Source organism: Ixodes scapularis, unplaced genomic scaffold, assembly GCF_016920785.2.
Source record: "Ixodes scapularis isolate PalLabHiFi unplaced genomic scaffold, ASM1692078v2 PGA_scaffold13__105_contigs__length_92229423, whole genome shotgun sequence".
NCBI classification, from domain to species: Eukaryota; Metazoa; Arthropoda; class Arachnida; order Ixodida; family Ixodidae; genus Ixodes; species Ixodes scapularis.
The window spans coordinates 32,062,130-32,134,218 of NW_024609839.1; the positions used below are offsets into that span (position 1 = coordinate 32,062,130).

Genomic DNA, 72,089 nt, shown 5'->3' on the forward strand with positions numbered 1-72,089 from the left:
CAAGGGCGGCTTTGGGTCGGCCACCGACCTGGGATCCTGGCACCGGCAGAACACCAGTGGGCAAGGGCGGCTTTGGGTCGGCCACCGACCTGGGATCCTGGCACCGGCAGAACACCAGTGGACGAGGGCAGCAACTGGGTCGGCCACCGACCTGGGATCCTGGCACCGGCAGAACACCAGTGACCGAGGCCGGCTTCAGGTCGGCCACCGAGATGATATAGTGGCACCAGCAGAACACCAGTGGCCGAGGCAGCTTTGGGTCAGCCACTGAGATGATATAGTGGCACTGGCAGAACACCAGTGGCCTATGGCAGCTTTGGGACAACCACCGACCTGCGATCGTGGCGCCTGCAGAACACCAGTGGCCAAGGGCGGCTTTGGGTCGGCCACCGAGATGAAATCGTGGCACCGGCAGAACACCAGCGGCCGGGGCAGCTTTGGGTCGGCCACCGAGATGATATAGTGGCACCAGCAGAACACCATGTGGTCGGGGCAGCTTTGGGTCGGCCACCGAGATGATATAAGGGCACCGACAGAACACCAGTGGCCTAGGGCGGCTTTGGGACAACCACCGACCTGCGATCGTGGCACCTGTAGAACACCAGTGGTCGAGGGCGGCTTTGGGGCAACCACTTACCTGAGATCGTGGCACCTGCAGAACACCAGTGGCCGAGGCGGCTTTTGGTCGGCCACCTACCCGAGATCGTGGCACCGGCAGAACACCAGCGGCCACTTTGGGTCGGCCACCGAGATGATATAGTAGCACCAGCAGAACACCAGTGGCCGAGGCAGCTTCGGGTCGGCCACCGAGATGATATGGTGGCACCAGCAGAACACCAGTGGCCGAGGGCAGCTTTGGGACAACCACCGACCTGCAATCGTGGCACCTGCAGAACACCAGTGGCCGAGGGAAGCTTTGGGACAACCACCTACCCGAGATCGTGGCACCTGCAGAACACCAGCGGCCGAGAGCGGCTTTGGGTCGGCCACTTACCCGAGATCGTGGCACGGGCAGAACGCCAGCGGCCGGGGCAGCTTTGGGTCGGCCACCGAGATGATATAGTGGCACCGGCAGAACACCAGTGGCCAAGGGCGGCACAAGGCCGATCGTTGAGCTGGTATTGTGCCATCGGCAGAGCAGCAGTGGTCGAGTGTGGCACCATGTCGGTCGTTGGGCTGGTATAGTGCCATTGGCAGGGCGCCATGCAGTGGCTGACGGGTGGCACTGGTTGGCTGCTGATCTGGCGTTCGCATTGGCAGATGTTTGGCGAAAGTGGTTGGACCAATGCCTGCCATTACCCTCACAAAAATATGTATGGGCACTCCTAGGACGTTCTATAGAGCAGCATCCATAGGCAGAACATCAGGGCATAGGCAGACCACAACTGCTGTTGCCTTCGTGAAGTCGTCCAATGCAGGGGGTATTCGCAACTTTCAGCGATGGTGGTACCGCGGTGAGAGAATCGTGCTTCTTAGCTCCTGAATGATTGGCCTCCTAATAAAAGGGCTTGCTTACACCTTCCTCTGATACTGCTCGTATATAGAAAAACCAGAATTACTTACGCGTCGCAGACCCAGCCTAGTACCGCTGTTCTACGACGAGCATCCAGATGACCACCATTTTGATAGGCACCAGTGTGCCCCCTATGGGTCGTGAAAGTTGGAAATATCTGCGGGGGCCGCAGAGACCCACATTAGCCTACCTGCCATTGAGAAATTAAAGGAATTATTCCGGTACATACTGAACACTTCCATCTCCACAATGAATATGCTGCCGAGTTTGGACAGGCCTCCAGATATCAATGTAAAAAATTGATCCTTGGCGCTCAATTAACAACTCTTTAACTCTGACACCTTGCTATACGTAAAGAAAACGTCTACCCGGCATTACTTTATTAACGTACAAATATATAGCTCACACCATAGAGAGGCAATAGGATGTCCATAGACTCACCAGGACCATAGCACAGAAACGGGAAGGAATGAAAAACGTTTTGTTTGGCGGAGATCCCTATAGCATTGTTGTGGCTGTTCTATGGTAAACCAGCGGTACATAAATGGTCCAAGAACTGTCTACAGGAATCCGTAGGATGAACAAAGGGGTAATAGAACGGCAAAAGTATAGACCAGGGGTGGCCAAACCGCGGCTCGCGAACCGCACGTGGCTCTTTGCTGGTCCAAAAACGGCTCGCGGATCCCTCGTATGGGGACCCCCCCTTCCCCCCGCACCCCCTTCCCGCATTTCCCCAGGAAAAAAAGAAGGGAATTCAGGCAGAATGAAGTACGGCTCGCGGTTTGGCAGCCTTGTACCTCCATACGTACTGCCGTACAGCCTTGTGCACTCATACGTACAGTCAGACTCTAAACAAAAATTCAACTTGGCCGCCTCCTCCTCCCCCTCCTCCTCCTCCCCCCCCCGCCCCCCCGTGGCTCTTAGAAGTTTCGTGGTTTCGTTTGCGGCTCTTAGGCCTGGTCGGCCTGGCCACCTCTGGTATAGACATAGGACGTCCACACATATTTTCGTAAAGGTAGGGCCACTAAATAAGCTACATTTAGAAAATCGACAGTCCATGGTCGAATTGTCTCATGAGTGCCACCACCTCGTTGCCTAATGCAGAGCAGACGCAATTGTCTGTAGTTATGGTTCGAAAAGTCTGAAATCCCAAGTTTTACATAGTGTGGCAGAAAGCTTAGGTGATAACACTTTGCTGTCACAAACTGTTTAAACGTTTCCAGATGATAGGAAAATATATGTCCAGTGATTTCAGATAAGGCTTCAGATAAATGACAACAATGATGTTAAACACGTTGACTAAACCAGTGGTGGAACTGCTGCGCCATTTGGGCCAAACTGCGCCAGAACAAATAACCTGCTACATGCTGCTACAAAGGCTGTATTTGGGCACAATTTGCACCATGCCTGCGCCAAGAGGGGGCTGTCCTTGAAAAGGAAACAAAGTGTGGCACGTGACATTGGTTTAATTTTATGTTAAATGTGTTGTTTACTCGCCTTCTCAATGTAGGCCTTGGGTTGCCAAAGGCATGGTAGCGCTTTTAAGACGAGGACAAAAGAAAGACAAGACAGAGAGCGCTCGTGTCTGTCTTGTCTTTCTTTCGTCGTCTAAAAAGCGCTACCATGCCTTTGGCAATCCAAGACCAATACCAACTAGCCCAGCATTCAGCACTGATAAGTCTCAATGTAGGCATTGGACTTTCTCAGGCCGCAGTCTATAAATATAGCTAGAATAAATTTAATGGAGGTCATAGGTGGACAATTAGAATCCTGGGAACAACCTTTGCGCGTTCAGCTGAAATTTTCGTTTGAGCATGGTGTAACAGTAGTGAAAGGCATGGAGAAAGGCACAGCAACTACTCATTATTTGAGTAACAAAGTACCGTCTGCTTTGTTGCTTTTTTTCTGTTAAAGCACTGCGTGTGAAGAGCAGGGTGCCGCAAATATTCAGATTTCTAAATAGTAGTTTCAAACAATATCGTATTTGATATTCGTTTAAAAATCGGCTGCAATGTTCGTACTTTTCGAAGTGTCCAACACGGCAAGTTAGCCCCCTTGAGCGCGCCTCTCCTCAAACACCTGTGCACTGCGGACAAGCAATGTCCACAGAGCTATCACCGCGATCTCGGGACTCGCTTTGCCGCAACGCAGTCGCGCGCTTAGGCGAAAAACACTTTCAAAGCGGTATGGTGCACGCACGCGCCTGGTGTATTGAAAAAACTAAAGAGGAAACATTGGGATTGTCAATATTTACATTGTAGTAAAATCTTCAAAATTTAACTGTGACTATTATGCAAGAGTATACGTTAGGCAGCGATGTTCTAACAACTTGTGTTCGTTATTTGTGCTCTTTTTCTTCTTCTGAATCAGAAATTGAAGAAAATATTTGCCATATCGCGAGAATATTTATAAATCCCCTAAATTAGGTATGGGTGGGCCCATTTATAGGTTTAATTTTATGTAAAATCTGTCGTTTACTTACCGTCTCAATGTAGGGATTGGACTGAGGCCGTAGTCTATAAATATAGCTAGATTAAATTTAACGGAGCTCATAGGTTGGCATTTAGAATCATGGGAACAACCTTTGAGAGCTCAGCTGAATTTTCTTTTAGGCATTGTGTAACAACAGTGAAAGGCGTGGAAAAAGGTGAAGCAACTTTTCAATATTCGATAAAAAAAATATTTGCTCAAAACCACTATACACTTTGAATCTGCTTCAAGCCAAATTATTTGCACATGCCTAACTACTACACAGCAGAGAGCAGCGTGAGACATAATTAACAAAAAAGTGTCCGTTTGATGTCAAACTCATGACAATTACGTCACCATGATACAAACCCCCTACAAAGCAGCCAAAAAACATCTTTTTTACGTCAAACACGAACCGAAGACTCCGTTGTTATTCCTAATAGGTAAATTGAGACATCTGCAAAATTACCTGCGCATGAATGTTCAATAAATAAAAAAAAAAATGACCGCCTCTCCGCGTGGTGAATGATGTTGATTGGGGCGAAGCTCGGGTGGTGCTGATGATACTGATTTTGGTCATAGGTAGTGCTGATGGTGCCGTTTTCATTCATTTCAGTAGGAGAATGTGTAATTTTCTTCTTTTTTTTAAGAAGACAGATGGGATGGCATCTCAGAACCCTCATCTCTTTTTTTTCTTCTTTTTCTTGATACTGATTTTGGTCATAGGTAGTGCTGATGGTGCCACTTTCATTCATGTAAGTAGGAGATTATGTGGTTTTCTTAAGACAGATGGGATGGCATCTCAGAACCCCCTACTCTTTTTCTTCTTTTTCTGTTTTCATAATTTGTTTTTCCAATTTTTTTCAATTTTTTTTTGCCCTACAGGAGCACCAGAGCTCACGAGCACGAGCACCCGACGCCGAACGGCGGACGGACATACGGACATGGCTAGCCCCTAAAAAGCTTCGCCCCTAATATCTCTAGCGGCCAAACCCTCTGCAGGTATGACACTTTAAATAGTCTCCCAACACTCCAGCAACTGCAGTTATTTTCCACGGGCTAACTAACTCGCAAAGAGATTGTATAAAATTTTCTGACATGAAAGCTCCAAATTGTCTGCTCCAAGAGTGGGAACCTCTGCTCCAAAACCTATTGTTCCCTGCTACAAGAGCTGCTCGAAATTGCCACTTGTCAGTTCCACTACTTAACGGTCATTACTCTAAATCAAAACTTATTTAGTAGTTTTCGTTGTTATGATCCTTTGTCTGAAAGGTTGCAGGTTGCCCACTGGTCTATTTGATTTTTAGCCATGCAGTTCTTATCTGTTTTCAACCATGTTGGTTATGCCAATGGCATCCTCCGTTGGCAGTGACTGCAGAAACACATCATGATCCAGAGCAGCAGCAAACTATGCTGCAAGTTTATTTGAAGTGAAAAAAAAAAAAATGTGGGTGAGCAAACGATTCTTGCTGACAAATACACCATAAACAGGAAGCTTACCGTGTTTGCCCGATTCTAACGCGTCCCCAATTCTAACGTGCAGTTAGAGTTAGCCTCAAAATAATCAAAAAGAAAATTGCTGCCGATTCTACTGCGGAGGTAAAATAACAAAGATTGACCACATAGTTCACAGGTGAAATGTTATGAAACGTACGCCAACACAAAAATAAATGTTGTGCACTAGTCGTTGAAAGAGTCCCACGACGCTTCTTCGCTATCCACAAAGGTAATACTAGATTTCTAAAGCATTTTGAGTGCCGTTCTTCTTGCGCATGTACGAGTGCGGGGCCGTCGCTTCTGCCAGGGTCGTCCTTCAAACAACATTAGTGAGCTCGTTGGGTGGCTGGGATTGCGAGGCCACGCAGTGCTGCTCCGTCGTTACCTTGTTCTGCCAGCGTGATGGCCTTTCGTTTACATAAAACCTCAGTGAATTTTTTTCTTCCCCATTTTAAGATGACAGACACGAGTCTAGATGCGAGAGAATGTGCGTGACACATATACCGAAATGGTGAACGTAAACAAACGGTCACGATGGCAATGGGGCTAGCCACCTTATGCCGAGCATCGAGTTTTTCTTGAATTTCGCTTTTTGGTTTCGAATGTAAAGGCCCGTTCACACTCTTGCGACCTCTTAAACCTGGGTTCCTTAAAACTTGTTAAACCAGAAAACACACTGGCGCCATCAATTGGGAAGCAGTGTAAACTCGGCGGTCCGGCATATTTTTTTTTATTTCTCGAGAATTATCCTTTCTTTCTTGGCTCGAAAAACTTTTGACAATGTTATGAACGAGCCTTTCTATAGGTATTACGCACATTTGACCTCGAAAATCCCGCAAAACCTTCGCTCTTGTGAAATGCAGTTCCAGGGTCACCGCATAGATGGCGCCACAATGTCAGTATGTTCCCTCATTCTAAAAACATTTAAGAAGTTGTAAGAGATCTCGTGTCTCTCAGTCGTACTCGGTCGCAAGAGTGTGAACGGGCCTTAATGCACATGTAGTTTTGGGCACAGATTTTGGCGAAAAAAAAAAGTGTTTGTTGGAATGGTGCAAACACGGTAAGCACGTATAGACAAAGAACAGATACTACATAACACTCAAAACGACACTATTCTATTTTTGTCCAAGACTGTGCCAGGGGCACTCGAACGAAAAGAGTAAACAAGGAGTAAACAAGGTGAAGGGAGAATCTGAAGAGCCAGTGGAAATAAGAATAGGGATAAAAACAGAGGCAGGCCAAGGTCAATTAGGGTCAGAAGAAAGCTGCATGGCCTTGAATAACACAAGCAAGGGAGCAGACACATTATTCTCAAAACGTATGTCACGAAAGACCACAAATTTCATATCTGTCACTATTCTTGTGCCTCCCCAGGGTCCTGGTTGCTGGAAATCGAAAGGAGCAGTCTTTCTAAATTTGGGCATTTACCGAGAATGCGATGGTAAGGGACATGAAATTTTCATATCTCTCGTGACAATGGTTTCCGAAAATAATGTGTCTGCTTCTTCGCATGCATTGTCCAAGGTAAGGCAGCTTTCCTCCGACCCTAGCTGACCTACCGTGATATCCCAAGAGGTGCCCACCCCCGAAAGATAACCGACCCCTATATTTGGCACAATTCGGTATTTGCTTTTTCAAAAACTCCAAAAGACAGCCCATTTCTAGCCATCAAGATAACCCCCTCCCCCCCCCCCCCCCCCCCCCCCCCCCCGCCGATGGTGACCTCGGCAGAGGTGTAACTTAGCCACGGCGGGAGATAAGCGAAAACTGCTGACTGGGAAGGACAGTCCTCTCTTGTTCATCGCCACTCCCTTCGATTAAAAGTTTTGCAGGTCACGAAATCTAAAACTGTCATTTTGTCAACATTTTTGTATCGCACAGCGAGAGTAGCCCACTCCTTATTTTCACCCAATTTGCTTTTAATTTAAGGTGGGCTATCTCTGGGGATATTATGATAGTTCTGTCTGAGGGACCCCTCTGTTCTTTATCCTTTCCTTTCTCTGCTGATTCATCAGATTCTCTTAAATGGATGCTTGGGCAAGTTGGGTATTCATCATGTAGGAAATAGCGCCAAATTAAACTCACCCACACTGAAAATACTTGCACACCAGATAAAATATCCCTCACGTCGCAGAAACTTACAACTCAGAATCTATTTTCATCTTCTTCCTTTTTCTTTTACCCGCGTTGAAGTTGATTATATCTCACTTTGTTGTCATCTGTACGAACCAAATGGCAATGTCTATCACACATATAACCCTCAAGTGTCAAGATATAACTCTCTTGTAGTAAGCATTATAGACGGACTACTAACACAAGTATCCCTGATTTTCGTGACGTTAGCTGCCTCAATGATCTCATGTGTTAATAGTTGTCTCCAATTACGGTGCTATTTTTGAAGTCCGCAGTGCACCCACAGCTACGACAGTGAATGCATAAAAGTGCGGAGTTTGCTATTCGGGTGTTGTTGTTATGTTCTTTTAATCTGTCATTTCCACATCTTCGAGTTTGTCCTATGTTACTGTCTGCCGCATGAGAGGGGAAAGGAATAGATCACTCCTTCTGAGGAAGGGATGTATGGGGTTCTATGCTTTTTAGTGCAGCCTATGATAGTTTTTTGTAAGCTGTTAATTTTTTTTACATAAACCTGAGAGTTTGATGGGGGTGGAAAAGACTGCATTGGATGTTTGTACAATTCCCAATCTTCTCAAGGTTATGAGAAATTTTATGAATGTAGGGGATGACTATTGGTCTTTGGTTAGTGTATCTGTCGCATGACTTGCAAGAAGTGGTTTCACCTTTCTTAATCTGTTTGAGGAGAGTTTCGGTGACTGAAGTTAATAGATGTGAAGTATATCCCGCACCTAGTATCCAAGATACTTGTCCTGCAAAGCTTGTAAGGCCTGAATGTGGGCAGGACTTGAAAATAGATTTTTTTAAGCACTGATGGAATGCACCGAATTAAAATTGAGGAGCGGTTTTTTCCCTCTCGGCTCATACGACCAACAGGCATGACGGGGCTGAAGAGTCAATCTTAGGTCCAGAAATCTTAAGAATCCTTGCTCTGAAAGCTCGTGTGTAATCTTCTTAAGATTTCTGGACCTAAGATTGACTCTTCAGCCCCGTCATGCCTGTTGGTCGTATGAGCCGAGAGGGAAAAAATCGCTCCTCAATTTTAATTCGGTGCATTCCATCAGTGCTTAAAAAAATCTATTTTCAAGTCCTGCCCACATTCAGGCCTTACAAGCTTTGCAGGACAAGTATCTTGGATACTAGGTGCGGGATATACTTCACATCTATTAACTTCAGTCACCGAAACTCTCCTCAAACAGATTAAGAAAGGTGAAACCACTTCTTGCAAGTCATGCGACAGATACACTAACCAAAGACCAATAGTCATCCCCTACATTCATAAAATTTCTCATAACCTTGAGAAGATTGGGAATTGTACAAACATCCAATGCAGTCTTTTCCACCCCCATCAAACTCTCAGGTTTATGAAAAAAAAAATTAACAGCTTACAAAAAACTATCATAGGCTGCACTAAAAAGCATAGAACCCCATACATCCCTTCCTCAGAAGGAGTGATCTATTCCTTTCCCCTCTCATGCGGCAGACAGTAACATAGGACAAACTCGAAGATGTGGAAATGACAGATTAAAAGAACATAACAACAACACCCGAATAGCAAACTCCGCACTTTTATGCATTCACTGTCGTAGCTGTGGGTGCACTGCGGACTTCAAAAATAGCACCGTAATTGGAGACAACTATTAACACATGAGATCATTGAGGCAGCTAACGTCACGAAAATCAGGGATACTTGTGTTAGTAGTCCGTCTATAATGCTTACTACAAGAGAGTTATATCTTGACACTCGAGGGTTATATGTGTGATAGACATTGCCATTTGGTTCGTACAGATGACAACAAAGTGAGATATAATCAACTTCAACGCGGGTAAAAGAAAAAGGAAGAAGATGAAAATAGATTCTGAGTTGTAAGTTTCTGCGACGTGAGGGATATTTTATCTGGTGTGCGAGTATTTTCAGTGTGGGTGAGTTTAATTTGGCGCTATTTCCTACACCACTTCAGATTCGCCTTTTATCTGTTTCACTATTTTGAGCCAGTTGTACACAGTTGGACGAAATTAAAATATAGTCACTTTGAGAGTCTTCGTTGTCTGTTCCTTGCCTCTACGTGTTTGCTTTCTATTTAGGGTGTAATTTTTACTCTTGCGGCTCACCCGCAGCACGCCGCTTGCTGCGCCCGCCGTTTCGATCCGGTGCGGCGACCAGCCACGACTTCATGGTGGTTTCAACAGAAGTCTTCGTAGCCATAGAACATGTTGACCTGACAGCATCTATAAAAAAAAGAACATATAACTATTTTTAACATATTTACTATTCAAAAAGCAATAAACATTATAGCCACACTATAAGGAATGTCCTCACTCCTAAGATTTTCAATCTAATGCTGCTCTAGTGCAGAAACCGTGTACAAGTTGCAATACTATCAGTTACATACAAAACAGAAAAGAGGCTGCAGAGACATGTTGGTCATTTAAAGTGCCCTTTTAAGTATGTCCCTTAAGCAAGGTCCAAACCAAGCCTCAAAACAGGAGAAAACGGGTCCCAGAGAAATCCGGAGACAGAGGAGTGACATCAATGTGACGTTTTGCAGCTCCCTCTTTGCGGTCTAGAGTTGAAAATAGCCATCTTTTCCCGGCCCCGGAGAGAACCGCAAAGCGCCACAGAGTCCTGTTGGTCAAGCAGGGGAAGGCGGACCACCCTCCTCGCAAACCTTGAGCGGGGTGGGATGGGGGCGGAGTGTGCTAATTGCTTTTTGGACACTCAACAAAACGTCAAAGGGAGGCTTACCCTAGTGAAAAATGTTATTTTTATAAGTTATTTATTGGTCCAATAAACACATATGATCCAATAAGATCATATAAGAACATATACAAACCGTATAAGAACACACAAGATGTTTCTTATAACTTTAGTTATAAGAACAGTATTTTCACAACTGAAGGAAAAAAGTATTAAAGGGAAGCTACGGAGCTTCTTGGAAAAAATGAGTTAGAAGTGAATTCTAGTGTATTTTTACCCCGTGAACCCGAATACCCAAACCATTTGCTGCGTAAGTATTGTTAAATGCGAGAAAAACGCGAAAGACAGTCGCTGTCCGTGACGTCATCGACGGCTCTTTTGGCTGCCCAAGGCTAGGGAGGCGGGGCTTCAGTCCTATTTTGAAATTGCTCGTATGGCTCTCCGGCGGGTCGCATTGAAATACAATTTTGATATCTGTTAATCTAAAGGCCAAATGAACGCAATTCAAGCGTTTTTTCTCAAATGTAGAAGTGCCCCATCTTCCCTTTAAACAAAATTTATCAACACGCACACCCTGATATCTTGTGCTGCCCAAAAGAATAATCTGAAAATTGCGTTGCAAAAACTAAAGGGTAACCAAAAAAAAAGTTTTTATTAAACAACCTAATTGGGACAAGCATGTCACAAAAATAATTTCCCGCTACAAAAAAAATTGATTTTTTTACAGCAATACTCATTGCGTGAGACCGATCTTAATTTGCGGCTATTTCGTCTGTTTTAAATCGCGTGCAACAAAGTTGTTAAAATATGTCACAGAGTGACGACACTTGGGGAAGTGACCATTTCCCGATCATTATCAAATGGTTCCCCACGGCATATAACCGCCTCCGGAAGCAAGTTCAGGTGACCGATTGGGATAAACTTCGATCATCTCTTAACATCACGGCGCAGAACCCAGAAACAGTTCAGAGAGCCATCAAAGAAGCCATGTTGGAGTGCACCACGACTACCACGGTGCACTGTGATCAACCAACACCTGATCCCCACCTCCTCAGCCTGTGGCAACAGCGACTTGAAGCGGTCACATTGGCCAGCCTTACACTCCGACGACTACCAACTTCAGAACATGTTGTCAGTCCGGCCTTCAGCTTGGTGAGGTCATTCCATAGCGTGAAAAGTCTGCCAGAGAGCCTCAGGGTGCCTCGGGTTACTCAACAAGGCACACCAGTCAAGCCAGCGTTGGCATGTAAGTCGTTTCTCGTGGCGGCGTGCCTTAGCTGCCACGTGGGAAGCCTCTTCCCACGTGGCAGCTAAGGCACGCTGCCACGAGAAACGACTTACACGCCAACGCTGGCTTGACTGGTATGCCTCGTTGAGTAACCACGTGGGAAGCCTCTTCCCACGTGGCAGCTAAGGCACGCCGCCACGAGAAAAGACTTACACGCCAACGCTGGCTTGACTGGTGTGCCTTGTTGAGTAACCCGAAGCACCCTGAGGCTCTCTGGCGGACTTTTCACGCTATGGAACGACCTCACCAAGCTGAAGGCCGGACTGGCAACATTCAGTTGCGTCTGGGGCTCACCGACGATAAGTTTGCGGCGCGCGCGGCGGATACCTTTTTCCCTCGGCATGCCAGCCCGTCGGTCCCGCGCCCTGTCACGGCTATGCCAGACACTACTGGCATCACTATGCCCCTCACTCTGGCTGAGCTCCAAGACGCCATCCAGAGTCCTAGTCGCCGCTCCAAAACATGACGGTCTCCCGTACGAGGTGTACAAGAACCTCGAGGGAGAAGCAGTCACAGACCTGCTAGCTATGATCAATAAGATCTGGGAAGCCGGCGAGCTCCCCACATCATGGAAACACTCGATTGTAGTGCCACTTCCCAAACCGGGCAAGGCACCGACCGGCCTCACAGCTCTGCGGCCTATATCACTGACTCCCACCATCTGCAAAATCTATGAGTGGATGATGGCTAAACGTATCTCTTGGTGGCTGGAGGCCCACTGTCTCTATCATTCCAACCAAATTGGATTCCGGCAACACCTTGGAACGGAAGATGGGCTCGACCGCCTTGCAAAGGAAGTCCTACATCTGTCACCCTATGGCCACTTGGTTTGCACACTTGTAGCTACTGACATAACAAAGGAATATGACAATATCGCTCACGCCCCACTGTTGGAGGCAATGGTGGTTCTCGGCCTCCCACCTCGTGTCATAAATGCTGTCCACGCCTCCATTATCGACAGAACTTTCGCCGTACGCCTATCATATGGCGAGTCGCCAAATTTCCCATCAAACTGTGGCGTGCCCCAAGGCTCAGTACTTGCATCACTCCTATTTAACATTGCATTCCTTCCCCTGGCCTGGGCTTTCGCTGATATACAACACCTTCATTTTTTATTATACGCTGATGATGTCACAATGTGGTCAGTTCCCCCATCCCTAGAGGTGCAACAAAATGCCTTACAGGACGGGCTGAATAAACTAGACTGCCATACAAAGACCTTTGGCCTAACGGTGTTTCCCGAGAAATCGCAATTCCTTCATGTGTGCAACAACGCTGCCCGGAAGAAACTGCCATTGACTCCCATACCCCTCAGAATAGGGTCGACACAGCTTGCGATGGTTACACAAACCAAGATCTTGGGACTCCTCATCCACCAGTCCGGCTGAGCCAAGCAGTGGCTTCAAGCGGCACGCAAGACGGCGGCGTCTACAACACACCTCACCCGTCGCATCTTTAAAAGATGAGACGAAGTGGGTACTGAGGTAGCCGAACGCCTAGTTAAGTCCGTCTCTCTACTTCGCTTGATATACCAAACTCAGTTCCAGCGTCTCACTGCATATCAGTGGAAGACTATCGAAATCGTCATTAGAGATGCCATTCGCGGGATTACTGGTCTCCCTCGGCATACACCTACCTGGCACCTTTACGGGTATGCACAACTAAACTCTAATGAACATATATTAGCACTGAACGCAGAGAAGCTCGCAATTTGAAGCATACCACCACTCCTATGTACGAGGAACCTCCCCGCTGTTTTCCGTACGTTGGGGCTCCCCCGCCGCCATGGTACTACACTACGATTATTACCAACAAGCCTGCTACCGTCCGCACACGCCCGCTCGGACGAGTTGTGTTAGATCTCTATGCCGTCGGAGCAACGTACCGACATGGCATCGCTACCACAGTCCATTGACCATCTCAGCCTTCCATTGACACATTGGCGTTCTATGCCAAACCATAGCCTTCTTTATACTGAAAATGCCTGCCCAATGGTTTCTTCGTCATCGTCGTGCTTACTTCACAGATTTGCTACTAGGGGTGCCAAAACCCCATACAGAAATGCAGACGACGCTTGTTCGCTGCCTGCGGCTACAGTTCACTGCAGCTAGCGTAAGCTTAGTTATCCGTTAAGCTACATGATAATGTAAGTTTCCTATGTTAAGTTACGCTGTAACGTGACCTTGCGTGATCAAATAGGTCACTTGATCACGTAATTTTTTTTTGTGACACGAGTAACTGCTTTCGGTCGTCGTTCGGCCGGCAGATAGAGCGCTTAGCGATTGCCGGCGTAGCTCAATAGCACGAGGCTGTCTGCGGCTCGTGGCACGCACACCGCGACGCCACACGTACACGTGCGGTCATTTCATTTCATTTATTGATCGTGGGCACATCAGCACCTTGTACTTAGTCCTGACACCTTGTGCTGCATTCTAACTCGCATGATACCTTACTGTTGTGTGCCTATGTGCAACTCGGACTCGCGAGTTGCACTTCCTATTGGTCATTAAGCAGGCTTTTATGGCTCCTTGTAATTCCCTCCTTGGGCACCAGGACAGGGGAGGACTATACTATCCATCAGAGAAGCTAGCGAGGGTGTTGTGTGCGCTGGAAGAACTTCGTAGAGATTTTACAGAAAAAACGAAATATGCTGAAAAAGCCGTTGCATGCAGCTGGTGATACTGCGGTGGATACACTTATACACCATGGCGCTCTAAAATACGCAAAGGTAGAGAAAGATGTCAATCATTATAAAGGTTTCCTGCAACTAGGTATTAGGTATTTCAGGTCAATTTTTACAAACTACTCGGCGTCCCTGACTGACGAGCATGACCCCAAGAAGATCTTCGCCAGCAAGCCACTATGTACGAAGTCGTTAAAACTCTAGAACTGCATACGTGAAAAACAGTGCGGACCACAAGAGACCGGTCAAAAACATCAAGGGGCTGTGCGCTTAAAAAACAAAGTGAAAATGTATATCAAGATCCCCGGTCAGAGTGCTGCCGACGGGTGCGCAGGTTTTCGGTCAGCGGGGACGCGTTCGCGGTCCTGAGAAAAACCACTTGACTGCCGCATGTAGTCCACGGGCCGTGTGTTTTGCGGCTCTGCTCCAGTAGCAATAAAACACTAAGTGGTCGCTGTATCAACGTTTTGGAAGTCCGCCAGCCTGTCTGTCTCCTTTTTAATTGGCATTGACTATTTCTGTTGTCGATATGACAACCACCAGAGGTCTGGTAACATTTCAGCATAGAAACAAAACCAAGACGTGAAAGCTAAAAGGAAAGTATAAGACTTCTTTTATATATGAAATTTATACTGACGGTGCCCTGCGCCTGCTATGTAGCATGGGTTACGAATGTATTCAATTCACAAATGGCATCACAGTGGACTGGCAGCAGGAAGCGAAGAGTCGTGTGCATTTTTTTGTATGGAGTTTTGGCGCCTCTAGTAGCAAATATGTGAAGCAGGTGCAACGACGACGAAGCATGGGGAAGCCAACCACTGGGCAGGCATTATCAGTATAAAGGAGGCTATGGCCAAACAGTTGAACAATCCCCTCATCGCGGAGTTATATGGTATTCGGGACGCCATACAGGCACTAACGCTGATGCCCAATGTCACTCGGGTGCGTGTTCACATGGATTGTGCCTCTGACATCCGACACCTCAACTCAACGCGATCTCTGCTACATATCTGCCATGACATTCATGCCTTGCATTGTACATCTGGTAAAGAAGTACGGGATTTCTCGACCACTGGCCATCTGCACTGTACTCACCAGGACGAAACACACCAGGTCGCTCGAGCCCTGATTGAACGTCCCCCCTCCCCTTAATCCCGCCCCATACTGGAAGAGCCGGAGGCCTCACTCGTCGTGGGCAAGGCCCGCATAAGGGTCGCTACGCGTGCGCTCCTTCCCGCGTCCCCACATCCCCTCCCGGCAGGCCTGCCCCGGCGGGAGGAGGTCCTCCTCGCAAAGATCCGGACGCAAAGATCCGGACCCCAGCAGTCTTGGCCTCCTGGGGCTGAGGCCCCAATGATTCCAGCCTGGCGTGCCCCTACTGCTCTGCCAGGCCGTCCGCAGTTGGCCTCCGACACATTCTCTGGAATTGCCCAAATCTTCAGCACCGCCTCCTTCCCCTGACTCAGGCACGAGACCTCAACCTGGCCTCCCCTGAGGACTACTACAAATAGACCAGAGTGAATGCGCAAGCCGGAGCCCTTTTGGGCTTTATACGGGATGCACAAATAGCGCACCTAATCTAAACTATCAAGCTATGCTTGTTGCACGAATAAATACAAAAAAAAACTGTTGTGATATGTTTTCATTTCCTTTTGAGCAGCATTTTTTTATGTTTAAAGAATAACCCATGTGATGAGAGTTATTATTAGGGGCGAAGCTCCTTAGGGTCTAGCCTTGTCCGTGCAGCGTCCGTGCTCACATCGCTCTTGCTGGTGTTCGTGTTTGTGATCGTGCTCATGAGCTCACATGCTTCTGTAAAGCAAAAAAAAAAAAAAAAGACGAAAGAAAAATGTTTGCACAGTCTACACGATTCGAACCTGTGCAGGGAGACCCCAGTGGATTTCTAGTCCATCGCCTTAACCACTCGGCCACGACTGCAGGACGAGTGGGGGCTTTGAGATGTGGTAGTAACTCAAGAGCTGGGGTTTCTGTCATGAATAAAACGTTGCATGTAGCCGCTCAACGTCTATACAGGAGAGGGCGCTGTGGTCAAATGCTCAAATGCGTATATAACCACATTCCATACCACACATTCTCTTTCTGAGGTGGATGAAAACGAACGAAAGGCTTGGCATGCTGCGGCTCATTGCCTACGCAGACCACCAGAGCTTCGTCCCAATCAACATCATTCACCACATGGAGATGTGGTCATTTTTTTATTCTTTACGAAGGCTGTGTTCCAAAATTTACTCGATTTGACTCCGGAGTAAAAGTTTCGTACCGTGGCGTTCCAAAACTTACTCGAGCTTACTCGATGACGTCAGAACTCGCGTTCCAGAAGCGGGTTGTTCACTCCGGAGTAATTACTCGCGCTACCCTCCTCGATCGGGGGGTAAAGTCGGATCAAATCGAGTAAATACGTCACGTGATCTGTTCGTCGTCTGCTTTCTGCGCCGACAGCCGTCAAAGCTCGCTTGCTACGTTGGTTTTGGTGGCGGACGTTCGAAATGACAAAGAATTAGGTGCAGCATGTGTGGTTATTGCGATTTGCTGTTGTCAACGCAGGAATTGACTGCATTACATCCAGACCGTCCACCTTCCCCGGGAACGTGTACTTGTTATTATCTGAGTGCGAGCGTAAACAGGAGCTTCTCCGCATCCTCGTCCTCGGCGTTGGGGGATGCCGTAATCTCACGTTCAAGGCCGAAAATGTTCGAACTCGTTATATGATAATGTAATATTTTTGTTTCCTCCAGAGTGTGTGTAATGAGAGGATAACGTTTGTAAAGCAGTGAAGGCTTCGAAAATTTCACTGTAATCACATTCGCGTCAAAGCGAACGTGAGTTTCATAATCTGGAGAAAGCACCCTCGCGCTGGACCGCTACACCGTGTGGAATATATTTCTGCAAAACATAATCGGTGCAAATTACAATGCGTTTAGGGCACCGTGACTAGAATTGCAGCGATCGCGCTGATTAATAAAAACACATTTTTTTATATCTAGCTGTAAGGAGTAAGTAATTTTGATCTCAATATACAGCTCAAAACGAAGGTGAGTAAAAGGAGCTGGTGGATCCACCTCAAAATACACCGCGTCGTCATTAACATTACCGTTCTTCGATTGCTTTCTCCATGATCAAAAGGATCGTCTGCTATTTTCTGCCATCGCTGCTGCGTTTTCTTTTTGCCGTCGCCCAAGACGAAGCCAATCCGCGTAGTATCCAGGTGATTATCCTGGCCGTTCCAAAATCGAGTCGCGGATCGTTTACTCGCGATGTCACGTGGTACTACCCGCTGACGTAGGAGGCAGGTTACTCGGGTAAGATTTGGAACATAGCCAAAAGGTTTGCAAGACGGGCGCTGTCGTTTGGGTTCATACCATGACAAAAAAAAAAAAGCTGAGTCATTTTTTCTATGGTTGGCGCCGTCTCTGCTCCCACCTGTCTCGCCTACCTCGACTAGTCGTTTTGCCAAAGTGATCAGTGTTTGCTGTTGACCCAGGTGCTTGAGCGAGACTTCCGGAAGTGAAGTCGTGTGTTTTTAGCAGCTGTCGCAGGTGTTAGTGATAGGAAGTGATGCGAGGTTTTGGCTTTCATAGCAGTTTGGTATTTTCGTTTTCCTGGGGTGTTCTCTTTGCTTTCTTAGTGTGCTTTTCTTTATTTTTGCTTGCACGTGAAAATCTCGATTTTTTGGAGATGTGCTGTGTAATGTTCTGCCAGATTAGTGATCGCAACAACGATCAGCAGGTGTCGTCCAAGCACGCCGAAGGCTTGGGAGGCTCAGGCAATGCGCCATCTTCATTGCTGCGAGCCGTCCTCCGCGGTGTATCTTCATATGGCAGAAGACCCAGTTGCTAGCAGCGGCCAAGAAGCTGACGCATTCATTCAGGGCCCAGTTTGTGCGCAGTTTACACAGAAGACAGAAGCTCCAAAAGGCTGTGGTACGCACACAAGATGCACCGAAAGTCGAGACGCTGCGTACGTCGTTCAACTCTACAGCCAGGTCCATCCAAGAGCGAATACAAAAGCGAGGGGCAGGGCATACTTCTCCTCCGCCCCGGGTGAAAGAGCGGGTTTCAAATGTGGAGAGTTTGACTTCAACTAAATTGCTTCCCGTGGCGTAAATATTGCTAAAAAATTAATTTTTCTTTGCGGAAAGTTAGTTTTGTGTCATGCTTCTCGAAATTCAGCTGTCCAAAAAAAAAAAACTTTTTTGTCTTTGCAGTTACCCTTTAAGCTAAAATATTTCCACTCACAGTGAAAAGTATGTTTTGTTTGATTGCAACGGTCCATATTTTATTAAAGGTGTCCAAGTCAAAAACATAAAAATCGACTGCAGCAGACCCCAATGCATCAAAGGGAAATAGGCAGCAGTAAATCTTTTTTTGGCTTATTGTTTCCAGTCTATACTTACTCTTATACTAACATGTTCCTACACAAAATTGGGACATTATGTTGTTTTTCTCGACCGTTTGGAGTTGCAGGCTTTTTGCATTGTGTGGCCGTCTTCACAAAAAAAAAAAATGGCTTCCCACAACCCTTTTGCATGACACAGTATGATTTGCAAATAATTATGATAGGTAATTTCCCAACTTTTGACAAGCAATTTTTGCTTGCGATATTTTGCCATCAGAGAAATGGCATACTATCAAGATTCACACGCTTACCAGCAGCCTCCGCGCTTCCCTCCACCCCGTAGTTCGGAAGTGCCATATTTTGCGTAATGAATGTTACAACATTGTGAAATGCAACAGATTTTGAAGAATCTGGTATTTCTTGTGGGTTATTGCAGAGAAGGCGTCGTGGTAATCGAGCTTTCAGTTGCACGTCAAAAGATCCCCAGGTGGTCCAAAGTAATCCCCAGTCCTCCGGTGGGGCGCGCCAGATGCCCGTCGTTGGTTTGGCACGTAAAACCCCCAAATTTGACTTTATATTTCTTGCGGGACGCGGGACACGAGCCCTCCATGCGGCACAGTCCCGGGAGTCACGGGACAGGTGGTCACCCTACTCGAGGCGGTTCAATAAACATACTTGGAACCTTTTTTTAAGGTAGCAACAATACGATCAGGGGTGTGACATCTGCGTCAATTGTGCCATTTTGATACAAACCCAATTTACTGCGCCTAGTTGTGCCAAAAACGCGAAATTGGTCGAAATTGCGCCACACTGCGCCAAAAGTAATTTAAAAACTAACAAAAAGTTAGTGGCGGCGCTAGATTTAGCGGGAAACGAGAGCTTGGTTGGCAACACTCAATCTCGTCGTAGTAAAGTACACGGCACGTGTACAGGGTGGCGCAAGCAACCGCCGGATTCAAAGCTTTCAGCTGTAGTACCCTTCTATACCTATGATACGTGCTATTTTCTCCCCTCTTCCTACTACTTTACGCTGTCATTTGTGACTGCATGCTACCGGTGCGCTGTCACGCTGTCTTGCTGTCTGGCCGCGAGAGGTACGCTGCACAGGCTATCAAGATGAGCTAACAAAAATATTCCTTTCGTTTTGAGAGTAAACCTTTTCCTAAAAGTGTCATTGAGCACCTCCATTGTGTAATTGTTCGTTCGAGTCCGTAATCTTCTCGTCAAAATGAATGGCGCCGTTGCTGCGAGTACTTTCGGTTATCACTAGGGTGACCAGACGTCCCGTTTTGCCTGGGACAATCCCGTTTTTGAGGCCCGATTCTGCCGTCCCGTTTTTTTGTCCCAATAAAGAACCATGTCCCGTTTACGCAGGAGCGCATAGTTTCGAAATTGGCACCAAGCGAATTGAAGCAAAATGAAACTATGCTTACTCGTTACAAGCATATTTTACAAAAATTAGCCGTGGGTGATTTAAAATATTCACGCACAGAGTAATATATAAAACTGTTCTTGCCCACAAACCATATTTCTCTCGCGAAGATGCATGTGTAGAAATGTTTTTCAGTTACTGGATATAGCACTCATGTGCGGTTGAACTTCTCATATAAGTGCGCTGACTTTTACAACGGAGTCTTGCAGGATAAAGTCCTGCTTAGGAAACTTCAGCCGATGGCAAAATACGCCCACACCAACTAAGGACCCGAAGCAGGACCTTCCAAATGAGTGCATGCAACGGAACTTTGAATGTGACTGTTCCCTAAGCCGGACTTAGTGCAGTATGGTACCGTTTTGAAATAAGAGCAGTTATTCTATTAAGGGGAGACGCGGGTCCTAAAATAGTCAAAAAACGCAAAATTTCACGTTTTTCAAAATTCACATATTTCGATTAATTGTAGTCTAAGGAACCTGCCTGCAAAGTTTCACTGTCGAATTCAATGTCTAAGCATGCGAAAAATTACGTTTACGATGTCCCCGCATAGCCCTAACACAGCGAGTTCAATGAAAACAAGTGGAACTTCGTGCCCCGCGCGTTTCGCGATCGCTCGTCGGGTCGCAGCCATCTTGGTCTTGTTGAAAAGCCGCTTATTTTCCCCACGTCCCCATGCTATTCGTTATCGCGACAACATCGGGGAACGTCCGCATTCCGCGGGTTTCGAAGGCACCAATTGCGATCGCTCATTGGCCGGCTAGCAAGGTGCCCGTACGTCAGAGCACGCGCGGCGCCTAGCGCCCCTGCTATTGGCCTAAACGCGCCCCTCCGCTCTTTTTCTCCTTTCCTCCTTTCCGTTCCCGCGCTGGCGAGAGGTGCGTCGTCTGCTCCTGGGCCCGTCTCCTTAGGCTTGTCTGCTTTGTTTCCTCCGTGGTCGAGCGCAGGTTTTGGTTCCCGTTTGCGTGCTTGCGTTGAACATTGTTGGTTCGTTTTCCTACAAAGTCGCGCGTGTTTTGTTTTGTTTCGCTTCGAGTTCTCGAGATGCCGGACGACGCTCGGTTGAAATTGAGCACGCGGCAAGCGTTCGGAAGGAAGAGGAAGCGACCGTGGGACAAGAAGCCGAAGCTGTCTGCTGCAAGTGCGCCACCGCGATCGGCACCGCCGGATGCCTTGGATCTTCCGGAAACATCAGCCGGGGACATCGTGACTCCATCCAGCAGCGGCAGTTTGTCGAGCTTTGCGAGCGCGGATCGTGTCGACACCGCATATTACTCCACGGCAGAGCAGGCGCAACGAGTCGCACGATCGGACGAATGCAAGCGTGCGCTATCGGAAAAGTCGGCGACCCAGCGCAAATTCGACCTTCTCGGCGTCACCACAGGAGGCCAGACGCGCGACGCTGGGACACAGTTCATTGTAGTGGACGTGAAAGCTTTCAACGACCTCTTCGCGCAGGCGAAGTGCGGAAGCTGCGGTGCGGGAACCCTGACACTTAGCAAGGCCACGGACAAGGAGTATGGCTTGGCAGTCAAGCTTCTGCTCGCCTGTGCCACATGCGAGTTCGAGAAGAAGCAGTTTTCTTCACCAAGAGTTGCCGGAACGGCGAAGATCACTCCTTTCGAAGTGAACATGAGGGCAAGAAAGGGAATTCAGTCAATTGGGAAAGGAGTCACTGCCCTCGCAGACTTCTGTGCGTCCATGAACTGGTCCCACCACGGCCTGCATCACAAGACCTTCCAGGGACACCTGAAGACCCATGTGCAAGCCTGCGAAAAGTCAGCAAGCGCAAGTGAAGCTGCCAGCACAGAAGTTGTCAAGAGACTGTATGCAGACTTCTTGAACCCTGTCGGCAACATCGACGTGATCTTTGACGGATCTTGGATGACGAGAGGACGCAGCTCCCACATTGGTGTGGGCTGCATTGTCGAGCTGTATTCCGGCCTAGTTCTTGACCATGTGGTGTACTCCAACTTTTGCCTAGGGTGTGCCCTGGGACCGGAGCCGGAGGAAGAGAGGTACGGCGACTGGTATGCAGCCCACGAGTGCCAGAGGAACATAGATTGCAATTCAGGTCGGATGGAAGTGGAGGCTGCATTGACCATGTTTCAAAGATCCCTGGCCAAGCACGGACTGAGGTACACCATAGTTCTCTCGGATGGAGATAGCCAAACCTTTCATGCGTTGACCGAGGCAAAAGTCTACGGCTTCGTCGAGGTCGAGAAAAAGGACTGCGTCAATCATGTGCACAAGCGGACGGGGGCTGCGTTGCGCAACCTCCTTGAGAAAAAGAAGGCTCAGGGTGAAGCACTCGGCGGAAAGGGCAGACTGACGCAGGACCGAATCAAGAAGATTCAAAACTACTACAGCTATGCCCTCAGGAGCAACAGTAACAATGTGCCAGGGATGAAGAGGGCAGTGGAAGCCACCCTCTTGCACATGACGTCTACGGACAGTGCCCCAGACCACAGGAAGTGCCCCAACGGAGCTGAATCGTGGTGCAAATTCAACAGAGCCCTGGCAAATGGCGAGTGTCCACCTGCGCACAAGAACCCTCTTCCAGATTGTGTGCGGGCCGCCCTCGAGCCAGTGTTTGCAAGGCTCAGTGATGAAAACTTGCTGGCACGGTGCAGCGAAGGCAAGACACAAAATGCCAGCGAGAGCCTGCATTCGGTCATCTGGACGCAAACCTCGAAGAACGCCAATGCCTCCCTGGACAGCGTCAAGAGGGCTGCTGCCGAAGCTGTTGCCGTCTACAATCAGGGCAGGCGGGCAATGAGCGAGTCCGTTGCTGCGAGCCTGGGCTATGCTGCCGGTGACTGCCTTGTACGCCGCAGCATGGAGAAGGACAATCTGCATTTGCGTAAGGCCAACGCTACCCACCAGAGCAGCAGCAATGCAAAGCAGAGGTTCTCCAGGCAACACCAAACCGGAACAGCTGGGGACTACAGTCCTGGACAGCTGTGAGGGGGCTCCCCTTTCAAGTGCTACACGAACAAAGGCCCTTTTCAGGGCCAAACAAAATCTGCTTTCGGAACGTGCAACCCTCGGTGCCTCCTCCCGTTGTCCCTTATAGAGTCTACTCATTCTTTTATAACTTTATTTTACATTGCAGACATTATTTATCAGTTTTATATTATTTTTTAAAGGTTCTTGTGAACGGATTGCAGAATTTTTCATCTGAATTTGTTCAGATAGAACTATGCTCCATATTGCTGAACATTATTGCATGGGATCCCTTACTCAATTTTATGCAATGAGTGTCAAAACTGCAACTGCAATTTTTTCAGCCTCGCATTTTTCGTCTGCATGCCTAGCCTTACGGTTGTTTTCATGACATTATTCTTCAAGGATTTCTATAAACTTTATACCGTTGAATTCAGAAAGAAGTGAACTGCAGGCTGATGGTATTTTTGTATGACAGTATGGGCCCAAAATTTTATTATTAGTGATAGTGTGACCTCGTTAGGCTTTGTAAATAGTGTAGTTGACCTAATTAGAGTATTTTTATACAATGATCTATCTTTACGAAAATATAAACAGCATCATCTTGCACGGCAGGTCTTTAGCTACAAATCCATATCACTTATGCAAAAAAATTCGTATTAGAATGTTCCTTAATGAGTCGTAAAAAATGACCTAATTAGGCTTCATTATTTTCTTCGTAACTCAAAAAGTAACTGAGATATTGCAGAACTAATTGAATATTTGAAAAGAGGAAGCCAAAACACATATACACACTGATTTTAATTATAATCCATTAATAAACAAAAAAAGTCGATTTTAGAACCAGTGTCTTGCCTTAAACCTTTTCTCCCAATCTCAATCTTTAGTAGCCCCCCCCCCCCCCCCCCCCCCTTCCTCGTTGGGATGTCCCGTTTTCTACCTTGTGGAATATGGTCACCCTAGTTATCACACACATGCTTCCAGTGCGTGAGCAATCGAATGAACCGGTCACACCCGTATTTGGCGTGCATGTGCTGCTCATAATTTTCCTATCATTTCACTATTTACCTTGTGACTCACTTTTGTGGGGAGTTTTTTTTTCTCTACCTGCACGGTGCTTTCTACGAGCATCCGATCGATGTCTGGTTGTAGTAAACCGTGGTTCCCTGTTCATGCTCTCGAATCACCGCTTTAAAAGATTCTGCACTACAATTGCGCTTTGGCACCAGCTCGTATAAGCTTGAGGTACCTGGTGCCCACCTAACTTTGCAGCAAGCCTGTGTTTCTTGTCCTCATCTGTGCGCATTAGACTCGCGTGGGTTTTTTTTTTTTTTTTTTTTGGTACGTAATGGCACTGACAACTTATTGGAACCAGGGTGGGAAAAAATACCGATATAACATTTTTCGGCTCCAAAAATTGCTCCAAAACTTGTTTCACCTTTCTCTCCCCTATACAATCACACACTGCCTGAAAGCGATGTTTGCATAGAACAGAAAAATAGACAAGATGCATTCACATGATGGAATCAAGGGAAATAGCTACAAAACCTTCCTATCAGCTACAAGTTGCTAAATTAGCTCTTGCTATAAAATCTGGCTTCAAACCTTGCTCCTTTAGCATATTCTGGCTAGTACCTAGTGAATAACTCGCTGGTGGTATCTTGGCGCTCAAAAGTGTGGCTCCAAGTGAACCCAGTCTGCCTCAAATTAATGCATGTATAACTTAAAGAACCGAAAGCCCGGATCAGCTGCGTGCACTCTCTTGTGCTTGCTTAGGTTCTCTGGCATAATGCTGGCATGCTGCGACTTGGCGACGCCAAGAAGCCAATATACGAAGATGCCATACTCCATCAACCATGCAAGGTCGTTGTCCCACCTCTTGGGTGATGGTGCGGTGTGATCTGTGCGCTCGTCAAACAAATCAACCACCTCCCTTCTATCACCTGACCCTACTCCCTGCACCTGGGTATAGACGGGAACGAGACTGCAGGACCAAAGATAAATATATGACTGGTTCAACTAGCACATAGCTAACACCGCACTGTACGCTGATGGGGAGAATGGAGGGGTGTTGCAAAGACGCGAGGAACGCGCGAGCCTCCATGAGCAACAAAAAAAAAAAAATAACCTCAGTATTTCGTAGCTTTATTTTCTTTTTGTGCTAGTTTGCGAGTAAGAGAGTAATAGAGGGAAGGGGGCAAAGTGCATGGCGTATTGCGTCCGTCTCCTTCCTTTCCCCCCTTGCGTAGTGAGGGGCAGAGCCGTATATAGGAAGAGTTAGGCCAGTCCATGATCTTGCTGCAGCAACGCCCCCCTACCAATGAGCCAATCAGCCCGCGGTGCAGAGCAAGAGGCGTATGTGCATGAACTCACGGCTGCTCCCAGCTGAGCAGGAAGAGCTGCCGTTTCCATTCGTTCGCCCAGCAGAATGCATGGGACCGACATCCACTATCGGTTCTTTCTTTTTATTTGGCAGGCTCTGGCAATGAAATGATATAATATAATTCCTCGGTGGCTTAAAAAGCTAATGAACTAAGTTGTCTACGTTTGAACACAAACTTTTATTGGGGCAAAAAAAAAAGATATGCTTGTAGCAGACAACGCGTACCTTCAACAGTGCTCAGCGCCTACAGTGTGTTGCACCAAAATGGCGGTGGTTTCCTCTTAGCTCCCTTCTTCCTCTCTCACTCCTTCGCCGCTCTCCTCCCTTTCCTTCGCTTTTCTCCTCTCCAGCACCTTCATCGCCCCACCCACTGGCCAGACTCTCCCAATATACGGCTCTGGCGAGGGGGATGCGTGAGCGGCGCCTAAAGATGCGTGCGAGCGGCAGCCACCGCGGTCAGGCCGCCGGAAAACTTTCTGAAACAAGAAGCGGTGCGGCTCTACGGCGACGCTGGCTCGGTGGCTCGACAGCTGCATGCCATCGGTAAAGTCGCAAAATTTCGTCACGAATGTCTGTCACTTTCTTTGATCACAAATATAGGTCGACCCTTAATTTTTGACAACATATCCGCGAAAAAAAAAAAAGGTAGACCTCAGGTATTTATTCGAATATAAGTCAACCTTTTTTTTTTTTGGAAATGTAGCCAAAAATTAAGGGTCGACCTCGAATCGTGATTAAAGAATTTCAACCTACATTTGCGACCAAATTTTGTGACCCTACTGGGGGCATTAAGCTATCGAGTCACCGAGCCGCCGTCGCTGTAGAGCTGCACCACCACTTCTTGTTTCAAAAAGCTTTTGGTGCACGAAAACAACTGAAACAGCAGCAGCTGACGGCCCGCCCGCGGGGCTCTCGCGCACATCTCTTGGGCATTGGGTTTCGCCATGGTACCTGTAGCATTCCCCTTGCTTGGCAAGGGGGCAGGGGAGGGGGGGAATGCGATGCGCCATGCTCTTTGCCCTCCAACCCTCACAAACGTGCACAAAAAAAAAGACACACCAAAAAACGGAGGTTACTTTTGTTTGTTGTTTGCGGCGGCTCGCGTGTTGCTCATGGCGGCTCGCGGCGTTGCCAGCGTTACTTGTGTCTTTGTATTTGGTCTTTCGTCACTTTGCCAGTCTCCACCTTCTTTCATTTCTTCTTGTCGGCATTTTACAACAGTGTCAGTGAGGTATTGTTGCGACTTTGCAAGGATGTCTGCCAGGGTGACGAAGCTTCGGACGACGATGACACGTCCAAAAGTTCTGACGATGATCAAGTTTTTGGCATCGCCCTGTGATTAAGCTGAGAGCTGTAATTAAAGGTTTGTTTGTTTCTTTTGTCCAAACTTTCCCCTGTTCCTAAAAAACAAAAAACAAAAAAAAATCGTTCAGCCTTTTTACTCTCGTGAAGAAGAAAGACCAGCGGAGCTGTACTCGATACAGTCTGTGCTTCTTCTTTGTCGTCGTCTGTTTTTCGCGCTGTTTCCTACGATGAATTCCCACCAACGCGCCCAACTATCCATTCTTCTATTATAGCTGCAAAGGTTGGCGCCATCTACGAGCGACGGTGGCAACCATACTGGTTGTGCGCTTGCCGCCGTCGCTGTCCAGAGGCGTTTTTGTTGACAAGTGTTTTGTACCGGAAACATTCCTTGGGAACCTTGCCCTTACCAGCTCCGCTGTAAAAAACAAAGTCAACCTATATTCAAATTTTTTCCTTTTTTGGGGGGGGGGGGGGGGGGGGGGTTCAATATTGGGGGTCGGCCTACTTTTGAGTAAATAGAGTATATTTAAATAAATAGGGCAGCTAAGAAATTCATAGCTTACAAACATCCTAAGTGGAGAAATCAGTGTTCATGAACAGATTCTTAAAGGACACATGCAAAGGAAAAAAACATTTTTTTTAGACAGCTTAGATGGAAAAAGGATGTCATAAAACGATTTTACAACGAAGAAAAAAAATTTTTTAGAGCTATATTTACGGCGCTATACGAATTTGTAGTTGGCGCTCGCGGGAGCCGCCGCTAATCACGTGGTAGGCCCGCGCGCCGCCGCGCTGCGTCGCCGCCGCACGCTGAGCGTTGTGCGAACGCCGCTTCAACGTGTTTCTCCACGCCGCCGTCGCCGCCGCCGCACAAGTTCGTCTGCTTCGGGGCGCCGCCGCCGTCGTCTGACCGGCGCACAGGTCTATCACGTCTGCTTGCGCTTTTTCAGGAGTTTCCTTTGGGCTCTAAAAGTTACTTATTCATCTTAGTTTTTTGTTTTACTTCAAACAAAGATGAATAAGTTACTGTTAGAGGCGATAGGAAGCTTCCGAAAGAACGCAAGCACCACGTGATAAATAAAGACCAGTCACGTGATAAATACAGACCACTTCTCCGCGGTGCCCGCGGGCGCCAACTACAAATTCGTTTTGCGCCATAAATATAGCTCTAAAAATTTTTTTTCTTCGTTGTAAAATCGTTTTATGGCGTCCTTTTTCCATCTAAGCCGTTCAAAAAAATGTTTTTTTCCTTTGCATGTGTCCTTTAACTGAGAGGAAGCAAACAGAAAAGGTGAACTTCCTATGTCCCGATCACCGCGGGAGCGGATTCTTGCTATGGCGACAGTGTTTTTGGCAACACAAATCTCCAACCGAAGCTCGGCATGCTTTGAAACACACAGATCTTTTGCATCAAAACAAAAGTGGCAGTCTTTCCGTCAACGCTTGTTTCGGCACCGTGTCCATGCAAAGACATGTTGAAGCTAGCATGACCTAAGGGCACCAGAATGTCCAACTTTACTGGAGCTGGACTGAGGCAGGGGACACACGAGCAATGAAAATGGGCGCTGCGCAGCAGCAGCCATTGTAACCTGTGCTAACATCCCTACGTCATATTCTCGCGGTGTCATATCACTCGGATCTGGTCGATGCAGATAAATTTGCGCGGTGCGCCTGTGGTGCGCCTTGCAGCAAGTGGTGAGTGGTGCGCAGTGTCCACTTTCACTGCTTAAGTATGCCCTGCTCAACAGCGGCGGTCGCCTCCTACAACCTCAATTGCGGCGAAGCCAACAGAATTACCATTGTTGCTAAAGGAGATAGCCCACACAGCTCATGTGAAAAGTGACACACATGAAAACAAGTCGCAGCAGCATTATTTGTTGTCTTGAGGATGCAGGTGAAGGCCAACATGCAGGAAGATAAGTTTGAACTACAAGAGTGGCAGCAAAAGCCACCGTGAATACCTGATCAGAATTGGAGTGGACATGCACGCGTTTTGATTCAAGTGCTGGAACAATGCTGTTGAGCTGTGCCTTGGTAACGGCATTAGGACCAATCTTTTACCACCTATGACATGAACACCTTGTCACTAGACAACTGGAACTCGATGCTGACATACCAGTTGGCAGAGCAAGGTTAGATAGGCATCGCGTAGCTCTCAAGGGACTAGCGCAATACGTGTTGACATTTCTAGCGCTGTCATGTCGGAATAAAATTAGCCTACTAAAAGAAACAGTGTATGTATCACATGGTGTGAAGGTAATTCGCGACTCCAGCAAAACGGACACCAGTAAGTGGGAAAATCGGGAACCAGCCGGACCAGGTCGCTTCCCGCCGTTCCACATCTCTGGTGTCTTTCGCGGACACGTTACGGTGGCTAGAAGGGGGAGGTGTCAGAATCGCCTAGCCCGCGCCGTGCAAGGAGGCGCGCTAGTATTTCATGACGATGAGAGGTGGCGCGCGCATCGACCATGAGGCGCCCGCGCGAGCCAGAGAAGGCACTGTGGCATTTTGACGAGAGATTCATAGTTCGCAACTACACGCACGTTATTAACGGCGAGACGGTGGAAATTCCTCGTGGTCGCCCTTGCCTGACAGCCAATGCAATCCCAACTTTGTTTCCGAACATCCCCACGTGCCTGTCGAAGAAACTGCTGTCAAAGAGGAAGTCGGTGACGTCCAACGGCGACATGCCACGAAAGCAAAAGAGGGACGACGTCATTCGTGAAGACAAGCGCATCGTTGCAGCCAACATCACACCAGTAACGCAGCCCAGCACCAAAGAAAAGTTGGAGAGCATGAAAGAAGAAGATTTTCCAAGCAAATACCGGACTAAGCACGCGATCCCAAAAGCACCGAACGTCGTAGCGTTTTCAGTGTGTGCACCAAATGGTGAAACTCTCTGCTTTCAGAAGCTGCTTTTGTGCTGTACTAGCGAGACAAGTATCCACTGCACCGCATACGTACAGGGATCAGTGGTGACAACTGTGGATGTCGACAGCGCTGATGCTGTGAAGGACCTGCTTTCGCAGATAAATACCCTTGTTCCTTGTGAGGGGTTCGAGATGGTGACGAGCATTGACATGATGCAAACAAAAACAGCACAAGATATATGCTGGCAAGCTTCACAGTGTGAAATGTGGTGGAGTTTCGCAAAATGAAAAGCGATGCCTGCAATGCAAATATCTATGCAGGTTCCTGTTGAACCAGGCTTCTTACAAGAGCACAAGAGCAAAACTGACCCGTGTTGAGGCATCACGAAAGGTAATTAGAAAAAATGCGCAACTTCGACGTCAGAAGCACAACATTGCAAACCTGAAGAAAGACATTGAAAAGATAAAGACAAAGAATGAGTCCACCAGTACCGCTAGTTTTGAGCGGAAGATAGAAGGACTGTCCGAAAAGCAGCAGCTGCGAAAAGCAGCAGCTGCAAAAAGCAGCAGCTGCAAAGCTTCAACGAGGAAGGGGACCAACGGTATGAAGTTTGATCAAGAATGGATACTTGAGTGCATTGTCATGCACATGAAGAGTCCTTGACTGTACGAGCATATTCGAACATACAAGCTCGTGGTAGTCCCAAGCCCTCCGTGCCTACAGACATACGCCAAAACCTACAAAAGCAGCTTTGGCTTCATTGAGAAGGTGTCTGCAGCAATAGCCAAGAAGTCAAAGGACATCAATCCATACCGGCGACACGGAGGGCTTCTTTCTTGTTGATGAAACGAAGCTTTCAGAAAGCCTGATGTTCAACAAAAAAGGACTCATCGATAGATTTGTTGACCTCGGCAGCTACAGCTCCGCGGGTCAGGAAGGTGTCACTTGCGACAAGGGCTTGTGGTACTGTTTCAGCCGTTCACAGGAAAATGGCAGCAGATCCTCGGCGTCTTTGGCGCACGAGGTAATGTGAAGGCAGATGTGCTGTCCAGAATCGTTGCGGATGCTGTGATTTCTGCGGAGAGGTCTGGACTTTTTGTTGATTTCATCACATGCGATGCCGCCTCCTGGAACAGGAGTATGTGGAAAATGTTTGGTGTCGCCGGGAAGCTCACGAAGACAGTCTGTAAAGTTCAACATCCAGTGGACCCGAGCCGGTATCTACACTTCATTTCAGACTTCCCGCACCTTGTAAAAAGTGTGCGGAACTCTATATCTTCAACAGGGCTTCAGACTCCAGATGGACGAGTGAGCAGCGAATTCGTAAAAGAAGCATGGAAGTGCGACAGTGCAAGTACTGTGCCTCTCAAAGCAATGCCGCACGCAACAATGGCTGTTTTTCAGCCGAATGGATTCGAGAAGATGCGAGTGAATCTTGCATTTAGATTCTTCAGTGACGAGGTACTGAGGGGCCTTTATGTATATAGACATGAAGTGGAGAGCCGTTATGGGCCTGGGAGCCCAGTGGCCACTTCATTGTTTGTCGCTATGCTGAGGGACCTCATCACTTCCATGACTTCAAAGGCACCGCCGAACTGGTTTGAGACCAGAGATGGAACAAGTCAAGCCCATCAAGAGGTTTCAACAATACCTTGACAACTGGGAAGCCACTGTTGGAAAGCTGGGGCTTTTGAGCCAAGCTACAGCTGAAGGCTTTCGGGTGACTCTTGCAAGCACACTCTCGCTCCTGACATACGTGACAAAGACTTTGGGATTCAAGTATTTGATGACCGCACGTCTCAGTCAGGACTCCATCGAGAACCTGTTTGGCATCTTGAGACAGATGTCAGGCTGCAACGACCACCCCACGCCGACGCAGTTCTTGATTTCAGTGAACTGCCTGAGCTTTTACAGCTTAGCACGGTCACCCACAAGCGGCAACATTTTACAAGGACTCTTAAACAGCCTTCTTGATCCTCGCAGCAACTCTGACCCGGCAAAACTGCAAAACAAGCTGGCCGATCTCTTGGATGCGGACTACTTGAACGAGGCTCATGAGATGATAAAAGCATGTAGTGCATTGCCAGAGCACGGTGACACGGTTGCATTAAAAAGCGACTCTCGGATAACCTACTATGTTAGTGGCTATGCTGCCCGCAAAATGTTGAAGAAAACCAAGTGCGAAGAGTGTTCGAGGTTGCTTCTTCAGCCCAAGGATTCGCCCTCGCTCCCAGGGGAGTCGTGCCTGACAAAGTACATGGACAGGGGAGGCCTTCTTTACCCGTCCCAGGCACTCAAGGACCTAGTTGAAATAATGGAAGATGGAATCACATACTGTTTCACCTTCAATAAGTTGAGGGCGAACAGCGTAAGGTATCTCCCATCTCCTGCCTCTCCAAAAACAGACTGAACTTGGTTGGCTGCGCAGAGCACACTGTCGAAGTGACAAATCATGTTATTCGTTTCTTTGTGCTTACTAGAATGCATTTCCTTGTTGCAGCTCAGAATGCGTCCAGACAAGGCAAGAGGGACAAGATGAGGTACCTCAAGCTGAGGCATACAATGTGATCTCCGTTTCTGGTTACCGTACAAACTACTTTCTGTACTTTTTTTTTTAATATTGGTTGTTTTTTAAATAAGTGAGGATACAGGTTTGAATATTCAAATGAAGGTGTTCTTTCTATTTGCTAAAAAATGTCAGATATGGGCCCTTGTGGCCCATATTTTCGAGCATTGTGCAGAGAGACATATTCGTGACCAATTAATTTCGCGGATTCTGTGAACAACATAAGCAATTTGAGTGGGTTCAGGAAATCATCAAAGTGTCTTAATTGTCCTGGTGCCTCTGTCGCTCGTTATTTTAGTCACTGTTGATGTAACCAATGTTAATGCCTAAGCCAGCCTTTATAGTTAGGTAATTTGTGCGACAAGCGTTGCATCACACAGCATCCCTAAATAAGCTCAAGGACTACTTACGAAGCACGACGGTACGTAGGTTTTGGAGATCTCCAAAAGCTTCTTTCTTTCCCCCGGACCCACACCAGCTCAACCTGAGGGCAAGGTCGTGCCTCACAAGGGCACAGAGGATCCGGCGTGTGGTGTCCTTTTCGTCGTTGCCCCCAATAAGGGCTAGGTGCTGGACCTGTACGAAACACAACCACCATGAGACCCAAATTCAGACAGATCTAATGAAAGGAAAAAGCCATGTCAAGGTATAATCTCGTACATCGCCCAGGAGCTGGCAATTTATGATGGGTGACTGTACCAAATAGATAGTCAAAAATCCCAAAAAATAGGTTTCTTAGCCAACCTGTCAGATTTATTACCCAAACCATCCCCTTGGCTGTCTACTCTTTTCAAGGGTGGATAGAGGAACAAAAACAAAAAATTCACAGGAAAAAAAAAAACAATAGGTAGAGCACAAAAACAAGTCATACACAGAGGTAGTTCGACATTGTACCACGAGTCAAATAAACGTCGGACATGTTACATCATAGGAAAACCTTTTTCAACAGTATGTCTCAGCACATTTAGAGTGTCCACAGGCACTCCAACAGAACATTTTCAGAATTTTGGTTTTCCTTGCACACCACAAAAACGGGATATTCAGGGTGTCTAGTAAATTATTCTTTTGAAATTCCCCGACTTTTCCAGGCTTTCCCTGACAATTTCAGGTGAAATTCCCTGACCACTCTAGAGGTGGTTAAATATATAAGACCATTACAACACAAGGCATTGAGCACTGTGAGGATCATTTTGCACAGGCTTAATCCAACTTGCATATACCGAAATATTTGGGTTCGTCCAGTCCGGGTTAAACAAGCACTTTCTTGCTGCTGACATCGTCAGTGAAGAGGCCACTTCCGGAAACACCATGAAAACACGACGCTCAACCACACTAGTCAATAACCAAATGGCAACATGGCCGCCAGACGCACTTTCGGATACTTTCGGCTGAAGGCTTGGATTGGAGTCTGCGGCTTTCCCATTTGTTACCATATCTACTACAAGGAGGCTCTAACTGGATCTAGCCTAGTGTCGCGCCCTCAATCCAATCCATTGCTTCGACTGGATTTGTCGGTTCTGTTTGCATTGGGCAGCACACTGTACATCGGGGGAGCAGAGCTCACGCCTCACTCTAAGCAGAATTTATTGCCTATATTTCTGCCCCCAAGTCTTCAAGTCTTTGCTCAGGGCACTCGATGGCCTTTCCGGCTCATTTTGCCTGACTGGGCTCGCTTTTTGACAATTTCCCCGACAATGCCCCGATTTTTCTCGAAAATTAAAATTTCCCTGACAATTCCTGGTTTTCCCGGTCACTAGACACCCTGCATATTATGCTAAAGAGGCTTCAGGAGACTACACGATTTCTCATGATTTCTGTCTGGTATGATTGACCACTAAAATAAATGTGTATATAGTAAACATCAAAGCACATTGATTATACCGGTAAAGTTGGCAATAAAGGTTTTCCAATCCAATCCAATGCATGGCCTGCTGTCTAATGTTCATAACTCCCACCCTTCTTTTGGCAACTTTTACAGCGGAGCTGTTAAGGGCTAGGTTCCTTAGGATCGTGTCCGGTATGTCGACACAAACCTGCCTAGACAGCTACCGCCATATATAAGCGACGGCGGCAAGCACACAACCAGTGTGGTTTCCGCCGTCACTCGTAGATGGCGCCAACCTGTCGAGCTATAATAGAAGAATGGATAGTTGGGCACGTTGGTGGGAATTCATCGTAGGAAACAGCGCGAAAAACAGACGACGACAAAGAAGAAGCACAGAGTGTATCGAGTACAGCTCCGCTGGTCTTTCTTCTTCACGAGACTGGAAAGGCTGAACGATTTTTTATCTTGGAATGGTACAGCTTCAAATATACTGCCTTCTCAAACGTAGTGTATGGCTTTATATATGTAATCTTATTTTTATTAAACATTATAAACCAGGGGTGGCCGTTGTGGACACGAGTGAAGAGCCATAAAAAAATAACCATTTCAAGAGTCGCAGCAAAAAGGTAAACAGGAGGCATTATACTTGTTTAATTCCTTTCACCTCACTTATAGCCACAGCGAATTCCAGTCATAAAGCAGCTGTTCATCACATTTCTTTGTTACGTGTCCCCATTTGTGAAACAAGCACCTTGAGGTTGGGCTGCGAAAACACAAACTGCCCTTTCTTTTATGTCTTTTCCCTTGTGGTCTTGGGGAGGGGGCGAATTGACATACCAGGGAGCTGCGAGCCATACCTGCACGCGTAAAGAGCCACAGGCAGCTCACCAGCTGAAATGTGGCCACCGCTGCTCTGTGCTGCCATCCCAAAAGTCAAAAACCCGCAAAATAAATTGCGTAAAACTGCTAGATTTCAGGTGCAGGGCAAAAATGACCTTTTAACTGAATTTATTGCTACAGAAGAACCCTGATCACGCAACCCCGGCTCCTGCGACGTCACGCATTGTACGACGACTTGGTGCAGACCCGGCCGCACCAAGTCTTGAAGTTTAAAATCCTGAACTGGTATCGAAGTTTAGAATCTTAAACTAGTACTTAAATTTAGAATCCCATAGCCTCCATTTCCTTTTTTTTTTCTGAATTCATGTGCATAGTTTACCGGGCCCACTCCATTTGGCAGACTTGGAAAACAAAATCATAAATTCATGCACAAATCAGTTCGAAGCATGTCTCAAGGTTTTGCCATAGGGTGTGTTCAGATATGGACGGTCATGGTGGTGTCATGCCTATTTTTTGTTTTCAGTCATATTTTTATATGAGGTAGCTAAACTTGTCCAAATAATGGGACAGACCTTACTTTTGCAAGATACTTCCTTGTATTCGTGAGAAGAATCGCATTCGAGAGAAGGTTGAAAAAGCGATTTTCCCAACTGCGCAATGACGCAACTTTGAAGGCTGGAGGACTAAAGCGTGCAGCTTTGTACACAGTCAACAGTTTTTACGTTTACTGCAGGCATACTTTACTACCAGAATTAGTTCCAGTTAACTTATATGACCATATATTTCAAGGGATATAAAATGCCAAACTTGGCTTCTCGAGCAAATCTTACATAATGAGGCATTTTTCGGCGAATTTTTAAGTTGCTTTAAATTTATATTCTAAAGCTGAAACCTTTTGCATCGAGTGTTTAATGCTTTGTGAACTTTTAACAAATTAATTAGCGTTCTACAGTTGGAAGCGTTTTCTGCACTGTGCTCAGAAATTTCGTCAAAATGGAAAAAGTCAAAATTTTGCAATTTTTGTGTGGCAATTAAAAAAAAATAACCATTCTCGATTTTTTTTAAAATTTACCCGATAGGCCGTTGATGACCAGTAAATACAAATCTGCAAAGACATGTTGCATTATATTGTTTGAAAACATCAAAATAAATGCGTAACTAGGTCGTGGTCGCGTCAGTTTCTGCTGGGGCGTTTCTGTCTTAAAGGCCCATGAAACGAATTTTGGGCTGGAATAAATCAATTTATATTGGGATGCTACTAATAGCACATCGCTCAGTGGGCCAAAAGAAAAAAGGTAGAAGGTCAAAAGCCTGAGTTTCGGTACGAAAATTTGAAAGAGACAGCCAAATGTGCGCTCAGCGCTATTCAGGTCGCTCCAAGATCTCTTGAGACGGCTCATCCGCAATCAGAAAAGTCATGATCTATGAGTGGGTCAAGGGTTGCAAGAGAGTTATTGATCTGGGGAATTCATTTATGAAATCCCAAGAGGGTCATAGAGTGCAAAAACCTGCAGATGTTTATTTGCAATTAGAACGCTCTTGGTGTGAATCAGCCAGCGCTGCCACGTATTGCTGTAAGCCGTCGCACGCGCACAGGTTCGTGGTTCACTATAAACGGAAAATAAAGAAAGAACTGACGATCAGTCGACCGGCCTACACCGTGGCGAGGTCTTTATAAACAGAAAATAAAGAAAGAACTGACAATCAGTCGACCGGCCAACACCATGGCTCTTGCCAATAAAGAAGACGAAACGCAAGTTTTAAAATAAAGGTAGTTTAAATAAAACAATGATTTAAATAGAAACAGGAATAATATAATGGGGTTCACAAGTAACGAAACGTGGCAACAAGTAGCCTCAGCACTTCACCCTGCCTGTGCACGGGCGGCAAAATGCAAAAATACCTAGCGAATACACAGAAGAAAAACAATTACTAGGGAACTAAAAGCTGAAATCCTAAAATCCTGAATTACTACCAACCAGGGCTGGGCAGTATAACGATACAAATGTATCACTATAGTATCTCGGAGACACTTTCAGGTATCTGTATTTCTGTATCATGATACATTTAAAAAATGTATTTGTATTTCCGTCACCTCGACAAGAGAGGTCTTGTGTATTGACCTTCGCACACCATACCTTCACCAAGAAACGTTTGCGCGTTGCAAGCAGCCGACAATTATTGCCCACCTTGCTAGTCTTCTAAAACGTTTGTGTCGTGTGCCTCCCATAAGAGTGCAATGTCGTACAGTATTGAAAACTGCAGTCACAAAGATGTTGCCGACATTGTGCTCACGACGATTGCCCAAACGGCGGCAGCCGCCACAGCCTGCAGCTGCAGCAACTGCCATTTTCTAACAGTGCTCGTTTTGGCTTTAGCCAACTTCTCGCGCATTGCGAATCCTCTTTGAAGGAGCACTAAAACTCTTTGCGTATGAATGCAATTTCCAAAAAATGATGTATGATAAAATAGTGCACGCAAAGTGCAAAACGGGGTTAGCGTTAGGCGCATGTGCAGTGGCAGTGGCAACATTATTCTTTGCATGCACTACTCAAACTTGCTTCTGAAGAGTGCAGCCTGCAAAAAAAAAATCACTGATCGATTTTCTAAAAACCACGTGAAGTGAAAACACATCTGTACTGGCGCCTTTATCGCGCCACAGTTTCATTGCATTTGCATTTATTTAAAAGCTTTGCTCTCTTTTCGCCCAGCAAGTTATTAGCATAGAAGTAACGAAAGGAGTTACACATATTTTTATCATGCGAGGCCAAGCCCCAAAGTCGTAATCATTTTTTTAATTATATGACTCGCATATCATATGACGCTTTTGCGCGGTCCCCTGAAAGTCGCATATTCAAGGTTCCACTGTATAAAGTTATGAGATTTGACCTCTAATAACCGGAACTTCCCAAGAATATTGCCCTCAGTTAATGATCAGATAAATAAACTTATCTTGCAATCTGTACATTTCCCATGGTGAAATGCACTACCGTAAAATACTGCGGAAGTGCCCACTATTAACATTTCCCAAACTTGGGAAATCTGCAAATTCTATGTTAAGCGCCTGATTTGAGTGGACAAGCATGCATGTTTAGATTAACTCCGTTCTCAGTGAAAGTAAGGTGGGTGCTCCCTTGGTATTTTCTGGTACTTGATCTGCCTCCAAGTTGAGGAGGTATCCACTGTTTGCTTTTTTGAAGTGTATTCTAAGAGAAACAATATTGTATACATTGGAACCCTCGTTATATAACTTTCAGGGGGCTGCGCAAAAACGTTATACAACCCAAGAGTCATATAATAAAATATAAGCATGACAATTCTGGGCCTCGACTACACATGACAAAAATGTGTCCAACTTCTATATTTACTTGTAAGCTAATAACCTGCCAGGTGAAAAGGAAAACAAAGCCCTGAAATAAATAAAAAGTACATGAAAATGTGGTGCATGCAGTAGAGGTGCTGATGAAATTTCATTTCCACTTAACCTCATTTTCAGGAAAGTGATCAGTAATTTCCTGTTAATACTGCAGATTGGGTGAGTTGATAAGGCATAATTGCAAACCAGCACACAGGCAAACAATTACTCAGAAATCCAAACACACAGAAAACCCACTGACACAGCACTGTGTGAGTGCATTATTTTGTGTGTTTGGATTTTTGAGCAACTGCCTACCTGTGCGCTGGTTCGCAATTAAATATAATTTCCTTTCAGAGGCATCGCTCTCTAGAAGTGAGCAACGCTGTCTTGGTCGTAAACAAACTGCTGAAGGCCATCGAACATGATGCTTCTGCACATGTCAAATCATGCATCCTGGTGCCTGTGACGCTGTCAACTTTGTCCAAACTATTGGCTATGCGTCGTTCCCTTTTTGATGACTTCATTGAGCGACACTGCATCATGGATGGCGATATTGTCGTTGGCATTTGACGTGGTCTACAAGCCACGACGAGTTCATGCAGGTGTGGCACACCGTTATTCAAGAGAATGGAATTGCCCAGCAACCGGAAATCATAAGTAGAGTTCCAGCCTGTCGCGCATGCGCATATCAGTCAAACCTGAATCGAACCTTTGTCAAACTTTTCGCAAGAGGCTAGAAAAAGTTGAATCTGGTCAAACTCAAAACTCAACCAATTACACTGATACCCGACAACTTTTTTGCTTTCTAAAAGCACGGCACAGCCCATCACCTACAAGCATGAGTGCACGGATCGATTTGTTACCACAGGAAAATATGTTTGCAGGGTCTATTTTTTTTAATTTATGCAAGTTGTAAAAATTAGGTGCTAGTGGAAATTAAGTCATTTACAGTAAATAGCTTTTAGTCATTGCAAAGCCACCCAGCAGTTTGCTTGTTCCATCTTGGTTGCCTGCCTTTTATGTCGCAGATTGGTTTAAATAGAGCAAAAGCAATATCACACTATTATTGAGAAAGATATCACCATAAAGGTCTTAGTCATGTCTCATTACAGTGGGCTCTTCCATTGGCGCAATAAATTTTTCGCAATGAGCTGATGACAGCCGCTAACATCAGCTCGTAAAAAAATTCACAATAATAAAAAAAACATTACCTCACTGCTTTCCTGAAACATCCGTTATTGTGGTTCATTACTTCTGAATAAAAATTAAATTGTAGTTGTAATTGAAGCACATTTTAGCCACTGCAATTCCAAAATACAAATTACAATGGGCACAACAATTTTTTTTTCCCGCACTGAGGCTTTTTTCTATGAATTCACGAACAGATAGAAACATGCACAAAATCTGGCTCATTGCCCTTCTGTCAAACCATGGGGTTTCATCACAAACACACATGCCGTCATTCACAGGACAAATATGCACCTGATAAAGTTAAGTTGCCAGGATGGCGGGGAACCATGAAATTGGTGCAAATATGATTTACGCATTGAATATGGCAACTATACACCGAAATTGTCATAAAATCTCACCAGAACATCCAGCTTGTCTTGCGAGGCAGCGTAAGCGTTGACCTCCTTGAGGCCGTCGTACGTGCTTGCAGGGAGCGTGGGGGCGTCTGGAGGCAGCGCGACTGCTACCTTCGTGGCTGAGGTAGCCACGACACTCTTCCTTAGCTCGGTAAGCTGCGTGATGATGTTGGCCTGGTTCTCCAGGACCAACACTTGGAAAGCTGGAAAAAGAACATATAGACCCACATGCGGCCCTGAAGTCACGCAGCTGCAATGGCGCTGTTGACAGCACTGCGCATGCGCAGACTTTTCACCTCACGCAAATTTGGTTTCTGTGCACGCGCAGTACCCACACCTGGTGTGGGGGAACACACGTGCTTGTTTGTAAACAGCGTGTCGGTCTATATTTACCACTTTACTATTTAACACCCATTCTTCTACAATGCATGAAAATCAAAGTTTAATTTCACTGTAATCCCAATTTTGGAAAATTGAAAATAAAAATAAATGCCATTTGGGCATAAATGTCTGCTAAATTCAAAAGAACGTGCCTGTATCAAATGATATTTATTCGGCTGGGTTTGGCATTCGCGTCTTTGCCACTGTTAACACCGCAACTCTCCCATGACAAAAGTTACACAGAAATGTTGCTGGAACAGGCATTGATACTCTAAAATCACTAGAGACCCAGATGTAGTCATTTCCCATCCATTTCACCCTGTGGCTGCATGAAGTGCAGTACTGATAGTGACAGCTCCCTTCCCCCCCCTCCCCCCCCCCCATCCCAGACACATGCACACTGTCCCATAAAATCTACTGGTTCATACTTTTTACTTCTATAAAAACCAAAACCTTCCCCCCCGACTAAGGAGCACAAAAAGTATGGCTCAAACTGCAAACGGGAACAGTGGCTTTTGTCGTGACCCAGAGGTATAATAACCAGTTGTCCTCAACAAACCTAGACAAGATAAACAATAAAACGTCTTTTGTCAACTATCAGAGATTCGAAAAAAAACAGGAATGACCTCTCCTTGGGAACAGTGACCTTGTGTTGTGACAAAACTCAGTTACAGAATACAGATTAAAACGTTAAAAGGCGTGAACTGAAACAGGACGAAAAAAGACACGTACGACAAGGACAAGCGCCAAGTTTCAACCGATTTAATATAACACCAAACGTCGGGAAACTGTCGATCCCCATCAGATATATACACCGCCATGCAACAAGATAAAGGTTCCTATCACTCATCGCATGCAGCCACCAAGAAAGACAACTTCTTTTTTCAGCAGATAAAGGAAAGGCATGCTTACGCATTTGTTTTTTTCTTTTCCTTTCCTTTTTTACACTGGGACATCAAAAGTGTGAGTTTATCGGATAAATCTAATTTTATAAAATTTTATTGGCAAATGTTTGTTTGAGTTTTTCGGTTTTATCCGAAATCACGGCATGCTAATTATGTCCCACTAGCCATATAACTCGCCTGTACAAACCGAATTAGTGTACATTGCACAGCTAAACAGGTCTGTTTGAAGTAAAATCAAACACATTGTCTATTGCTTCCTTGGTGTGCCGGAAGTGTGATGAAAATAAGTTGAAATAGCAGAGGGCATACATGCATCTGAACTTTTTTTTTACATGTGTTCACATAGTCCAAGATTTCCTAACATATGTGAAAATACAGCCAATTTTTAATGCTCACTGTGGAATATTTACATAAATGCTCATGAAAGATGTGTACCAGCGTGTAAACGTTTTTGACGTAGGTTTAATATTATCGAATGGGGATATTTACGTATACAGGCTGATGAAAGACGTGGACCAGCATGTAAATGTTGTTTACGTAGGGTGATTACTATCCAATGTACTTTGTCTTAAGGCCATCATCAGGGTATGCATTAAAGGTGTGCATTAAACACGGTGCTAGAAAATAGTGACGCCGGGCACTGATATAATACTATACCCGTGCCATGCCAAGTATCATAAATTGTGTCCAGCACTCCAGAGATTTCGTTGTGATAATGATCCTGAATGTGGATTTTACAGGAAAGACGTTCCTCAAAAAGAAAACACACAAAACAGCTGGTGCCATGTTTTGCAGCAGCCTAAATGTCAAGGGTGAGAGGCCCTACTACATATATTATACTTCCTCAAATAAATTCTCCCTGGCAAGGGCAGCAGCTGTGGTACAACTGAACTAAATTTAATAATTTATTTTTGCTCGAAATAATGAACAAGATTACTTAATCGAGGGTTTGGAGTTAGAAATGGCACTGACCTCAATATTTTCAAAGTACACCTGTAAACAATATGTAAGGCTCATAACATATGCAGCTAACATTAGAACATATGCAATAAAAGATGTTGTGCTATCACATCCCCAGCAAAAATTACAATAATAAACCAGTAAACTGATAGACCAGTAGATTCCTATTGTAAAAAGTAGGTGGGTCCTATAGTACCGATAGAGGCCCATTGGTGTATTGGTCAAATAGAGGACTACTGGTGTATTGGTTTATTAGAGGCCTATTTGTGTGTTTGGTTCAGTAGAGGCATGTTGGTGTATTGGTCCAATATCGGCCTACTGATGTATTTGCCCTTACTGGGACATTCTAATGGGCTACATCAATGGGCCTCTACTAGCACATTCTAATGGTGCCTGGAACATGTTCCCGAGTGCTATGCTCATCGTCACTTTATTTTAGTTCCCTCTATCTTTGCCTGACAACGTCATAGAAGTGTCATGCTGTTCCATGCCACGATCCTGGTGGTGGTAGAGCAGCAGAAGGCGGGTGCGGTAGGCCCCTGTTGTGCTGTAGCTCGTCTCCAGCTTGATAGTCCATGGAAGATTCAGCAGCCAGGAGTTGGGACGCTACAAGAGCGACACTTGTGTTTCCTATTATTCGCTGGAACACATAAGGCCAACCATTAGGATTGCGACATAACACAGCACCCAGCTCCTGCGACATAATTTGTCACCATTTTGGGGCTACCTTAAATGCATAAGCAGCATAGGATGGCCAAAGACAGCAGTCACAAATGCATTCAAGGCACTCTACTATAGGTTGTTTGCGCATGACGTCAATCCGCCATTTTGTTGTCAGTTTGGTTTTTGAAACAAATTTACTACATTGAAGGATTACATCGTAACCGGTTGAAATGATGTCAGCGGTGCTCTACGCATTTGAGAAGGCATGTAAATCCTTGAAATGCTCGAGTTTGGCACATTCCACACAGATCGCAACAACAAAATGGTGGACGAAATCACGTCAGTGAAAACACCCTATACACTGTTCATTATGACTACTTTGCATAAACATTTTCAGATATATCCAGTGAAAACGATACAGTGCACAACTGTACAGAACATGCATAAACATACCACAACCGGGCAATAAAAATGGTGTTTTCGTCATTAAACTCAAAAGTGGTAAGCAAATGTAGTGTTCAAGATGACTGAAAACATTTGCAATAAGTTAGCTATTTCGTAAATTCTCATAGTAACAAAAAAAAATAAACATAAAAAGATAATGCATTGCTTTGTTTGCTTGTCATAATGACAATTGGTATGAGGTCTAAAGAGAACAGCCGTACACTTGTTGCAATGAAATTGACTCAAACTTGAAACTGGTAGACGAAGGTAACATTTTTTGTGAGAATGAATATTGCACTAAACATGTTTCTAGAGCAAATGTACAGCCTACTTGACTCGCTTCTATTACAGTTTATCTAGCGTGCCAAATTCTCTCCTGATGGTGTGACACACAGACTCCCACACCAACATTACCACCAGCCAGTGTTCTTCTGCAATGCGCAAGTGGTACATTACTGACGGCGCACATTGCACAGACGTCAGTAAGAATCGGTGCATACAGCTCACCTCCAAGGACAAGACAGGCTTGACAAAAAAAAAATGCATGTTTATCTTAGCAGGCCTGGCAATCGAGTGCTACCCTTTCACACGCTCTGAGCCAGCTAATGTCTTTCTCCTTTACTTGTCCACATGTCACACAACTCGTCAATTTGATGAGATGAAATCAACTCTGGTCATTTTTTCCAATACAGAGGGTGGATACAATTTTAATTGATTCACCAGATGAACCATTGTATGTTGTTTTAAGTTTCAAAAACAAGCTCCATGGGCAACAAAAAACATCCGATTGCCTGGTATTCCACTATGATAGGTGACATCAGCCACCTCACCCAATTTAAGGTGGAAACCCCAGGCTTCGGCGAATCCAGCCACACAAACGACGTCAAACCTGTCAGTGCCAAAGCCACTGCATTACAGTGCCCAGTAAGGTGTATTCACCCTCCTCCCACAGCACCCTAGGGAAGTATTTGGTTGCACTATTTTTAGGCATAAAAGAGATTAGAAAATATGAAGATACAATTTAAGCTTACCGTGAAATTCTGAGCAAGTGTCCCCCCCAACTTCACTGCCAATTTCACATTTCCTCGCTGTTCCGGGAAAGCGCCCCCCTCCCCGCACCACACCCGTATCACGTACCAGCCTGATTGTGCCCAGGCAACACTGGCCTGCGAAATTCAGTCCAAGAATCCAATCCAATCCTACTTTGCAGCCCTATCTGCCCGGTCGCCATGCACCACTGTCGCTTTGTTTTGGGGTTGTCAGGTCGGCTATGCATTCTTTCACAGCGGCAAAGAAAATTGAGGTCGTCCAATGGCATTGTGAAAACGGGAAAAACATACACCTGACGTCTCGACACATCAAGCTCTACCGGATACGGGAATGGGACAAGAATTTTGAAAATTTGCTACAGCCAAACTACAAGAAAGTCAAACTTCGACGAAAGCTAAGTAACAGCACGCCGGTGTACAGCGAAAACGTGGAGGATGCACTCATACCTCGAGCGCGAAAGAAGTGCAGAATGAGCCATTGGCAACCGGCTTCTTTCTGAAGAGGTTGTCAAAATAGCCAACGGCACATAGTCTGCGGAATGCTGCAAACTTTTTCTTGTGACAGACTCTGAGGAGTCTTTTGGTGGTTTTGAAAGTGATTAACATAGCAGTGACAAATCTTTGGCCTAATAAAGTCTATGTTCTCAGAGATAAATAAAATACTAAATCCATGTACACTGCGCTTTTTTTTTTTTCTTTTTCTGGTAGAAAAATTTTGTCGTTGCCATCTTGAATTTTGGTGCTCTTTCGGGATAGAGCTCCCCCCCCCCCCCAGCCTAATTGCTAGTCGGGAGTGATTTTCGCAGGGGGTTCTACGCATGTGCATTCTTGACTTGCATATACAGTCACTGTTTACAGCTAAAAACGCGTTGCGGTTTGCCACAGCTGCTTCCACTGATTCTTCTTTTCGGCTGTAATGCAAAAAGCGGATATGGTGTGATAATCCTACGTGCCGCTACTGCATGGCAGGGTTGTTTCACCCTTTGTTTCGATATCAGCTCTCCTCACTTTGATATTTCATTTATGCCTAACAGCATTGGCATCGCCTGACTGGGACTTCTATTCAAGAAGTACGATATCGATAGAGCGAGGTCACTACTGGCATTTTAAAAGAAAAGGACCAACGGTAAGAAAGGACAGAAAAAAAGAGAGGTATCGTTTCGAACAACCACTGGCTAGTTGGAATCAAAAATATGCCAAAAAGGTACGGTGACATATTGATGGATGCAGCATGTCACTCGGCACAGGCAAGTCATTTTGCGGTTCGTGCGGATGCTGATGAAGTTAAAAAGGAAATTATTTTATTTTCTAAACTAGAAGGATAGTTGTGTCGTGACTACTCATTGCTAATGTTTCACCTGACAGGCACAGATTGACGGCTCCTTTCTCTCCGCTTTCGGCCCCTGAGCGAAGAAAAAGCAGCCGTTGATTCCTTGCCCACCAGGCTTTAAAGATGACCAACGAAACCATAATCCGCAAGGTAGGAAAATGCCCCTCGCGCCCTCCTCTTGTCACCCTCTCCGAAAAATTATGTGACGGCAGGGGCTTCTTTTGTGTCGACTTTTTCTGTAGGGATAATCCTCAAAAAGCGCGAAATGAGCAGCTAGCCGCGAGCGCCACAACGACCTTGAGACGTCCAGGTGTCTTCCCTCGCCGACGCGGGCACGCTCAATCCGCGAGATTGAGGAAGCCAGCACGACCGAACGCTTTCTCTCATGAGCTGCAGGTCCGAGGCCGCTCGGTCGGTGGAGATCGAGGGGTCGTGGCAGTATGCTGGGTTCGTACCAGCAGCCGCTCGCTGGCATCGCGCGGCCGATGGAACCGTCCTCGTGTCTGCACAAGGATTGGCTTGCGCAATAAAAGGTTCAGGTCGTCGATAATACATTTATTTCCCAAACTTATAAATCAAGTGGCTTTCGCTAATCTCTTTATTACTGTTTGAAACACATCTCCTCTCATAGGTTGTTCATCCCATTTTGGACTCTCTCGCGTATTTATTCGTCCTTACCTCTGCCTGATGACTGTTTTATAACTTGATAAAGACCTTTAAATATTTGCGCGGGCTTGCGCGATGAACGCTGTCCCGGATTTAATATTGGAAAGATTGGCGTCAGGAGGGGCTAAACAAGCAAACCGAAATTCTTGCTTCTAATGAAGACGGCACGATCATAAGATAGGTCTTTGCTTCACTTGCCTCCACAATGCCCCATCGTTTGCTCTATTGCAACTTCTCAGTAACATAGCTGTATACCACATTTTACTCATGGTTACTATACATGTGGCCCTACAGGTTTTCCCGTTATGGGCGAGTCGACTTTTTAACGACCGGCGACTCTCCTAAGTGAGAATAAATATTATCACCTTCCCACAACATCCACCCCTTTCTCTCTCTCTCTCTCGCCCCCCCCCCCTTCCCGAGTTTTGGAGATATCAGGCCACTCCAGGAAGCAGCCTGCAGACGGCGTTTTTTGGCTACTCATTCTCAACACATTCAAACGTGGAAGTAAACACATCGCATGATTGACGCCCAGTTTATTTGCAACCTAAATAATGTGGCTCCACTGTTGGGACCCAATCAATTTCATCATCAATCATTATTTGTTACGATTTCATGGTGAAAGTGTGTTCGTCGTGATTCCACAAAAGTGATGGATTCAAAGGGAGAAATAGCTCCTCGTATTTATTTTGCAGAAATACTCGCTCCTGTGACGCTCTAGTGCGTAAGGTCAAAGCACCCGAGGCACTGCGTAATACTTTACAACTGTCGTTGACAATGAAATATTTGTGGGAAGTGCGTAAGATTGTTTACACCACAAAAGCATACCTAAACACAGCAAAATATTGCAATTGCAAAAAAAAAATATCAGCCTGCAAAAACCGTTGCTTTCCTCTCTCTTTCTCTTTTTTTGTTCCTTCGCGCCACTACGAAAACATAGTGGCTGAGCAACGAAATTCTATCAAAACCTCGCTTCTTGGATAAAGGACACCAGGCTATATGGTAGTGATTTTGCCAGAGAGTTTGTAGAAATAGTAGGCGACCAATGAACCTAGGCTTCTGCACAGATCATGCCCGGGATATTTCAATTTTCCTTCCACGCGATTAGAAGGCAAGACGCTGGGAGGATTCATGTGCACTAACATGCTGCTTCTAAGAGAAAGTACCAGATTTATAGTGCATGTCAAATTAGATGTAAATAATTTAATCACTTTGCACAAACATTCTTGGCCTGGAGGATTTCCTATCTTATGATCGTGCCGTCTTCATTAGAAGCAAGAATTTCGGTTTGCTTGTTTAGCCCCTCCTGACGCCAATCTTTCCAATATTAAATCCGGGACAGCGTTCATCGCGCAAGCCCGCGCAAATATTTAAAGGTCTTTATCAAGTTATAGAACAGTCATCAGGCAGAGGTAAGGACGAATAAATACGCGAAAGAGTCCAAAATGGGATGAACAACCTATGAGAGGAGATGTGTTTCAAACAGTAATAAAGAGATTAGCGAAAGCCACTTGATTTATAAGTTTGGGAAATAAATGTATTATCGACGACCTGAACCTTTTATTGCGCAAGCCAATCCTTGTGCAGACACGGGAACGGTTCCATCAGCCGCGCGATGCCAGCGAGCGGCTGCTGGTACGAACCCAGCATACTGCCACGACCCCTCGATCTCCACCGACCGAGCGGCCTCGGACCTGCAGCTCTTGAGAGAAAGCGTTCGGTCGTGCTGGCTTCCTCAATCTCGCGGATTGAGCGTGCCCGCGTCGACGAGGGAAGACACCTGCAGGCGTGAGACAGGTGAAACAGGTTATGGAGCAATTTTTGGAGTAGAAAAATCTGGATTTTGGAGCAGCTTTGGAGACAAAATTATTGTTTTGAAGCAGCAGTTTATGCATTTTGGAACAACTTCGAAGCACAAAAGTCTACAGTTTGGAGCAGATTAGGAGCAGAAAATGTTAGAGCAGATTTCATCTATTGAAATCATAAAAAATAATATAAATCACATAAATCAGATTTTTCTTTTTTAATCATTATTTTTGTCCACCCTGGTTTTAATAAGTTATCAGAGCTGATACGTACCAAGATAAAATATATTTAAAAAAATAAAAAAAAAAAAAACCGAAAAGGCAAACGCTAGTTTCGTGCGCATAGATGAGGACAGGAAACACAGGCTTTCTGCAAAGTTAGGTGGGTACCAGGTACCTCATAAGCCTGAGGTACCTGGTACCCACCTAACTTTGCAGAAAGCCTGTGTTTCCTGTCCTCATCTATGCGCACGAAACTAGCGTTTGCCTTTTCCGTTTTTTTTTTATTTTTTTAATTGTAGTGCAGAACCTTTTAAAGCGGTGATTCAAAAGCATGAACAGGGAAGCACGGTTTACTACAGCTAGACATCTATGCACGCTCGTAGAAAGCACCGTGCAGGTAGAAAAAAAAAAACTCCCCACAAAAGTGAGTCACAAGGTAAATAGTGAAATGATAGGAAAATTATGAGCAGCACATGCATGCCAAATACGGGTGTGACCGGTTCATTCGATTGCTCACGCACTGGAAGCAAGTGTGCGATAACCGAAAGTACTCACGGCGACGGCGCCATCCATTTTGACGAGATAACGGATGCAAATGAACAATTACACAATGGAGGCGCTCAATAGCACTTTTAAGAAAAGGTTTACTCTCAAAACGAAAGGAAAATTTTTGTTAGCTCATCTTGATAGCCTGTGCAACGTACCTCTCGCGGCCAGACAGCAAGACCGCGTGACAGTGCACCGGTAGCATGCAGTCACAAATGACAGCGTAAAGTAGTAGGAAGAGGGGAGAAAATAGCACGTATCATAGGTATAGAAGGGTACTACAGCTGAAATCTTTGAATCCGGCGGTTGCTTGCGCCACCCTGTACCAGTGCCGTGTACTTTACTACGACGAGATTGAGTGTTGCCAACCAAGCTCTCGTTTCCCGCTAAATCTAGTGCCGCCCCTAAATTTTTTTTCGTTTTTGAGTTACTTTTGCCACAGTGTGGCGCAATTTCGACCAATTTCGCGTTTTTGGCACAACTAGGCGCAGAAAACTGGGTTTGTATCAGATTAGCGCAATTGGGGCAGATGTCACACCCCTGCACCTGGACGTCTCAAGGTCGTTGTGGCGCTCGCAGCTAGCCGCTCATTGCACACTTTTTGAGGATTATCCATACAGAAAAAGCAGACACAAAGGAAGCCCCTGCCGTCACATGATTTTTGGGAGAGAATGAAAAGAGGAGGGTGCGAGGGGCATTCTCCTACCTTGCGGAATATGGTTTCGTTGGTCGGTCTTTAAGCATCAATCAGAAACTGCTTCTTAGCCTACGTGATTTTGTGGCAACCACATGAACCAAGAAAGCACGGAGGAAGTTCAACTTCTGCGAACAAACCAGAAATCTTGATGGTAGGCACTGCACATAAAAGAAAGCCCTCTTAACTATTCGCTTAATGCAGGCACATAAAAATCAGGTCCCTCAAGACATAGGCTAGTACTGTATCCAAACCGGTATATTCAGCTTTAAAAACTTTTTCGTGCTGGTTTAGCGACAGGCAAGTGAACCAGGTCAACTGCAGATAAATCAATGCACTATTACAACTTTCACTCGGATAGGTGTCACATAAGCAGACTTGCCCAGCTACAATGATGAAAATACTACAGGGGATGCCAAAAACACTACTATTGTGTGAAGGAATACGAAAACTGATTTATACTTCAAAAACTTGGTTTAGTTAAGAAAAATGCCTCAACTAGGGCACAAACACATCATACATTGCACGAAATGTCTTATTCTTTAGAAGTAGAAGGTTGGGTCAACACTGAGGAAGTTTCAGCATATGCTTCTCTTAGGAAGTTGTTGTCGAACACTTGTTCATGGCACTTTCCAGACTGGCTGCATCTCACAACTAAGAACTGTTCAAGAGTCTTTTTCGACATAGAGGAGCGGAACTGCGTGTGTGCCTCCTTCACTTTGCTGAAAACTCTTTCTCCTGTGCCTGGTTTAACGAAGACATAAAGAGCAAAGTTCTTGCTCTTTAACGTCTCCACAACCGCTGTAAACGGCACGTTGTGTTCAATCAAAAATGTCGTAAATGGCATTCTGCTCGGGTAGTGTCGTAATCCGTTGATCGACTAAAGTACCCTCCAAGCTTCTCGTTGGTTTCATCTACATTTGCAGAGCCCTTGTGTTTTTTTCTATTCAGATGACAGAATGTCCCGGCGACCAGCGTGCGAAATGTTGACATCGCAGCGACAGACTACAAAATGTGAACATTTCGCCCTTGCGCGACGTCTTCAGAAATGGAAAGTCGGATAAATAGCTGGGAATAAACACTTGCAAGTATTTTTTTCCCGCCATCTTGTAGCAAAGATGGTTTCAAGGGATCATGAGTAAAAGTTCCAGTAACACAACGTACAACGTTCGCCACAACAAAGGAGATTTCTAGTTTTGGATTCAGATGGATGGATGGATGTTAGACGCTCAGCTCAGTAGCGGCTATACCACCCCTTACATCACTGGAGCGGTAGCTTGCGCCCCCTGGCATACAAGTCATTATCCAGTGTTGCCAACCCCAACTTGTAAACAAGTGAGATGCAGCTTAAACAAAATTATCGTTTTCTTTACAGGGGGGTGCGGAAAATTATACAAATATTGTTGTTAATACGATAACCTCAAGAAAGCGCTGGAAAGCAGACACTTTACGATAAAATCGTAAAACTTGGCAGGTATGCATAAGCATAACAGAACAAATGACATGCAGCTTAAATTTTCTTTACGGTCAAGGTGGTTCGAAAAAGGCATGAATTGAACCGCAGCAACTAAACAGAGTTGGCGACACATTAGAAATGAGTAAACACAATACAACTATCCTCCTAATTTAGAAAAACAACTGCATCTCAATGTTGTGAAAATGTTGATTGGGGCGAAGCTCTGGTGGTGCTTGTCTGCGTAGACGCTGAGCCGCAGGATGCCGAGCCTTTCATTCGTTTTCATCCATGTCACGCTGCGGTCAAATGCTCAAATGCGCATATAACCACATTCCATACCACCCATTCTCTTTCTGACATGGATGAAAATGAACGAAAGGCTCGGCATGCTGCGGCTCAGCGTCTACGCAGACAAGCACCACCAGAGCTTCGCCCCAATCAACATCATTCACCACGTAAAGATGCGCTTTTTTTTGTTTGTTTTTTTTGCCTTACACAACCTTAGGAACACGTGCTCACGTGCTCGTGAGCACATGAACTTACGAGCGAAGCACGAGCACCCGACGCCAAACATGGCTGGCCCCTAAGGAGCTTCGCCCCTAACAAAAAAAAAAATAAAAGCCGCTTACAGCTCCCTGTAATGCTGAATTAGAGTGCAGCTCTTGAGGAGGAGGGGAGGGTACTAAGGGTGACATTTTCTTTTTTTTCTTTTTTTTTTTTGGGGGGGGGGGTTACGTGACCAGGGGGAGGGGTCACGTGACCCCCACCCCCGCCCCATCTTGAGGTCACGTGACCCCCAAGGTCACGTGATCCCCCTCCCCGAGGTCATGTGGGGGTCACGCGGCCTTCCAGAGAAATTTTTTCTGTAGATTTAGCGGGAAAACTTTTCCGCTAGATTTAGCGAGGAGATTTTTCTGCTAGATTTAGCGGGGAAATTTTCAGCTAGATTTAGCGAGGAAATTTTTCCGCTAGACTTAGCGGAGAAATTTTTCCGCTAGATTTAGCGGGAAAACCTTTCCGCTAGATTTAGCGAGGAGATTTTTCCGCTAGATTTAGCGGGGAAATTTTTCAGCTAGATTTAGCGAGGAAATTTTTCCGCTAGATTTAGCGGGGAAATTTTTCCGCTGGATTTAACAGGAAAATTTTTCCGCTAGATTTAGTGGGGAAATTTTTCCGCTAGATTTAGCGGGAAAATTTTCCCAAAATGCAACGCGCGGTTATGGCGACGGGGACGCCGCTCAAGCCAGAAACGGGCGCCTAAGAGCTGCGCTCTAAAAGAATCATCATCAACAATTAGAATTTCCTGCTTACCCTCATCAGCATCCGCATCAACTGCAGGATGACTTGCCTGTGCCGAGTGACCTGCTCCATACATCAATATGTCACCATACTCTTACAAAAACTAAAATTTCTTGGCTAGATTCCCGATTGCTACTAATTAGTGGTCGTCCGAAACAATACCCCTAGTTTTTTGCCCTTCCTTACTGTCGGTTCATTCCTTTCAATATGCCAGTAGGGATCTCACTTGGTCGACCTTGCGTTTCCTGAGGGAATAACTTTCTTTTAGGCGATGTGAGGCCGTTAGGCATCAAGTTTCAAAGTGAGGAGAGCCGACACTGGTACAAAGGGTGAAAGAAGCCAGCTATGCAGTGACAGCGTTTATGATTATCACACCATATCCACTGTTGTGTGCGTTACAGCCAAAAAGAAGGACAAGTGGAAGCGACCGCGGCAAACCGCGGTACCTCTTTAGCTGTAGACAGTGACAATATATGTGAGGCAATTGCGAGTCAAAAATGTGCATGTGTAGAAAGAAGCCTATGCGAAAATCACATTCTAAACCAACAAATGCCTTCCATGATCGCAAAGTTTCTCAACTCTCGTGTAAGGTGGCGTGTAGGGCGGTGAAGAGGCGCTAAGAAACAATGCCAGGTTGCAACAAAGGCAACTCATCTTCAACATTTTTTTTTCTTGCTTTAGAAAAAAGATTATTTTGAATAAACTTTCAGAAATTAAAGACAAACTCTTCTTCCAATGTCGGTATCTTTCACATTTGTACTCTGACAACGTCATAATAATATAAATGCATGTTTAGGCAAAAAAAAAAGAAAGACTTTTTCACAACTTTAGAATATTTTTTTTCCCATGAGGTATTTCGTTATGCGGCTTCAAACATTTTTTTTTATTTGTAAAATGTCTACAGGCTTTAAAAAAAAACTTATAATTACCAGGTGCAGAGCGATAATTAAACAAAAAAGATTAAGAAAATTGCAAAAAAAAAGGTTTTTGATGAGGTTTCTAAAACTATTTTAACAATTAAAGTTGCATAAACATCACAACATAGCAAGGTAAAAGCCATTCGAATTTCATAAAATAAAATCCGAGGCATTTTGAAAAAAATTAGACTTTCACTCCTTTATTGAATGCCTAGTTGTATGCCCATTTAAGAAATAAAAACACGCTCACGCCGTAAAAAAAATGTTTTCGGCAAAAATATTTTAGGGAACATATAAATAAGGAAACAACATAAAAGGTCTTTTCTGTTTTTCCTTTAATTATATTTTACCCCTACCAGCACGCTCTTCATTCCAAGTATTTTAGGAAAAGGTTACGGACTTTGGGGTAAAGAGCCATGAATTTTCTTTTTAAAATGGGAAATGGTCAAGCGTAACGTCTGGGATGTTTGGCGTGGAATGAGCCCCATGCCAACAGTTGCCTAAGCGGCAAGATTGAAGAAAGAAAAGATTGGGCGGTAAGTAAGAAAAAAAGGAGGGAATAAGTCAGAAGGAAGTGACCTAGAAGACAGGAAAGTGGGCAGACAAATGACTTCAGACCTAGGTGGGCTGTAGTTGTGGAGAGAGATGTACTATTCGAGGTGAGAATTGCAGAGAGAAAATGTCTATTTCTAACGGAATGACTAGTGGCATAAGGTGTGCAGATAATTAAGGCTTTTAACATGTGTAGTTTTCCTGGAAACATAGAAGCCCCGTTTCTTAGCTTGTTAGACCCTGTAATCGCATGTCTCTGTCAACAACCACAACACACCTCTTTGTGGTCTAGGGTTAAATCTCAGCACTCAGTTTCCCATCTTCTAGGTCATTTTTCTCCTTCTCACTTTTGGTCAGCTACCTCATTTTTCTCTCCCTCTTTACTGAGCCCACCGCTGCAACCGTCGTGGTTCTTGAGGACCTTCAATAAATGCTCATGCTGCCAGTTCATCAATGTCTCTATTTCCCTTTCTCCTTAAAGCATGTGTATGGTATCATCATGATAAATGAACATGGCAGCTTTGCTGACCTAAAATTATGGCTTGTTAATTGTAAAGACGCATAAATGTAGGTTTGGTAAAACTGAAAGTAAATACCCATCATATCTGTAGCCAGGCATTCCGAGCGAGGTGGTCACGGGCAATGTCCATCAGCCTCTGTGATAGGCAACGTCCAATTACTTTCTGACAAGCAAGTACTTCCTCATTTGAAAGTTCTTTTCCCTCAGGTGTGTGCCATTGTTGTTCCAGGTAGAAGTTGAGAAACCTAAAAAAATTTAAAGCAGTCCTATAACGTGAGCAAATAAATGCTGTCATATTTGACTGTCACTATCTTAGATCACTTTGTCATTGCAGTAGGTTCCTAAAACTAGATACAATTTGTTTTATAACTAAAAGCACTGGGCAAACCATTGCAAATCCTTTTGATTTCAGGGTTGTTTGTGCAATTAAGAGTGGATTTGGACAACATAAACAAAAATATTGAGAACACAATAAATTCCTATGATTGGTCAAACCTGACAACCCCAGAAATAGTTGAAAGCTAGATAATAAGGCTTCAACTGGTATGGGCTGTGATGGAGATCCAAGACTAAGGAAAAGGAGAAACAGCTCCCCCATGTGTCTAGTTTTCCACTTCCTAGAGCTGCAACATGAAATTAAATGCCTCCATATTAAATCAGAGAAATTTAATAATGTTGCTATCAGCTCTAAATCTCTGGGATCCATTGGAAAATTTTATTCATTTTGATCAAAAATTCATCTTTTTTTTTTGTTATCCTACGTTTATTTTGAAAGAGGGAAGGGGAACAAAAGCTTTGCTGCGTGGTCATTTTGAGTGCCAAGAGCTATTTGTTCTGTGCACAATGAATCTCAAAATGACAAAATTTCTAAAATTTCAAGTATGACTATCTATTGCAAGTGACAGCCAGCACATGTACACTCCAACAACTGAACAATGACTATGAGATGCTGGCAATGGCAGCAGCTTACACAGTTCATTTGTCGTTATTTGCATTTGTGAGGCTAGCTACGTATCATAGCTATCAAAGGCTACATACAGGCCTTTGATAGCTATGAGAGCACAGAGCATAATTCTCCCAGCTGTCCGAATTTAAAGGCACTTATGGTAGCTGCATTATTCACAATGAGAGAAATCAACAATTTACGAACATCAGAAGCAACAAATGGCAATAAAAATTTTGTGTTACAAGCGATTTAAAGGGAAAGCATATGTACTAAAGGACTGAACACTCATTGAGGAAATAATGAGATATCTGGAATTTCCAGTTTGCTACAATGGAAAGGTGCTTTACAATGCAATATGTGTGCACTGCTGATGCCAGGCTATTACTCCTCAACCCCATTCTACAATGGGTTCTAAAGCCCTCTACCGGCTTAAAAAAAATATAAATAAGCCAACAGACAGTGTTGAAATAAACTTTCCACAAAGGTGTCTTTAGGTGGTGCATTTCTCATACTAAAATTTCATGAGAGCCACTTTTAGAGCAAGCCAACCGCCCCTCCCCTAATACAGTAAGTTAAAAAAAAAAAAATTTAGATTTTTTTAAACGCAAAAGTCAACTATGCATCGCTGTATGCTCAGTTTCGGCCCAAATGTAGCTCTAGAGGTCCCAACCGGATGCCAAAATTACAGAACCAACCGATATCTTGTTCAAAATACGTTTTCAGTAACTTGCGCCATTCAGCTCCATTTATTCAACGGCTCCAGCAGCCAGCATTTGTCTATCGAAACTTTCAAAAAATCACTCACAACTTTCGAGATAACGGTTGGTTCTGGAACGTTGGCCTCAGGTTTGGACCTCTAGGGCCACATTTGGACGGAAACTAAGCACTCGACAATGCATAGTTTATTTTTGCAAAAAAAAAAAAAAAAAAAAAAAAAAAAAATATATATATATATATATATATATATATATATATATATATATATAATAAAAATTTCGAAGGGTGACACGCTCTATTCTAAAATATTAATGCGGGGAGGGGTCGGATACTCGGTCTTGACCCGGCTCTTTTGAGCTTTTGAGGCACCAGAGAAAGCCGTCGCTGGACGAATTGGAAATAAGTACTGAGTCAGCGCTCCGCATCGTGCCAAGTTTGAGCCGTCCGTTGATGCAATCGTCATGTCCAATCTGTGACCATTGTTGGTCTTCGCTGATGAGGACATCTCTATCAGCATTACGGCTTTGTCGCCGTAATGCTGAAGACGACAAGGTTTGCCGAGAAAACATTCTGATGGCCAAAGGAAGCAAATCGTGCTCACCGTAGTTGCAACCGGACAGGGTCACTGGCTTGCCCCAGCGTGGGCTTTTCTTGAACACACTGATCGTGAAGAAACCTTGAAACTTTGGTAAACTCGGAGAAATTGGAGCATTTTCACATCCTCAAGCATTTCCCAGCCCCACCCGAGACACTTTGAGAAAAGATCGATGGATGGACAGATGCTAACCTGGCGAACCTGGCAGAGCCGTGTAACCTGGCTAACCTGGACTGCAGCTGGACCTGGACTGTACTGTTATACCCTTGATAATGGGCGGTAGCTTGCGCCACCTTTCCTAGGTACCTTGTTTTGATAACCACTGCTCATGGAAATAGCGAGCGCTCGCAGATTTGGGACTACTTCCATAAATCCGTGCAAGCAACACTGCGCGCGTTGCACTCTGGGAACTAGTTGGCCAGGGCATAGGTCAGGGTAGAGCACTATATAGCTCCTTCGGAGCAGAGTAGCGCAATCTAGAACGCCGACTCTCGGCGACTAGCGGCGAACACCCGGAGGTTCCAACTGCGGTCACAAATGCATGGAGAACGCGAGAAAATCGTTGTTTCGCCAGTATTGTGCGAATGTACGGAATCGCAATGATTTTTGACATAATAATGGAACATTTTAGAATAATTTGCGCTAAGTTTTGTGCCACGCAAGGACCTGACTTTTTTTTAAAAAATTGCCTGAGCGGCATTATGCAGCAGACGACACGGCGACGTCACACCATTCACGTGACCCGCTCCGGCCAACCCGAAAAGCCCATCTCCGCTGCGAGGAAAAATCGTCTGCTTCAAACGCCATTGCCTTGGAAATTGCCTTCTCAAAATTTGCACACGCATCCGATATTGTTAAAACTTTGATAAAATGTTTAGTGCTTTACTAACTTCACGACAGACTAGTTTTGAAAAGTGTGAACTCGCCGTTCATTGTTTAATCAGCCCTGTTGTGTCGATCTCCATGTATTCTCCCATAGGGCGGGCCGCCTCCTGGAACCCTGAGTACCACGTGACTCGCGCCGAGCCGCTCTGTCGGCCATGTTGTCGGCAAAACACGGGGTTCAAAGGTTTGCGTTACTCTGCTCCGTAGGAGCTATATAGTGCTCTAGGTCAGGGAGGAGAGCGGCATGATTTCGGTTTCGATCGACACATCGAGAAGGAATCATACAAAGAGCATGGATTATCAACAGCCGTTATCTCACGTTTCCTGGTCCCGAGCGCATCGTTTTGGGTCTCTAAACTAAACTAAATGGCCAGACCTCGAAGCTTCAGCACAAGCGCGAACCATACGTAAAGCTTGTCTTATTGACACATGTTTATTTTTGCACTCGACCCTTCACCCGCGACTCCGACACACCGTGAAAATTGAAGCGGACGCTTCTATTTTTACGGTCTGTCGGAGTCGTGAAAATTTTTACGATCACGACTGCTCTCCTCTTCAGATTGACGTCACAGGCCACCTGCGTCTGGCTCACCTCGCCAACGCCCTCGCGTACCGCCGTCGCCTCGGCTCGAAGGCCAAGGAGGTCCGGCTTTGGGTGGATTTGGGACATTCCTGCGTCGAAGGGTGCGTTTCGCCCGCCTCGGATCTGCTTTCTTTGTCGAGATTCACTTTCGTCGTGATGGCGTCCGATGCGGTTCCGTATTGTGAGCGGAGGCTGGGTTGTGGAGAGTATCTTGAATGTTGCAGACGGGATAGGAGGAGGTTCCCGGAACCTCACAAGGATTTGTGTCGGGAGGATACGGTGCTTTTTAGGCAGTTGCAGGTGATGTGTGTGTATACCCCGGTGTTGGGGAGACATGTGGACCCAGGGAATTTTGAGAGTGACTTGTGCAGGGTATGTAAGGACAGTCGGGCAACGCTGCAGCATATTGTGTGGGACTGTGAACAACGGGGGCATGAGGCATCGGGGACCCAGGACTGGCCGGAGGACTTCAAGGATGGTGTGATGTGTGTGGACTTGGAGGGACAAAGGGGTTTCGTCCAGCGAACCCGGCGCTTGCTTCACCGGCAGACTGTGCGTAGGTGTGTTGGTGAAGGGGTGACGGAGGGGTAGGGGTTTTCGCAGGACCAATAAAGAGGTTTTCCACCACCACCTTGAGCAATTGACCGACAGCCAACAGAGCGTGTGAGTGGCTCTCCGGACCCACGTGATAAGCAGAGCAAGGCCGCCGTGGAGGAAGCGAGGGGGAGATTTGACGGAGGGAAGCTTCCCCCCGGGAAGAATTGACGGAGGGAAATTTCCCTCCGACGGCCGGAAGCGGATCGCGGCAGAGCGCGGCACGATTTGCCGGAGTCGTGGGTTTTGTAGTGTCCTGTTTGGACACCCCTTTAGCGTTTCGAGGTATGGTGGACGAGCCACTGATGGGAATCTCGACGCTGCGAAGCGCAGGGATTTTGCTTGTGCACGAGTCAACACGCTGCAACAACCAATAAGTTCGCGTAAACCGAGCTCGCAACTTTACATTGGTGTTGCTGGTGAGCAAGTGTGTATTGTCCATTGACGAAATTATTTTTAGCAACAGTCGGGCACTTGCGTGAAGAATGTCGCACAGTTCGGCGGACAACACGTATCGAAACCAAAACTGAGTGGCCAACTAGTTCCCACAGTGCACTGCGTGGTATTTCGCCGCGATGGGGCGCGTCGGTTCTGGAAGAAGTCCGCCCTAAAGCCCCTCGATGTGTTTGCGCTCATCTTGCAAGTAGCGTCAAATGCGCGAGTGCACGAGGCCCATGTCTCGAGCGGCCCTTGGAAGCAAATGGCGGCGCAGCACTGAAATGAGCGGGCCTTGGAAGCGAATGGCGGCGGAGCACCCGCTCATGGCACGTGTCTCGAGCGCTTGCACAACAATGGTTGGCGGTACTTGTAAAAAACGCTTTTATCAAGGGGCTTTAGTCCGCCCCCGTGTGAACTGGGAACGGGAAAGGCATTTGAAGTCCGACTGGGAATCGCTCCAACCAGTTACTTTCCTAACTGGTCCCAGTTCACTCCATTCCCAACTGGGAGTCAAACAGTTGACTCCCAACTGGGAATGGTTCAAACCAGTTGACCCCTCAGCTGGTCCCAGTTGGACTCCTATTGGTCCCAGTTGGTACCAGTTAGTCCCAGTTGAAACCAGTTGAGGTGCCAACTGGTCCCAGTTAGAAATTTTCGCCTGGGCGCTAGCTTAAAAATTCCAAGCGCATTTAGCGGTTGCTAATGACTATACGATTTGTTATGTGCTTGCCTTCTTCGTGACTGCGTGTGCCGAGATAATTTCAGAACCACCGTTCAGACACAGATCTTGGGTGTCGGTAAAAGCTCATACAAAAAGGATTCGCGGAGAGTAGGGCAGGCTTAAGAGAAGCTCATCGAGATAAGCTCACCGGAGATAAGCTCAACGGAGATAAGCTCAACGGAGATAAGCTCACCGGAGATAAGCTAACCGGAGAAAAGCTCACCGCAAAACCGGCAGATGCGGAGAAAGGCTGACCATTTTTTTTTTAAACTTGGCGGATTTTGCGTCAAACGTGGCAATTTAACACAATTCGCATTCATCACTTCATTAAAAATAAATCAACTTTTTTTTTGCAATATTCTTGAAGTTCATTGTGCATATTTACTAATTCCTCAGATATTAGTAATCTCTCATTCTGTATATTAATGAAGCCGCAAGTATAAAATCAGAACATCGTACACCGGTAAAAGAAACAACAATTTATCGACAGCTGACAGTGCGCCGTCGGTAGCTCTGTCAGATAAAGAGGTTCAATTTTTGCAAGCTAATATGACTAGCGGTGTGTGAACCGTTTCAGCTCCAAATATTGTGTAGTGCCTAATGTATAAGTAGGTCTTCGCTAATGTAATCAGTGGCAGCTACGCTGTTCTCTTTCTGTTAATTTGACTAACAAACCTTTAGTTTCGAGAACAGCTTCGTCCGGTCGTGTTTGTTGTCTTCACTCCGTCGTCGTCGTTTGAGCTGTTTTCATCATGTAAAACGCTTACCAACTCGCCCTACTCGCTACCTTACAGAAGACAACTTCTTATGTAGGTCACGAGTAACAACGGTGACAGTGTGCAGCTCTGAAGGCCATGGGTGGTTCGATGCAAGAAGGGCACTATCACACAAAGGCAACGTGTGGAAACACCAGCACGAACGGCTAGAAAAGAAAATGTTCATGTCCGTGGAAGAAGAACCCTCGATATCCTACTGACCGTTTTATCCTGTTTTCAAAGGTTAACAAAAGCTTCAAAGATAATTTCAGGCACAGCGTTGTTGCGTGCGCACTTTCGAATTTTGGGCATTTACAGTTTTGAGTTTTAGGCTTTAGGCAGACGTACATTATTAAGTTATCAAGCTTTTTCCTGTTCTTCAAGTTTATAACGTTTTCAGTTAGGCTTTAGTTGCCAAGAAAGTAAGCCACAAAAAACACTCGCCCGCAATTATTAATTTGGGAGCAGGATACCCAAAAAGTTTAACAAATAGTATAGAAAATGACATTTTCTTTTTTACAAAGCTGACGAATTTTAATGACAATAAATTGATATATGTTACGCATAATCACGCAGCCTCCATATCGGTGAGCTTTTCTCAGCATCCTCCGGTTTCGCGGTGAGCTTTTTTCTGGTATTCGAGGCTTGTTAGCTAGGGTAGCTAGCCGATCTCGGCGTTTGCGAAAACGTAATCTCCAATCGGCATAAAAGTTTAGTGGGAGATATATGACGACACGAGGACGACTTCATACCAACTTCTGTGCAGTCATGCGCCGACGCTGGGCTCAACTGTGAGTATCCTGTGAGGATGGGCTTGTTTGCTCAATGAGGTAACACGAGGCGGATGTTTGGCAAACAAAATCTCAAAGATACAATCGGGGGATGAAGGGACTAAGTGACGTCTTACTACGTCTGCATACGCAGGCACAATGTCCGGCATGTCGGGAACCAAAAAAAAAAAAAAGCGCCTCAGTCTTCCTTCTATATCGCTCGAGAATGCTTACGAGTATTGTACATTCGTGGGAAGTCGGACAATTGAGAACGGAAGCAGCGCATTCGGTCATGCGTCGTGATGGCGTAATTGAAGCTCCTCAGTCGAAACCGAACCTGAGTGGCCAACTAGCTCCCAGGGTGCACTGTGCGGCAATTCGCCGCTACGGGGCACTTCGAGTTTTGGAAGGCCCCTGATCAGCGATGATGAGCTGTTGTGTGGTATTCTGTAAACCGCCTAACGACGGAAAAAAGACGTACCTTCGCTCCATTGCCACTGGACGCTGGATCAAGTTCGTTTCTGGACCGCGAGTGCCGCGAGTTACAGATACAGTCGTCAGAGTAAAGTAAAAAGTTGCTCAGAGGCACATACGGCTTCACGCACATTGCAATTGCAAAACACATCCACACGGCGTCGATTCTTGATCGGTATCCAAGCGTACGTGCGAAGGCACAGAGACGCACCACTTCAGCATGCCAAGGAAGCTTTCATCACGCCGCGAAACCAGCTCAACTTTCTTTCGACAGGTTGCGCATTTTTTCTGTGGCACTGCGCTTCCGTAAAAATTTCCACATGTTCTCAACGGCAAGTCTCACCGCTTACACAGGGTTTTAAAAAAAATTCTTTGGCAAATGACAACGAACGAGTAGAAAACGTGTGTTCAGCATGCTGACTCCAGCCTCCGCAACGCTTGCGAGAACGCGATTTCGCCGCATGCAAGATGGCCGTCCCGTAGCCGCACTCGCACTGCATGGACCAAGCGGGGTAGCTTCTCTTTGCCTTCCGATGGCTCACCAGCCCGACGACCCGGCGTACTACTAGCCGTGTACAGCACGAAACACGTCCTGCTGAATGAGCACAGCCAACACCACCTAGAATAATCAAAACCTCCGCATTGCCTCCTCTCCGTTCATGAAAAGTCATCACAGTCAGCCTTCGACACGTGGATTGAACACAAGCCCCAGCCGAACTCCGACGCAGCCCTCGTGCCCAATCTCAGGCCTCTATCAATCTGACTGGGATGATGGTGCGATCACATTGCGGAGGGGCTTATCTAAGTGGTGTTGGCACAGCTCGTATTTACTAGCTTATATATATAAGTAGGCTTCGGTGTTTTCGGATAAATCAAAATAACGCCCGCCAGTCAAAATATTGTCAATTCGAATTTATCCGATAAACTCCGAATTTGAATGTGCAATGCTACCCCCCTTCCCCTCCAAAAAAAGAAACACGAAAAAAACTTTATTTCGCATTAGGTTCGATCAGCGCAAAGGGTGAATGGTCCAGGAAAAATGCCGCCACAGTTATCTTGCAAATCTCGGACCACACTGTCAAAAGAAGTTTAACAGCTGATTATCTCGTCAAGGTTCATAAAGCCACTGATTTAGATGAAGGAGAGGTTGTGTTTTTGTAACGGTGAAAGCTATGGATCATAGAGATTGCATAAAATGGGCAAGAGGCGCAGTTCAAACTTCTATATATTACCAACTGAACACGAAGTCGTCTATTAAATGGCTAAAGTAGTCTATTAGACGTCTAAAGACATCTTCGCAAGACGAGCAAGATGCCTAAAGATGTCTCGGCAAGACGTGATATAGCCTAAGACGTCTTGAGTCATCTTGTAGCCGTTCTGTAGACCTCATGACGCTTCCTCTCTTTTGGGCTACAAGATGTCTTGCAAGGCGTCTCCTAGACATCTTAGAGACAGCTACAAGACGCCCAAGATGCGAGTCATCTCTTTGAAATGTCTTTTAGACGTCTACGTCAAGATTTCTTGAGACGTCTTGTAAAGATATCTTATAGACGTCTACGTCAAGGTACCTTGAGACGTCTTGTAAAGATGTCTTTAGACGTCTTGCGTAGCCCAATACGTCTCTAGCAATTAGTCGAGCCATTTCAAGCCGGCTATGAGACATCTTGTGCTCAGTGGATTATATCCTTCACCACTCCACCTCGCGTGGCAGTATCAATGTTTATCAAAGTAACACTTCTGTGCAACTTTTGTTCTGGAACAAATTAGTGTTGCCAATTGCAATGGCACCAGTGCCAAATCCAGCTGAAGAAATATTAATTTATATACGCGCGTTTTATGTTTTATTCAGATATTTATCTTTTTTTTTTATTAGGTATGTTCACACCGGCAATGTGCAGCACTCGCGCGATAACTTTCATCACAAAAGCGACCATTGCAGAAAGCAAAACCAAAAAAACGAAGTTTTTTCAGGCAGTTGCTAGCTGACCCAATGCAGAAGGAAGATGTAGACAGATTCCTTCTCATTGATATTTTCATTTGCATCAACCCTTTTCCACGAAGAACATCGCTTTTGCACGATGACAGCCATGTAATCAACCACTGCCGCTCAAATCATTGACCATGCATTAGCACCCGTTACAGATTCATAGATAAATTGAGCGTATGGTTTCTCATGAACTGTTCCCGAAGCACTAGCTCCTCTAGCAGACGACAACGTTGTGGCGGTGGACGTCCATCTGAAGCTGGAAGGTTTCCTAGCAAACAACACTTCGAAAGCAGATGACAGCCAGTTCCTCCGGCTCTCGCATTTCGCACAGTGACACAAACGCTCCGGTCGAGTGGTGTCACGTGCGTCGCTCCAACGCTCCTATTGGGTTGCATTGACCATAGCCTTCACAGTTTGCCAAATTAAGGCTCGTTCACACACTTGTAACCAAGAACGACTGAGAGAGACAAGACCGGTTTTTAAGCCTCTTGCGACGTCTTAGGACTGGGTGCGCTGCTGCAGAGCTGGTCCTAAGCACCGGTTTCCCTAGGAATTAAAATTAGGGGGGTGTCTAGGTTTTTAGGGGGGTAGGGAGAGGGGGGGGGGGAGTGCACCCACGTAGGGGAGGTTTAGGGAAATCACTGGTCCTAAGACGTCTTAAGATGCTTAAAAACCGGTGTTGTCTCTCTCAGTCGTACTCGGTAACAAGTGTGTGAATGGGCCTTTATCGTGAAAGCTGCTGTCAGTGGCGTAGCCAGGGAGGGAGCTTCGGAGGCCCCAAGTCATAAATTCCAAATACCTCAACCCCACCCGCCCCCGCCCCCGCAAAAAAGTTCCGGGGTCCGCCACTGGCCTGTATGAACGCGCCTACAGGGAGACGGGAGGCACTTTTTGGGGGCTGGGCAATCTTTACAATGTGACTATCATCATCATAACACTGTTCTAGAAAACTGGGAGTTCGCAAGCGACCTAGATATATTCTGTTGGATTTTTTGCTAGGCTATAATGACAAATATCATTTTTCAGTTACTGTGTCATAATAAAGTTAATATGAAGATTATTCCTTTCATCTTTGAATGTAAGATCTGCATGTGAGCTGGGAGCTGACATGTCTGCGAAGCTACATTTTATAAATCAGGCATGCGATTACAAGTCACCTGCAAAAGACTCCTCTAGACTTCTGATACGGTCCGTGATCTTCTTGAGTTGTTCTTTTTGACCTAGGAGATGTAACAAACAGTTAGCCCACTGAGTGGGCATTGACTGCTATTAGTCACAGACAGAATATAAAGGGAAGAAAGGCTCAGCTTCAGTGCTTCCGACTACAGCGAAGGCAAACTTTCTACCTTCGATAACACTTCGGCATGTCGAGCGCCTTGAGCGTGTATGTGCAGCCAAAGCACACCATAAAGCATGCAAGCGCGTGCTGGAAGGTGGACGTGCGAAGTAGATATCCCGCCTCTCTCACTTATGACGTACTTCTAGCTCAAAGCCTCGCCGGACACCACAATGTTGAACTTTCGCCCTATATACTTCCTTGCGCAAAGGCAGTGTTTTCCGGCTCGCTTGAGTCTTTTTCTGTCATAATCGACTGTGTCCGCTGAAATACTAGGCAAACGTGTGGAACTTTAATTTTTATACATACCGGTCTTTATTTGATGTGCAGTTGAGGCAATGCTCGAGAAATAACACTGATCGGCTGCGAAGATGATTTTGGTCACCGCAAGAGCGATATCTAACTTGACCCAAACAGAGCGGGCTAAAACATCATTCGCAGACAGTTAACGCAAACAAGAAAAAGTTTTTATTTATTGCAAATTGACTGCCGTGGAAAAGTGAAAGCAGACGCGAGCCAAAATTTTGACTGTCAGCTATTTTGATGCTATTTCACGTTGAAAGCGATTGACACCCCTTGCTCCCTTTGGTAATCTCAAGTCGTTTCACCGTAAATAGCAGACAATCATTATTTCAGTCTGTGCCAGATATCACTTTACCGTGGTACTCAGCTAGTAGCAGACAATACACTTTTTTCTCAGTTTGTTAGCAGACAACTTACGGTGTTTTCTTGTTCCATTTTCATCTGCAAATGGTGTTTTATAGCAGACGAACCGTTTGCGAACAGTCTTACGTCGCTCCGCTGTTGTGGCGACTACGAAAATTACATCCCGCTCTCGCTGTCGCAGAGACCTAAATTGGACTCCGGTAGATGACGCCGGGACGACTTTGAAAGGGATAGAAGCATAGTAAGCAAAGGGTTTATGGGACCCTAATATGTCCCTGGTCGAACTTATTGACTTCTATCGTCTACGGAGTCACAGACTATGCATCTTTGTTTCACAGATACCAAAAAACTATGCCAATAACTAATTGTCTGCACGCAAACGAATGGGGACAGTGACTGATCCTGTTCCTCAAGATGACGTACGAAACGCGGCTTTTGAATACGGAGAAATTAGGTGCATGCATCCGTATGTTGGTAACCTTAAGAACTGGAAGATAGGTGCTCGTTTCTAAGTCTGAGAGCAAAAACTGCAGAAGGAACAAATGATAGCGTGGGCCACATCGCTTGGCACCAGTGAGCACAGGTCAATCTTTGCCGCCGTGCGCCGGTGTACTTATGGAAGTGACCGGCACATAGGAGCAGTTAGCCAGGATGGCTAGGTTAGACAATTTTTACAGCGAAGCTGTTTATGACTAGGGTTCCGTGGATTTTTTATGTGTGTCAACAAAACCTCGCAGTGCCCTCTCTTTGTCGCAGTACCGAGTGCTTGCATGCCTAGTTTCTTTCCGCTCTCCTGGGGGGGGCGGTCCTGTTGTGCGTTTGTGCCTGTGCAAATCAAACTTTAAATCAAGACCAATGGTGATCAAGATCTCAGCACCAGGCTCGTACTGCTTGTACCAGATGTGTTTTCCGCCCTGCGACAACGAACATTGCGGGGCAGAGAACGCATTGCAAAGACACAGGTACTGTGCTGCAAAATTGGACAACTTTTATGGAGCATACGCTAAATTCAAAAGGGACTTTCTGTACAGACAGTTTCAATGTAGTAGTTGTAAGGTGTGTGATTAGTTCTGGTTTGACAACGACTTGACCAACATCGGCAATGTGCAGGATCCTTCAAAGCGGACTCGTGCGCTGCAAGTGTTGTCGGAGACCATTTTCACTTGATCGATGACCACTGATCAAGACAATAAATGTGTTCGTACCTTTGTTCAAAATTCTTTGTCATGTCTGTAACGTGTGCTAAACAGCTTTGCTGGTTATCCACCTTCACAGAGTGGAATGGCTCAAGATTTTTCATGCACTTTTTAAAAGGTCACACAAGTGACGTAATGGAGCCTTATTGGTGGAGTCAATCGCCTCCAACAATCAGACGCCATTACGTCATTTTCGTGACCTTTTAAAACGTATACATGAAAATGCCCAACCTAGCCATCCCGGTGAGCACTGAAGCATAGGGTCAGCACTTGATATGCCCTTTCCTGATTTTCAAAACGTTTAAAAAGTAGCGGGTAAGAGCCCAATGCAACACGGGCACATATGCACTAAAGAAGCCATGAAACCATTTTTTTTTGCTTTTGCTAAATACTACTTAGCAGGGCCGTACCCAGGAAAAAATTTCGGGGGGGTTTTCGTGGACAACGGCGGCCATTTTGAAAGTGTCTATTGTCTTATTTTCGCCTACGAATCATGTGCATCGGTGGCATATAATGGAGAGTTGCAGCAAACCGGAGAACCGGTCCCGGTTTGGTATCCGGTAGCCGACCGGCGCCACTGCGCGTGCGCAGAGGTGGAGATTAAAATCGGCTGGCTGCAAGTGCACCGACCAGGGCCGTACTCAGAAAAAAAATTCGGGGGGGGGGGGGGGGGGTCAGAACCCCCTAACCCCCCCCCCTGGTTACGGCCCTGCTACTTAGATTCACTCCCAAACGTTAATAACTGAATAAACTTGCCTAAGTTTTTTTGGTTTTTTTCTAGGCAAAGGCAGTTGCCAAAGAAATCCAATAAGTATGAGCATCACTCATCCCCTCGATTCGGAGCCAGAAGAAGCGACCAAGTGGCCCGATGCCCACCCTATGTTGTAAACGTTATTCATACCCGCTGGGGTTGGAAGAGTAGAAAACACGTGCTGAGTTCCAGGCCTTGTTAGAGTTTGGCTGTGGTTTGGCTAATCTCACCGCCACAGTGGTTAGACACAAGCCACTACCCCAGTGTCCGTCGAGGCATTGATTGTTATGAGCCAAAGTCGAGTGATCACGCAGTTTTTGTGTCCAATCTATAAGCCGTGCTGAACTGTCATCAGGCATCTAAACGGTATTAGCGCACACGTAGAGAGAAGAGAAGTGCACTATCCTGTCTCTTCTCTCTTCCAGTGATGAAAGTGGCATTTGACCTTTTTTTAGCTTGCAAAACATTGGTTTGAAGCAGTCACTCATTCTTCTGGAGCAGATACCAACGTCAGTGCGCACATCGCTTAAAAATAATATAAAGTGATTGCAATACTCAGTGGGTTAATATCTGATGATGATTGAGGGTTCCTCTTTGATAGCGAAGCATATTACGTATTACTTTTTGTAATAAGTATAGGTAAGGTGCCAAATGCACACAAGCTTTCGTTTTAGAAATAGGTATACTAGACAGAGAGGGTTCCTTTCACAATGGGTACTCAAACCATTCCTAAAAATTAATCATAGCGCAAAGCTTAGGTTGGTATAAATCTTTTCTCCTCGCACTTTTACAGCCAGTTGTTATATATCCTACATATAAAAGTTCAGAAAAATGCCTGCAGAAACCAGGTAGTTGATCAACAAAAATGCGTCCCCCCAAGTTTTTGTGAACCTACTAAGCTCAAGACTATAATTTTATGGGCTGCCAAAACAGCCACCCACAAATACTGCCACACACGTGGGCGAGTGAGCACGTGCGTGGCCGAGTGGTTACCACGCTTGACTTTCGTGCGGAAGCCCAGTGTTCGATTCCTGGGAACGACGAGTCTTTTATTTATTCTTTCAACTTAGATTTTGGGTAAATTCGAGAACCTTGTTGCTTGTTCGAGGTCCGAATCTTCTATACGCCGAACCTTTTACTCCGATTGTTCCAGATGCCCTTGCGTGTACGTAAGGAGCTCCGTGCGACGAGCCGCAGTCAGTCTCACTCCAGCGCTCGATCCTGCTGTATCACCAACATCGACGCCCGCGACGCTAACTTACTTCTATATTGTTTTGGGCGCAAGCTCGCCCCATTAAACATTTAGTGGTTATTCTTCGCCTCATAAGTCGCCATTCGTGACAATATCACGAAAGCCTATACTTGTGCAAGTGACACTGCTCCTTAGCAGCTTTGGAACCAGAGAGAGGTCAAAGTTTGCTGTTCTTTCCATCGACAACAGCACAGGAACGACCTTAACTACGATTTGCTCAAATACAAACTGGCTTTCTTTTTTTTTTCTCAGCGCAGATTTTTAAGTTTGAAAATCAACCTACCACCAAAACAAAGAAAAAAGAAGTAGACCTGGGATAGTACTGAGCATAGTTACTCAACCTATCGCGCTAACCCACGCACTCACCCATGTCAGCCGCTGCACCTAACACTCTGGTGCAAAGCGGTGAAGCTCGACACACGCATGCCGGTCAAAGGCGGCAGAGAGACATGCGGCAGACATGATAATTAAGTGATCTCATCAAGAGTGCAGGACCCTGGTTCTGTCTTATCACAGTATCCACCATCTCACTATTTTGTAAAATTTTCTCGAGACTTTTAGCTCCTGACATCGCCGAAATAGTCTGGAAATTTAGACGATGTCGGCGATCAATCCAACAACGCATCAACCAACCAGCACGGTAGACGAGCAATTTCAGCACTTTGTTTCACCTTAATTTAAAGCGCAGTCGCAGCTGCGAGCCAATGGGACCAACCAACGTCAAAGAGCGATTTCATGGCATTCGTCCACTTTCCTGTGCGTTGTCTTTCATTGACTAAACGAATCAAGTGCAGCGAATGTTCCGCGACTAGCGCCTTTAAGTTGTATGTGTTTGAGCTTTCGACTGAACCCTGACCTCAAATAAAACAAACTATACATTGAGTAGAGACGTTGTGATTGAAATACATATTTGTACCATTTTTGTTTCTTCTGCCTGCTTTAAATATTAGAGTCGACCAATAATATCTTCCTTTATTCTCTTTTCCGCTTTGCCCATCTTGGCGCAGGTGTGGCGTAATTTTTAGAAAAAATGGCGCTTTGTTGCAAGACGTAGCAGACATTCGTTGACGGCGCAATTGGGCACAGTACTTCCCTCACTGCTCTTCTCTCTACGTGTAAGCTAATACCGTTTAGATGTTTAGTTACCAACTAGCCCAATTATCTGTTCTTTGACAGTTTATGTCGTCAGACGGGTGGTTTCAATCTAACAATTACGTCATCAAGCTTTGCGAAGGCAAGACCTAAAGGAATAGTCCCCTTTTATCCTGGCATTTTCACCAAGGACAATAAGGTAACAAAAAAACCACCCTCTTTTCGTCCCCTTTCTTATTGTCCTTGAGCAGTTTCGGCCCTCTGAACGTGACACTGGGCGCATGCTCAGTACCTTAAAGTGCATTAGGCACAACCTTTTAAAATAACATATATTACAAAAGGCAATTGATAATCAGAATTACAAATATATTCCTTCAATTTCAAACCTCAAAATTTGTTTTAATGCGAGTAGCTGCCAGATAACTTGATACAGAGCAGGTGGTGGCGTGATTATTGAAAGGTGCCTGGCCTGCAGAGTCGGACATCATTACCAAGCTTATAGCGGTATACATGTTTTGCATGGTTAAGTTCATGGCTGGAATCCTTGAAACATCCAGTCCAAAAGCAATGAAATGAAAATGGAATGCTACAGAGCTGTTAGTGCAATGTAAAATTTATTTCACCTGTCCTCTCCCATCTCCCTGTTTTGAACTTGATCTCCCCTACTCATTATGCCAAAAACAAACATCACATTGAAAAGCTGCAAATCTGTCTACGAGTGGCAGCTTTCCGCATCATGAAAATTCACAGGTTGCCTCCACTTTCTCACCTCCTTCAGCTGTACGTGGTGGACGCAGGGTGTGGTAGGTAGGTAGCTCCTCGGGGGCGTTTCGGGGTACTGCCAAGTAACATGATAGTTAGGCTATTTAAACCTTAATTGCAATGCATGAGGCCACCACAGATAGCCAGAGGAATAAATCCGGAGGCTCTTGCATGAATACTAACTGTGTGAAGGTGTTACAGAAAGAAAATTTTGAATGCATTTTTGAATGCAATTTGAATGCAGCTCTTGGACGTTTGAACCATCCCCATTTGCTGCATGAGCACCACCTCCAAATGCATGACAGTCAGGAATGGTACATACCCTATAGGCAATATATAATTTTAAAGGATACATAAATATTCATCAGAATATCAAAATAAAATGCAACTTGTCTCACCCATGTGTGATGAGCCTGCAGCTTGGCTGAAGTACGTCGCCGGGTCGTACCCTTCAGTTTGGGGAACTGTTAGAAAGGGGGCAATGTACGTTCCTGACAGTTTTACAGGGAAGCTGTTATATGCTAGGGTCTCAGAAAAAATGTGTCCTGACATATCGACAGAAAACTCCCCATCGGTCGTGGCAAGTATGATTAAATAGAAACAAAGAGGGGGCAACCAGAGTGAGTTAGCCTTCCTAAAAAAAAAATTGGGTTGCGAGTATGTTCATACAGCCTAGAACTTGGTCTGCCTCAACGGGCGACGAGTCTTCCAGCTGTAGATGAGAAATTTAGCCAGTGCAGTAGAAGCGCCAGCCTGGAGTCTTCAACGTGCATAACGCGGTAGTGAAACACGATCGCACGTCGGTACGATGCTCATCCAAAACTAAACGGGCAGGGGCGGGGATTGAACCCAGGATCCCTGGGTTCCGCAGTGCGAGCTTTCGCTCCACGTGCTCCGAGCAGGTGTGCGCTAGCCCACTCGGCCACCGATCCCCCTCAGCCTTCCCTGGTATTATTAGATAGTGAAGTTCTGATCCCTTGTTATCATCTCTAGGCATCGTCCTAGAAGTTGTCCTAGAAGTCGTCCTTGAGGTCGTCCTAGGGGCGTCGTCCTCTAGGCGCTGTCCTCAAGGTCGTCATAAAAGTCGTCCTTGAGGTCGTCCTCTAGGCGTCGTCCTCGAAGTCGTCTAGGCATCGTCCTCGAGGTTGTCTCAGAAGCTGTCCCTGAGGTTGTTCTCTAGGCGTTACCCTCGAGGTAATCCTTGGAGTCGTCCTCTAGGCATCGTCCTAGAAGTCGTCCTTGAGGTCATCCTAGAAGTCGTACTTGAGGTCGTCCTCTTGGAATCGTTCTAGACGTCGTAAAGGTAACAGCTTCACTGGTCCTCCATTTTCACTTGAGGTGAAAGAGCTCTAAAATAGTTTTAATAATAAAACTACAACTGACCTGGTACCGGGATTGGTGGCGGCACAGGGAG

At 45.7% G+C, this 72,089-nt stretch overlaps 1 protein-coding gene and 1 long non-coding RNA gene across 2 annotated transcripts; both read right to left on the reverse strand.

The window, feature by feature from the left end:
- Window positions 1-9,569: 9,569 nt before the first annotated feature.
- Window positions 9,570-39,986, reverse strand: LOC115317165 (the record flags this gene model as incomplete). Its single annotated transcript, XM_029976756.4, has 3 exons — window positions 9,570-9,841; window positions 32,548-32,713; window positions 39,750-39,986. Coding segments are annotated over 3 exons (537 nt in total), but the record flags the coding sequence as incomplete, so codon positions are not given.
- Window positions 39,987-42,406: 2,420 nt separating this feature from the next.
- Window positions 42,407-54,335, reverse strand: LOC120849842. Its single transcript, XR_005718012.3, has 2 exons — window positions 54,232-54,335; window positions 42,407-42,632 (listed from the first exon to the last, which is right to left on the reverse strand). It is a non-coding gene; the product is annotated as an uncharacterized LOC120849842 (long non-coding RNA).
- Window positions 54,336-72,089: the final 17,754 nt, after the last annotated feature.